The sequence below is a fragment of the Phragmites australis genome, chromosome 9 (genome assembly GCF_958298935.1).
Source record: "Phragmites australis chromosome 9, lpPhrAust1.1, whole genome shotgun sequence".
NCBI lineage: Eukaryota > Viridiplantae > Streptophyta > Magnoliopsida > Poales > Poaceae > Phragmites > Phragmites australis.
Genome location: NC_084929.1, coordinates 33,776,543 through 33,845,182, shown reverse-complemented (window position 1 = coordinate 33,845,182; position 68,640 = coordinate 33,776,543). Strand labels below are relative to the sequence as shown.

General features: G+C 45.8%; 8 protein-coding genes and 1 long non-coding RNA gene across 11 annotated transcripts; 2 read left to right on the top strand and 7 right to left on the bottom strand.

The window, feature by feature from the left end:
• Positions 1-14,542: 14,542 nt before the first annotated feature.
• Positions 14,543-18,575, top strand: LOC133929335 (farnesyl pyrophosphate synthase). Of its 2 annotated transcripts, none has more exons than XM_062376049.1 (12): positions 14,543-14,913; positions 16,131-16,155; positions 16,242-16,354; positions 16,442-16,528; positions 16,678-16,794; positions 16,881-16,969; positions 17,178-17,229; positions 17,329-17,424; positions 17,511-17,555; positions 17,659-17,748; positions 17,817-17,888; positions 18,252-18,575. In XM_062376049.1, the coding sequence occupies exons 2-12, from the start codon at positions 16,131-16,133 to the stop codon at positions 18,378-18,380; spliced, it is 915 nt and encodes a 304-aa protein (XP_062232033.1). In that variant the 5' UTR covers positions 14,543-14,913; the 3' UTR covers positions 18,381-18,575. The 2 variants fall into 2 exon arrangements, with proteins under 2 accessions (XP_062232033.1, XP_062232034.1); XM_062376050.1 differs by lacking the exon at positions 14,543-14,913 and adding an exon at positions 15,225-15,570.
• Positions 18,576-19,134: 559 nt separating this feature from the next.
• On the bottom strand, positions 19,135-21,900 carry LOC133929334 (protein ANTHESIS POMOTING FACTOR 1). The gene is made up of 9 exons (XM_062376048.1): positions 21,735-21,900; positions 21,539-21,639; positions 20,901-21,074; positions 20,717-20,816; positions 20,465-20,581; positions 20,245-20,382; positions 20,032-20,113; positions 19,526-19,575; positions 19,135-19,457 (listed from the first exon to the last, which is right to left on the bottom strand). The coding sequence occupies exons 1-9, from the start codon at positions 21,807-21,809 to the stop codon at positions 19,332-19,334; spliced, it is 963 nt and encodes a 320-aa protein (XP_062232032.1). The 5' UTR covers positions 21,810-21,900; the 3' UTR covers positions 19,135-19,331.
• Positions 21,901-24,550: 2,650 nt separating this feature from the next.
• LOC133928182 (uncharacterized) lies at positions 24,551-25,865 on the bottom strand. The gene is made up of 3 exons (XM_062374423.1): positions 25,862-25,865; positions 25,285-25,691; positions 24,551-25,118 (listed from the first exon to the last, which is right to left on the bottom strand). The coding sequence occupies exons 1-3, from the start codon at positions 25,863-25,865 to the stop codon at positions 24,696-24,698; spliced, it is 834 nt and encodes a 277-aa protein (XP_062230407.1). The 3' UTR covers positions 24,551-24,695.
• Positions 25,866-26,140: 275 nt separating this feature from the next.
• Positions 26,141-29,131, bottom strand: LOC133929333 (probable polygalacturonase At1g80170). Its single transcript, XM_062376047.1, has 9 exons — positions 28,772-29,131; positions 28,532-28,663; positions 28,261-28,446; positions 28,148-28,174; positions 27,847-28,054; positions 27,084-27,165; positions 26,899-27,007; positions 26,677-26,796; positions 26,141-26,597 (listed from the first exon to the last, which is right to left on the bottom strand). The coding sequence occupies exons 1-9, from the start codon at positions 28,955-28,957 to the stop codon at positions 26,301-26,303; spliced, it is 1,347 nt and encodes a 448-aa protein (XP_062232031.1). The 5' UTR covers positions 28,958-29,131; the 3' UTR covers positions 26,141-26,300.
• Positions 29,132-39,941: 10,810 nt separating this feature from the next.
• LOC133929332 (probable polygalacturonase At1g80170) lies at positions 39,942-42,526 on the bottom strand. Of its 2 annotated transcripts, none has more exons than XM_062376045.1 (9): positions 42,389-42,526; positions 42,143-42,274; positions 41,879-42,049; positions 41,732-41,758; positions 41,407-41,614; positions 40,917-40,998; positions 40,718-40,826; positions 40,503-40,619; positions 39,942-40,384 (listed from the first exon to the last, which is right to left on the bottom strand). In XM_062376045.1, the coding sequence occupies exons 1-9, from the start codon at positions 42,524-42,526 to the stop codon at positions 40,094-40,096; spliced, it is 1,275 nt and encodes a 424-aa protein (XP_062232029.1). In that variant the 3' UTR covers positions 39,942-40,093. The 2 variants fall into 2 exon arrangements, with proteins under 2 accessions (XP_062232029.1, XP_062232030.1); XM_062376046.1 differs by having other exon boundaries at positions 40,242-40,427.
• A 2,347-nt stretch (positions 42,527-44,873) lies between these two features.
• Positions 44,874-45,870, bottom strand: LOC133929331 (MAPK kinase substrate protein At1g80180-like). The gene has a single exon (XM_062376043.1). It carries the CDS (start codon positions 45,404-45,406, stop codon positions 45,122-45,124), a length of 285 nt encoding a protein of 94 aa, XP_062232027.1. The 5' UTR covers positions 45,407-45,870; the 3' UTR covers positions 44,874-45,121.
• A 2,922-nt stretch (positions 45,871-48,792) lies between these two features.
• On the bottom strand, positions 48,793-54,905 carry LOC133929329 (uncharacterized). The gene is made up of 10 exons (XM_062376042.1): positions 54,649-54,905; positions 54,422-54,547; positions 54,225-54,312; positions 53,350-53,435; positions 53,069-53,248; positions 51,293-51,486; positions 49,781-49,939; positions 49,619-49,699; positions 49,477-49,531; positions 48,793-49,400 (listed from the first exon to the last, which is right to left on the bottom strand). Exons 1-10 carry the CDS (start codon positions 54,757-54,759, stop codon positions 49,209-49,211), a joined length of 1,272 nt encoding a protein of 423 aa, XP_062232026.1. The 5' UTR covers positions 54,760-54,905; the 3' UTR covers positions 48,793-49,208.
• Positions 54,906-55,007: 102 nt separating this feature from the next.
• Positions 55,008-55,974, top strand: LOC133929330 (uncharacterized). The gene is made up of 2 exons (XR_009911592.1): positions 55,008-55,606; positions 55,713-55,974. It is a non-coding gene; the product is annotated as an uncharacterized LOC133929330 (long non-coding RNA).
• A 2,300-nt stretch (positions 55,975-58,274) lies between these two features.
• LOC133929328 (late embryogenesis abundant protein, group 3-like) lies at positions 58,275-59,409 on the bottom strand. The gene is made up of 3 exons (XM_062376041.1): positions 59,240-59,409; positions 58,831-59,103; positions 58,275-58,706 (listed from the first exon to the last, which is right to left on the bottom strand). The coding sequence occupies exons 1-3, from the start codon at positions 59,297-59,299 to the stop codon at positions 58,572-58,574; spliced, it is 468 nt and encodes a 155-aa protein (XP_062232025.1). The 5' UTR covers positions 59,300-59,409; the 3' UTR covers positions 58,275-58,571.
• Positions 59,410-68,640: the final 9,231 nt, after the last annotated feature.

The window sequence follows — 68,640 nt, the reverse complement described above, 5'->3', positions numbered from 1 at the left end:
GCACTTGGTGATGCGACATTGAAGCTGAATGAGTGATAGGGTGAGGTAGATGCATTGAGGGAGATGGCTAAAGTTGGGCGCTATGCAAGGGAGAAGGAAGCTGAGAATGCACTGCTCAGTGCTAGGGTCCGTAGGTTAGAGAAGGGGAGATTTGTGTTCTTAGGAGTGATGTTGGCATGTCTTGTTGTAATTATCGTGGTAATAGGTAAGTAAACATTGCCAGATGGTGTGTTATGTGACAATAGCTTCCTAATATTTGGTTTGGAAACTTTGACCGGTCGTATGCGCAAAATATTGTGTTTCCATTCAGATTTTGGTAATAACTGAGCCTCATCATTCTGTATCACACAAATGTTAATGACTAGTCTTATAATCAACTATAAGATGAACAAATCCCTTAATCATTCAAATGTTAGCAAATAGAGGGGCAACTTGAAATCTGGATAATCTAAAAGAGATATAAAAACATGCGTATCCCTAGAAAGTAATCATGGCATGAGTAAATAACACATCACACATTCAGATCTGATGCACCAAATATTGTCACATAACACATCATTTGGCAATGTCACATGACATATCACACAGTGGCCACAAGTCTGGCAATAACACAGGAACAAAATACAACTTCTTGGCATAAAAGTCCTAACAGTACATCATAACTTAAGAATATAACTTGTTGACACAGATGATACAAAATTACTGAAAGGACAATGATGTCGCCTAGAAGGGGTGAATAGGTGTTTCTACAAAAATGCGTCCTCTTTTATCGTTGGTCTAAACTTGTAGCGAAAAATAAACTAACAGATTCTTCACAAGTAAAAATCCTAAATATGCTAGGTTAACTAATGCATAATCACCCTAAATAAGTGTAAAAATTACAATCATAGGGTGACAAAGATTATTCAAAACTAGCAAAAGATATACAAGAAAACTCTAGTTAAAAATCTTGAAAATACTGTTCACCGGAGGTTCCAGGTTCATATTTGATTATACAGAATCCGGACCTTTTGGGTTAAATCCGTAATTTCCGAGTTAAACAGAGAATGAACTCAAAACTAAAATTAAGGGGCCCCTAAGAAGTTCTAGCTCAAACCAAATGAAGCCATGTGTTCTAAATTATGATTCCAAGTAGATCCATAGAGAACCTATAATCAATGTCACACGAGCAAGTAGATCGAGCAATATATAGAAATGTTAAGCAAGAACTCAAGCACAAGGATATAAGAGAGGAGACACGAGATTTGTTTCCCGAAGTTTGAACATCTCCTCTAGAGATTCCTACGTCTCCATTGTGGGGCTCGGTCACACTTGAGTCAGGTCACTCTCAACCCTTTTCCACTCCAAACTCGGTCACACTTGAGCTTGAGTTTCCACTCTTGATTTCTTCCTTTTCGGAGGCGAAATCGAAGCCTTCACAAACTTTTCACGGCACATCACAACCTTGAATGCTCGCTGGCAACGTCTAGCCGCCTAGGAGATTGAATCCCCAAGAGTAACAAACGCTTCGCGAACTTCTTGCTGATGAACTCGAGTGCTCAAGATGGGAGTTTAGCTCACTTGCACTCAATCTTCCAATCTTTCAACCCAACTAACTTTTTTTTTCTTAAATCTCACACTAAAATGGAGTGGGAAGAAGTTCTTTTGACTCTAGAATGTTTTTTCTTTGCTGCCCAAGCAACAGCAAACAAGGGTAGGGTGAGGGGGTATTTATACCCTTCCCCCCAAAACTAGCCATTACAAACTTTTCTGGCATAATCCGGATACTCTGGATTCAATCTGGAACCTTCGAGTAAAACATTTAGACCTTAGTCGAGCACCCCTGCTCGGAGCAAAATTCGAGGGCGCTAGTAGCCCGAAGTATCCGGATCCACCTGGAACATCTGGATAAAACACTTAGGTCCTAACAGATCACCTGGCTCGGAGCTAAACCCGGAGAGTCCAGCCAACCTGGAGTATCCGAGTTAGCCCAGAACATCCGAGTTCAGCACAACTGACCCACTGAAAACGCTGATAACTTTTGATCTCGAAATCTGATTCGACGATTTTGGACTCTACATAAAGCTTATTAAGGGGGCTACACTTCCCAATTGAATTCATGATCCAAAACACATTTGATCAAATTCATGATCCAAAACATATTTGATCAAATTAGGAACACTTTGAAACCTAATTCGGACACTTCCATACTTTCCGCATCGGATTCTTAAAGCGAGCTCTCACTTTGGATTGATTAGAAACTCTTAAGCACTAAGACACAACAAGTAGTTCTACATTGCATCCCTCTTAATAATGCGGTATGCCTATACTCAAATTCAAATATAAAACTTATTTGAACCAATTTGAGCCTTTTAATAACTTCATGTACCGCTTCTTTCTTTCAAACCGTGATGGTTGCCAACTTCTATAGCGTATTCACTCCATCTTTTCTTGATTCTTCATGTGATTGATGGGAATCACCCATAACATTCTATGGCCTCGCACGGTATTGGCGTAAACCCTTCACTCACTTTTCATCATCGCCTTGGTCCTTCGGCGCCAATTCATTTGCTTGCCCTTCACCACCGGATAGTCTATCGTAGCTGAGTCTTGCTTGTCCTTCACCGTCTTGCCATAGAAAATCATTTTGTACTGATATCTTTAGTAAATTCACTTTATCATATATAGAGTCTAATCTTGTTCTTAACTCTTGGTATATTGGATTTCAATTCGACTTATGCCTTCTTTTGTATTCTAACCCCAGCTCGCTCTTAAGCATAAAGCACACGGGTTAGTCTATAAAACTCTATTGACAAAGACATATTTTTAGTTATTTGATCTCCACAAATAATTTAGCATTCATGCTTATCGTCAATCTTATATGAGCTTTTATTTCTTCTTATGAGCATCACTAAGAGATCATTCATCTTGATGCATATGTCTCCTTCATACATCATCTATGGAACAACTTACTAACAAACTCAATAACATTGTTAGTCAATATGTATTATCATTAATACCAAAATCACACATAAGGGCTATACGCACTTTCAAGTACATCACAGCTTAGCAGAATCACATGTCACAGTTCACAAATTGATTGAAATGGGGGCATTAGAACACATGTCACAGTATTGCAGACTTCCATGGAGGCTGGTCTTGTTTGGTTGATGCCTAGCTGGCTCAGGAGCTAAAACTTGAGAACTTGCTTTGCCAGAATTGATCTTGATGGTTACACTGGAAATAGCTTGTGACATGGGCACAAGGGCATTTAGGCTCATAAAAACTGAGCCACCAGATCCTGTTTCAACCTTAGCTGTAGCATTGCTGGACACCATCTTCTTGGTTGTTTGTAGCAAAAAAAATAAGGATTACCAGAATGAACAAGTTGTTAGACAGAAATTGATCAAAGTGACAACAATTATCTGTTTCCTAGAAGTACTGGTTTTTTCATATTGCAAGCTTGTAGCTGAACTTGCCTTCCTCTTCCTTGTGTTGGTTGAGCTTTGCTGTGTGTTTGATAGAAGTATCATGCCATTTGGAGCAGCTACTTAATTAGCTGGTGTGACACTTTCAAAAGCAACAGACTAGCCATGTGTAACACTTGGACCAGCAATAGACTCAACATGAAGGGCGCTTGGAGCAGCAACTGACTCAGCACCACTACTTCTCTTCTCACATGTTGATCTATATTGACCAATACATTTGTATTTTCTACATCTGATCATTGTTCCTACCTTTGACATTTTAGTGGCTTTGGGACTCTCACCTTGTTCCCTTCTCCTCTCTTTCTTAGGCCTACATGGCATCCTTACATACCCAAGAGCTTTGAGTGGTTCCATGTAAGATACTAGCCAAATGTTCATGACCTCTATTGGTTGTAGGCAATGACTATAAGTGTTGAGAAATTCTTCTACTGAATAACAGTTGGCAACGTAATCATCCAGGGTGTTGGTCCTAAAAAATATGGCAAAGATTAGATGGGGGCATGACAACCCTAAGAGTTGCCAGTACCTACATGAACATTCTCTTTTGTCTAAGTTCACAGTGAACCTATTTTTATGATGTTTAACTTCAAATTGCCCAGCAACATTATGAATTGCATGGCAGAATCCTGAGTCTGTGATATAGGCATTCAGTTTCATATATATCTTGGGGCACATTTTTGTGATCTACCTTTCAGATTTACTCATATTCTCTTGTATCCTAACTATCACTTTCCTTCTAATTATCTCTAGCATGGTGATGATTGGCGAGAACCTAGCCTCAATGATTCATTTGTTGAATAACTCACACATGTTGTTATCTACTAAGTCACAATTAGAGCCTAACCTGAACCAAGCTCTGCTCCAGTGTTGAGGGTGAATATTCATTATTGCTTGAGCTCTTTCTCTAGTTTCTCTAACCAATTTTGCTCTGGCCAAGTTGAACAGCATGGTGCAAGGTGCCTTGGCACACTTCCACCACTTCTTCTACTGGTTCTTGTTCCTAAATTGCTTCTTTCAGTTTGCATATATGTGTCTGGCACAATTTCTGTGTTCAGCTTCAGGAGCCCATTTCTGTACAACAGCTAGAAGTCCCTAGGACAATGAAATGTTAGCACTTGCATACCTTTTGTTGATTTGATATGAAACTGAATGCCTATATCATTTTCATAGACATGAAAAAATGAAAAAAAAACAAATGGTAACAATTGCATACTTTTTGCTGATCTGATATGAACACCCAATCTTGACCATCACCAACTTTAAGGTCCCTAAATAGCAGGTCACGGAATCAGTCCCATGAGTCAAGTGTCTCCATATCAACAACTGTCATGCAAGTGGATACATTTGGTTGTTGGCATCTCTCCCAATAGCACATAGGAGTTCACCATTGGTTTCCCCTTTGAAAAAACAACCATCAAGGTCTACTACTCTTCTGCACCCAGCAAGAAACCCTTTAATGCATCTAGACAGATATACATCCTCTTAAACACAGGTGGATCCACATCTGATTCTCTGTTCACCACAACAGTACTGTCAGGATTACTCCTAAGTGATTTTTATTAGTAGTCATATAGCCTTTAGTACTACCCTTTAGCTGCATCCATGGCCTTCTGCATAACTATTTGCTTGGCCCTCTTAAGCTTTGGGATGGTCACATCAGCAAACATCTCTTCCATGACAGTTGCTTTCGTATGGGCTATACTCCATGTAGGGTTTGCCATTAATTTCTCATACTCCGTAGCTATCCTTCTTGATGTAACCAGCTTATTATCTCTCCTGGGGGGGGGGGGGGAGGTATGTTCATCTTTAAAAGTTGCAATTTGCCAACTCTCTTTTCTAGAGTTGGTTGAAAGCACGCAGACCCATGGGCATCCAGTCCAATCACACTTAGCCCTAACCCTAGATGGATCATACTTGATGAAGTTGATCACCCTCCTCTCCGCCAACCCATATTTAATTATGGCTCTCTTGAACTATTTCTTGCTACTAAACTTCATGTCCAGTGAAAATTTGGGCACTGCTGCCTTCTTGTTGAACTTGGGGTACCTACTAGGCTTTGTAATCACCTCTTCATCCACCTCTTCTATTGACTTTTCACTAGCACTTGTGTCAGTATATGGGGTTCCATTTCCCTCATCTTCAACTGGCAGACGGGCAGGGACAGCTTGAGACCTCTCAAGAACCACATCATCAAGATCCGCTACTTCACCTTTCCACATCTTCTTCTTGAATGCTTTGAATTTCTTGTGAAGCTTTACTGCTTCCTCATCCTCCTCTGATGAGCATGAGTCCCCATGCATGTAGTCACTATCATTGCTAGACTCTCCATCTGAATTTCCCTTCCAAGTTACATATCTACTAGACACCGCCACTTACTTTTCCTTGTTACTAGGGCTGCTATAAAACTCCTTAACAAACTTACTTAATCTTCTTCTCTATTTCCTCCATAGATTCACGTCTTCCTGACAATTGCTTCTATAATGCCTCATCAGCCACATCCTCATGTTCGTACCCTCTACCATAGACATTTTTTCCATGTCCATCTCATGTTCATAATCACTGACTGCATCACCTTTACCTTCATTTGACACATCTTCCTGAGCTGTATCCTCAACATACACATCTGCGACCCCCCCTTCTGTAGTGCAATCAGACATATACTGACATACCTTATTATCATGCAAAACACACAGTCCGGCTGCAAGGTCTTTACCAGAGAAGCACCAATGCAGCTGGCAGCTGTCTTCAATTTTGCATTGGTCTCTCATGTGACCAACAATCTCAGGCAGGGAGACCTTATCTCAATCTATGTAGGACATTGTCTCCCTTCCTCTATAGTAATAGACTTCCTTCCCATTGCGTATGAACTCTCCCATGAAGTGAAACCTAACTGCTCATGTGCCGTGAACATCCATGCTTCTATCCTACAACAAAATAAAAAAAATGCATCATTTTCTACCCGAATAAACAACCGCATCACCAAATCCCCAAAAAAACTAATGCGTCGGACCTAACCTTGCAGGAGATACTCAAATCAGCCCCAGCAATCCTCGTGCACCCTGCTGGTGGCCACCAAGCCACCCTAATCGAACTCAACGAAGCTATCGCAATCCAGCTTCACGTCGCCTCCAAGAGCTAGGGTTCGTACTTCAAAATGGCGAATGGGGGAAGAATATGTGAAATCGATTTGAGACCAGCAATTTCATTTGAGTGTTGTGCTGACATGGCAATTTTGCAACGTCACTTCGTCCACGTCGCCCAAAACACGGCTGAGTCAGGAGGGTGGGTGACACGTCGGACGAAACCTCTCTAAAAACCACCACAGGGAGTCAAAACGACTTGTTTTGAAAGTTGCGAGAGCAAAGAAATCCGGTTTTAGGGGGGGGGGGGAAGCGGACCACGAGAAGAGTTGAGGGAGGTAATTTGGACTTTTTCCAAAGAAAAAAGGTGTTTGTCAAGGCCCGAAACTTTGGTCTTTCTTTTTCTCTGTTCGTTATTTTGGGGTTTTTTCTTGCTAGCATAGCATTGGTAAGAGTCAGCCCATAGGCCGCCAACATCACAGGAAGTTACGGGCCATCATAACTGGTTGCAATTGCACAGAAGCTGTGATCACTATACCTTGATGCGCACCGATCGATGATGGTGGTCGACGTGTCTGCAAAGTTGTGGGTGACGGCGGCAAACGCATGCTTGGCGGTTGAAGGACACTTTGGGGGCTATTCCTTGTTCTAGTTGTTGAAAATCCATGTGAATTTAACATCTTTTGTCTATTTTGGTGGTTCCAAGAGTCATTTGCCAGTCTTCCGTTTTTAGGTTTGTACCTGGTTGATGGGCGGATCTATCGGAAGGTGGAGAAAGAGGAGAAAGAATGTCATCCTCCCCTCCCCCTAATTCTTTGTGCTACTTTTGCCACTGCCTCCCACGATTGTTGGTGTAAACCTATTCTGTGCGGTGTTTCCTTCATCATCAAGGGGGCCATTAATTTTTGCCTCCTAATGTGGACACCAATGCCGACTGTTCAGCGGCATTTTGCTGAAGGTACGCGTAATATGTGTGTGTGTGTGTGTGTGTGTGTGTGTGTGTGTGTGTGTGTGTGTGTGTGTGAATGTGTGTGTGTGTATTATATATCTATATATACATGTGTAAAGGAGAAATAAAGAAAAAGAGAAGAAACAGAGAAAGGTCGGCCTCCTCTGCATTTCGAGATGGCCCCTTTTGCTTTTTTCCCCGGCCCATATCAGCTTCCCCCCCCCCCACTCTTCTCCTCTTGGCCTGGACATGCCGGCCCACACCTATTTTTTCCTCTCCAAGGCCCAGGCGGGCCGGCTTGTCACTAGTTGAGCCGGCCGGACCTCATTTTCTCCCTAGCTGAGACAACCCAAGGGGGTGCCACCCTCGGAACCGGTTCCTTTCATGTAGTCATTTTTACGTCAGAAGGACGTCCAGCGCGGGAGCAACATCCGACACCAATCGAACGGCTCCATCGATCGAGCTCCTCTGAACAGAACATGTCCTGCATTTTTTGGCCCAACAACGTGGCTCTGTTTAGTCCAGTCGGAGACAAGTCGAGGCAAAAAAATGGTTTTGAGACGGAACCGGTTCGCTTGCTCACTCGCCTAGAGAGCCTAACCCTAGATTTCGTTGCGGAGCTTGTTGGAGCCCGCACCACTGGAGGAGGCCGGGCGAGCGCAACACTGTTGCAGGAGAGTGTCTGCCATGGTGAAAGACGACCTCATCACAATCATCACGCGGCTGCTCCAGGGTTGCCTCGACTCACCAATGGCATCACCCGCCGCGTCAGCACCACAAGGCTGGAAGATGGCCACCGGACCTGGCTGCCCTGACGGAACCGACGCCTGAAGGCCAGTGTGGCTTGTAATGATTAGATCCAATGGTGAATTGATTTAAGTATTGGATTACTGCAAGAATAAAACTATAGGGGCATGTGCTTGTGTAGGTCGCTGGAGGCAGTGTCCGGAGCATCCGAATGTGCAAAGCTTCAAACTAAAGACTTTGTAAATTGAGAATGTGAATCATAGCTGAATGTGATTATGAATTGAGATTATAAATTGAGAATGTGGATTGAGATTGTGAATTGAGTTTGTAAATTGAGAATCAAATGAATAATATATACAGCATGGTTATACAAAACATTCATTCCACATCTGTCCAAAAGGGAGTTCAGTGCTACTAGTATCAAAGCAGTCCACAAGTTGTTGCACCATACATAGGACTGAGTAGGCTATACAAAAGGTTGTTGCATCATGTAAATAGAACAAAATGAACCATATATCAAATAAAAGTTTTCCAGGACTGTTTGCACCGAATCTTTGGTTGTTGTCCATAATACAATTCCATTGCTAAAATAATTCTTCAGCAAGAAGATCATCATTGACCGGTCCCGTCAAGAGTTGAGTGAAGCTATTAAGGACCGTGTATTCTCCAGACTCCTTGTCCTTAGAAGCATTATCATTTTCCGCTTGTGCTTCTACACCAACATAGAGTGCTTCTTCCCCAACCTCTTGTTCCTTCCAAGAAAATAATATCAAAGGATCAAGAAAAAACATATGACTGAATCATAACATTGAAATGCATTTTTTTGAAGTAATACCATTGAACTTTTTACTTTTTTACTATGTCCTTTTTTCCTAGTCTTGTGCTTCTTATCAAGCCAAGTTCTTTTTCGCTTTGAAACTCTTACGCTAACCTCCTTTTTCTTTAGGCGTGCATCACTCAACAAGTCATTTGAGGGCATAACATCTATGTAGAATGTATATGGATCAACAGTACTAGTACATGTACTGAGTTGTTCTTTAACTTGCTTGCTAAGCATGTCAAGTGCATTGTTTACTAACAAGTTGCATTCTGGATAACTGCCAGCTCGAGATGCCAAATTGAGAAAACTGTGGGATAGAAATTTATAATGAAGCATAGCATCCAACCTTAGATTCTCAATTATGTTTTTTTCTTGGTTGTCTTGTATTGTCTACTCCGCGCCTCCCGTGTCCATCTCTTTAGTATATATTGTGTTAGCAGTGACTTGATATTGATCAATCAAGAACTTTCAGAGCATGAGCATACAATATCTCAATTATGTTGAATTTCCCGTAGCTGTATGCAACTGTTTGCTCCAAAGAATCACTGATAACTTTGTACTTCTCCTCAAAGGTCAAATCTCCCTCAAGACTCCCAATTGCTACAAGATATTCATTATTTCCATCCAATGCCTTGGTGCATGCTGCCATGGATCTTTTATATTCACCTTGAAAAGTTTCGAATTTAACAGGTGTGTAAAGCTTGCTAGCTTGCAACACCATATGTGTCCTCATTTTGATTATAGGTAATTTTTTTTCCTTGAATCAAATTCTGAATTCAGTTCATTATTTCTTTTTCCTTGCACCACCCTTTCAAAATTCTTAAGAAACTGAATGATATCAAAATCAGATTTGAATGAATTTTCAAGTCATTGTTCAGATTCTCATTCAATTGTGTACTTCTCATTCCTAGTGTGGAAACATCCTTCATATAACATTCAACCTATTTTTCTTTCAACTGGATATACTATTCGAGCAAGTTTGCATGCTCACCTTTTTCCTCATCATGTCAAATGCCTCTTCGAATTTTGCCTCATCCTCGTACTCATACATGCATGCGCTAAAATATGAGAGAATATTTGATTCTTTATTAAACCCCGGAGTTAGATATTTGGTAGCATTATGCATAATGTGAAAGGTGCATAGTCCACACCATGCTTCTGGGAATACTTCTCCAACTACTTTTCCCATGGCAAAATCTTGACCTATATACATTGTTTTAGGTTGCCGCCCATTGTGTGCTTTTAGAAAGCCCTCAAAGAACCACTTGAAGGACTCAAATGTTTCATCATACATAAGAGCCGCACCAAAAACTATTATTTTATAAAATGATTGAATTCAACAAATACACCAAAAGGTGTGCTCTTTTGTTTGTTCCAAATATAGTGTCAAAACTAACAACATCACCAAAATATGCATAGTAAGTTATCATTTTAGCATCATCCCAGAATATGTTTGCTATTTGTTCTTCACAGTCCATTTGCAATGCATATTGGAAAGACGGGTTCTTAGTAATTTTGTCTTGAAAAAACATAAGCATGCTACCTGCTTGACTATATGCCATCTCTCATTGGCGCTTGCTTCGCAAATAGTTTTTGTGATCATGAAGGGTGTAGGTAAGATTAAGTGATCCACCATCCACCAACTTGGCGATTGGCCAACTCATATGCCACTTTTGGCCCAATTCCTGCATCATCGGCTGTTTCATTTTAAAAGCTTGTAATTCTGAAATTTTTCCTTTGTGACACCATCAAGTGCAAGGTTTGTGGCAAGTGCAAGGTGTGATTGTGTTCCAGAACCATCTCAGTCACTTTATAGTTTCCCTTCTTTTGGTCCAATGCTAGACCCATGTGGACTTGATAGTCGGTTCTGGTTTCAGCTCGAGGACACTTTGTTAGATGATCCATTTTGTCTTGTCCTCGATGACCCTCATTTCCACAAACATATATATGTGATGTAACTTTGCCACTGGACTTTTTTTTTGTTTGTGTACCTTATTCTGACCTCAAAGCCTTGTTGACCTCCATAGCTATGCCAAAACATCCAAGCCTCATCTGAATTTCTGAATTTCATGCCAACGTGAGGTACCAAACTAGGCACCAAGCTCTCTCTAAATACAAAAAAAAAAAATGCCACCGAATATCAGACTAGCGCATACACATGTTGACCGAAAAATTGCATACACATGCTACAATCACTAATTACATATTACCACACATATTCATAGAGAACAAGCATGAAGTTGTACTGCACACCTATCTCCTTTCATCTCACGACTTTGATGGCAGACCTAACCTAGATCTTCAATCAGTTGTTTCTTCTATGGGAAAAGGAGGAAGCTTGATCAAGTCCAAGGCAACCTAATAACGGGAGTTCGATCAATTCTAAAGAGCTATTCATGAGGGAGATGGTGGAAGAGAGGAAATATGTTGAGACTTACACACACGAACCAAGATCAGAGCGCACAGAAGCTCGTCGTAGTTCGCCGATCATCACCTCTCGCCAAAACAGTAGGGAGGCGCTCCAATCTGTCCCCCCCCCCCCTCCACGATGCTGCTCTCGTGCTCATTTTTCCCTCCTGTGTACTTGGGCCGTATAGCAAATTGCTTGTTGGGTAGTTCCTAGGGCACCGAATCGAGCTCGATCGATGGAGCAATTCGATTGGTGTTGGGTATCCCTCTAACATAAAACAACTACATCAAAGGAACCGGTTCCACTGTCCTCTGCCCCTGTGCTTCTTCGCCACCCGAGCTCTCACTTGACTGCGCCGCCCTGTGAGCTGACCGAGCCAGAGCACCACGCTACGCCCCACCGAATTGCCCCGTTTCTCACCCACGCCGGCCTTCCTCCTCTATCTCTATCCCTCCCTCAGGTTCAATTGGATTTGGATGTGCTCGGCGCCGTGATTTTCGAGAGTCCTAACCAACTACGATTCAATCTCTTCACAGGGTGGCCCTAGTCCATGCCTATATATAGCTCAAAGGGGTTCCTTGCGCAGGGGGGTCAATTAGAAAGTATGACAAAACCCTACGCCCAGTCCTTGCTACCCACTGGGCCAAAGTCCATTGTGTTCTCAGCTCTAACCTCAGGCTACTTTTGATAGCCAAGGCAGGGAGCGACGCTGGAGAAGAGTAGTCCTACCACCGCCTCCCTAGAGCCCAGTCGTCGTTACTGATGGGGAGGATGGCTGACCCAAGCTCTGTCACCGATGTTGTCTTTCGCTGGTGAGTCCCAACCGTGATTTCCCCCACCCTCTTTCTTCTCTGGTGCGAATGTGCTTGTCGCCAGCCATCGTGTCATGATTCTACCGCCCGTTTCTGTCACGCGCTGTTGTGCTAATTCATGCTCGGCCGCCCGTTTCTGTCACGCGATGTTGTGCTAATTCATGCTCGGCCGCCCATCTCTGTGCTTGTCATTGTGCCGTCATCGCCGACCATTGTTGCACCATGCTCAGCTTGACCTCTTGCTTGCTCTTGGGCAACAAAGTTGGGGAGCCTCTGACAGTGCCACTATCGTGCCATGCATGTCGTATTTGTGCTTTACCATCGCAGCATGAGCCATTGAAGCCGACACTCCGGGCGCATCATTGAAGCCAGTGCTCCGGCCATGCCGTTAAAGCTAACGCTCCAGTTGTGCCATTGAAGCCAGTGCTCTGGTCGTTCTATTGAAGTGGTGTGCTCCGACTGGTTGCCATGGCTGTTGTTCTATTAGTTGGCTTGTGAGGTTCACTGGACTATGTGGGCTTTGGCAAATTGCTATTGCCCCTAAATTCATGTTCCTGATGCTTGCTGCTCCTCTCAGTGATATGTTTATGTTGGGGTTTTGAATACATGTGCTTGAGGCATGTTGAGCCCCTGCTTCGGTGGCTTGCTACTGTTTGCCCAGCGTTGTTTTCCCTTTTGCTATCAAAGATGTGGCTCTGCTCTTTTGTTTTACAGTCCTGTTACTCTCTTTTCTATTGTCGGATGGGTACTTCCTTGATCTTTGTTACGGGATATGCTCATTTTGGCATTGAGTCTGTTGATGGTTGATTGCAAAGTATGAAAATTAGATGGCAATCCCTTTGTGATTACCTCTATGTTGCTGATGGTTGATTGCATAATATAAAAACTATATGGTGATCCACTTGTGATTACCTCTATGTTGTTGAGGCTCGTTGTTGCTTGCCCTACAGATGCCTTTGTGGCTTTTTCTTGCCTGTGTGGCTGTTAGGTAACGGTTAATGCAAGCATATGTGCCCTTGCGGCTGATACCTTTGTGGCCTATTGGTGATTACCCATTCACCTTCGTGGCTTGACTGTCTTTGTGGCTTTGTCATATTACCCCACCTGTGTGGTCGCTGCTTGTGTGGACGTTCGATAATGCTTATTACAGAAAATATAGTACCCTTGCGGCTGACGCCTTTGTGGTTCGCTAGTGATTACCCCGCCTGTGTGGCTTTTGCCTTCGTGGCACGTCGTCTATTGCCTTCGGTTGACCGATGAGGACGAATCCAAGGCCTGAGGGAGTTAGTGAGCTTAGCACAGCATCAGGCTCCTAGTTGTGGCCAAGCTGCCGCTTCCGGTAGAAGCTACGCGTCGTGTCGTGCTCCTAACTCACCTTTATTGCTTACACTATACTGAGGAAGATGATACGACGCTGATGATGACTTGGGATTCATAAATAATCAATGATGCAATGCTAGACTATTCTCCCGTCACTTTCTTTTATTGCTAACGCTTACTTTGTTCTGTCTTTGTTGAGTGTGACTACAACCTTATAGACTCGAAGATGATCTCATTATGACGACCACCAGCGCAGCTTAATCGGAGATAGTCCGAAAATAGGTGTAATTAACCGGAGTCGCTTCACGAAGCCCCGGGATCCAAGATGAAGCAATCGCCAAATCTTATCATACAGTCATATTAGTGTTTGCATTGTGGAGTAACATGTATAATGAGATAAACTTGTACTATATGATTTCAACGATGAATCAATAAAGTTTACCAGTTTTCGATTATTACATCCTCCTTTCTTTTGTATGCTTTGTATACTAGTATGCGCATAATTGTTTATATTCAAAGTTAAACATATTCGACACAGTTTCTTGAATCCGTGAAGCATCAACCTCAATAGTGACATCACATGGGGCCTTCTACACCGCCTACCACCACATCTCTTCAATGATGGATCCAGAGCCAAAACTAAAGAGCTCTCACTTTTCTTTTTCTCTTCCTTATTTTTTTCATCTTTTATGCTCAAAAATTGAAGAGGCGTAGAGGGCTCAATGCCCCGAGTGCGCCCCCCTCCCTGATCCACCGCTGCACACTTGCTCTTGCCCCGTCGATCTTTCGCAACCGATCATCCTCATGAGCCCATGACCATAGAGCAGCCACCACGTACGACGTCTTCCCTAGCTAGAGCATCTATAGTTCGACTGTTTTTACACGCACACTGTGCGACAGCACCGACCTGTTATACTACAAGCTAGAGGCTAGTAAAATAGCAAGTTCTCAAAAGATCATGCCAAAAAAGAACCCAAAACATGAACTTGTCCTAGGCTTTATTCTCCCACGCCTCCATGTGCATCATCGTCCAATGTGCATTCTTCTCCGGTACAAGGGTAGAAGCTTAATTGGGCTCCACATTTTCTTTCTCTAATCCTGATACGAATTGATCTGTCCTCGGTAGCTGCATCACTCTGTAGAAGCTCCTCTAGCTTGATCCAAAAGCTCATGAAATCTGTATCCCAAATGGAATTTGAGTTCGACTGATTTCCCAAAACATGTTCAGGGAGCTTGAAGCGATTCCGTTGAAGATATGATTGGATCGCAGCATCGCCACACAATGATAGATGCAAAGGAGACAGATAGGTGAGGCTCATCTACCCATGTCTCTCTTCTTCTTCCTTTTCTTCTCCAGGCACATTTGGAACACTTGCCGTGGCTTGTCTTGCCTAGCTGAGCAAGGTTTCGTGTATTTGGATCAGTGGATCGATCGCCTCGGTGTCTGTGCTGGCAGCCAAAACCACTCTTCGACGCTGAACGAGACGAGTGAACAAGCGAATCAAACTGACCTTCCAATTATTTTCTTCTCTCTTTCTCACTCATCACTCATGAAGAAATGTACTGTGAACTGGAGCTAGTGGATTCGCCCCTGTCGCGACATGACACCATTGGAGCACAAATGCAAGTAAAGTTGCATCGTATCTGATCACGTGGAACCAAATCCCCCATCATCATCCCCACGCCAGCTTTGCCATTGCCATTGCCATTGCCGTCGCGATCCCCCGTCTTCCCACGTTGCCTTGGCTTCCCAAACCCGCGCGGCGCCAGTGCGCGGGCTCCTCTCCTCACTCCCTCCTCGTGCCCGACCTCGCCTCCCCTGCTTCGCTGGAGGAGGCAATGGCGGCGGCCGCCGGCGGCGACACCAGGGCGGCGTTCGCGCAGATCTACAAGACGCTCAAGGAGGAGCTGCTCACCGACCCTGCCTTCGAGTTCACCCCGGAGTCGCACCAGTGGATCGACCGCGTAATGATCTCTCTCTCTCACTCACTCTCACTCTGCTCGCCTTCCTTTTCTGCTGCTGTTTCCTGCTCGACGCGCGCGTGCGCCTTTCCATTTTCTCCGCTAGGTTTTTCGTTAGATTCGGGGCCGGATCGGTGGGCTTCTCCCCGTTCGTCCGACACCTGCTTCCTGATGGAAGTGCAATTAATTTGGTTTAGCACGTGTAATCGCTTCTAAAGGCTGGATCATGACTGAATAAATATGAAGGGATAATTAACCCTTTTGGAGGTGATTACTACAGTTCACGTACGCTGGAACGGATCAACAAGTACAGCTTGAAACTTCAGTTCAGTTGAGCTGGGTTGATAGGCTTTGCGGTTGGCAAATGAGCTTGAGTTGCAGTTAAAACAGAGCAGAGCTTATGATTATTAAGCTCTGCAATTAAATGGGCACTTATTAATGGACAGGTATTAGTGGATCTTGGATCATAAGTAAAGTTACCTGCTGACTGCTGTTAGTCCCGTTTGCTAGTGCTTTTGATGTGCATTGCCAATCTAACCTTTTCTTTATCTTCTTTGGAGCAGATGCTTGACTACAATGTACTCGGAGGTGAGGAGACGATTTTGGCCGGATGTATTTCTACTTTATAAGGAAAGCTAGTAATTCTCTAATTCGTTGTTGTTTTTCAATGATAGGCAAGTGTAACCGTGGGCTCTCTGTGGTCGATAGCTATAAGCTGTTGAAGGGTGCTGATGTTCTGGGTGAGGACATGTTTCTTGCTTGCACACTTGGCTGGTGCATCGAATGGGTAAAGTTTCTCTCTTCGGTGTTCTCAGGAAAAATGGCTGTAAAGCAACCAAAGTTGCTCCTCTGAAGATCTGTGTTTTCTGTACAGCTTCAAGCTTTCTTTCTCGTGCTTGACGATATCATGGACGACTCTCACACTAGACGTGGCCAGCCTTGTTGGTTCAGGGTGCCTCAGGTTAGTGAAGCAGAATTTGCCCACTCTGAATATTACAGCGCTTGTCTACTTGCCCAAAATTTACTTGTTTGTTAAGTAATTTCAGTGCAGACCACTGTCTAGTTCTCTTTGTTAAGTAATCTCTAAGGATGCATTCTGTTATGCAATAGGTTGGCTTCATTGCTGTGAATGACGGGATCATCCTTCGCAACCATATTTCACGGATCCTTCGGCGTCACTTTAAGGGAAAACCTTACTACGCTGATCTCCTAGATTTATTCAATGAGGTAGTTATATGTTCTCATTTACATATACATTTAACCCCAGCACTGAGATTATTACATGTACTGATTATGTTGTTTTGTTTTTATAGGTTGAGTTCAAGACAGCTTCAGGACAGCTGCTGGACCTTATCACAACTCATGAGGGAGAAAAAGATCAAACAAAATATAGCATAACAGTGTAGGTCAATATTGTAATAACTATGAAAAAAACTTCTATTGTGTATTTTATCATGTCTATTCTTTGGAACATAAGTATTCACTTCGCATGTTTTTGTTACATGTTACTCTAGATGAAAGGCTTTTATCTGAAAGTGCATCACCGCTCATTCTGATTCAGGATATACTCTTTATTTGCTGTTGATTTCAAACTGCTGATGTTTTTGCAGTCACCGCCGTATTGTTCAATACAAGACAGCCTACTATTCATTTTACTTGCCGGTAAAACTATCATTCTACTTTGGGCATACTATTTTTTACATGATTGCCTTTCAATATTTGACTAGATGCATGTGCCACTGACATGCGGCTGTATCACAGGTTGCATGTGCGCTCCTGCTATCTGGTGAGGATTTAAACAACTATGGTACTGTAGAAAGCATTCTTGTTGAAATGGGAACATACTTCCAAGTCCAGGTAACTTGCATTTTTTCTACAATGTGAACCATTTTTCTGCCACAAGGATTAGTCTACTTAGCATGAACATAATTGTTTTCTTACAGGATGATTATCTAGATTGTTACGGTGATCCTGAATTCATTGGCAAGGTTTATGCATCTGCCTATTGTACCAACATCAATGATCATCAGTTATCATATTTATAACTTTTCTCTATCTCTTGTGATTTGATCAATGTTTAGTTTCATATAGATTGGAACTGACATTGAAGATTACAAGTGCTCCTGGCTAGTTGTGCAAGCTCTGAAGCATGCTGATGAGAGCCAAAAGCGCATTCTATTTGTAAGTCATCTCCAGACCCCTTTTTCAATGATTTGAAGGTAGTTGTCTGAATGCTTAACGGTCCACAGGAAAATTATGGAAAGAAAGATCCAGCCTGTGTGGCAAAAGTGAAGAATCTCTACAAAGAACTTAAGCTAGAGGTTTGTCTTTACCCTTGATGATGCTTTATATTTATCTGTGGATTGTAATCTGTTGCTCAAGTAGGACCACCATAAATGTAATGCATTAGATACCGATTAAAGGTTAATGTGATCCCCATTTTGCATATATTATTTTCATATTATCTCCATTTTAATAATTGATACTAGATGTATATGGGACAGAGATGATATTATGTTTGGGAGAGCCTGCCTGTATCCAAAGCGACATTTGTTTTGACTGGACAGAATAGCAACTACATGGCCGCACATTTTTGTTGCTTCTCATAGTCTGAAAAAATATGACATGTTGAAGCACTGATTGAGTCTACGACCAAGTCTGACTTGTTTATTATTTTGTTCTAGGCGGTATTTCAGGAGTATGAGAGCGAGAGCTACAAGAAGCTGATTGCGGATATTGAAGCCCAGCCAAGCATCGCTGTTCAGAACGTATTGAGGTCCTTCTTGCACAAGATTTACAAGAGGCAGAAGTAGGGTGCTCTTGGATAGGGAGCTATTCCTTATTGCATGCTTCATAGATAACTGGAATGCTTGATCCATGATGTGGTGCTTCTAGTTAAAAAAATTGATGTAGCATGATGCGCTTGCTGCTCCGAATAATAACGAGGCAAGGTGCTATTTCGGTTTGATGGACCCTCTGGTGTAGACAATACATTGGTCGTTTTATTATTTGTACCTAATCATGTTCGTCGCTTTCTTTTTATCTCCTAGTTGCATTAAAATGAATTTCAGGTGTATATTTCCAGAGCAAACATCTAGAGTACTATTTGTTAAGTGCTACCAGAATTCTATTATTGTTGAGGAAATCATGAACAACTGGAATACACAGGATCAGATGGCATGGGTGGAAGTGTTACTTGTACAGGCGCGATCAAGGAAGCCAATGATTTGATGTGCCTGCTGATGCTAATAAGCATGATCACGTTCAGTCTCAAGGAAGCGAAGGAGTGTAGGTTGGGGATGCCACCATCTTGTATGACTTCACGGAATAAAATCTTTTGGACATAAAAAGTGCCCTGACAGGAGAGAATACAACATAAAGAATAGAAATCCAGGAGCTTGAAGCTTCTTAAGTTTTAAGCAATGTGCGTGTGCTATATATGAATGGTTACAATAAGGGCCAAAATAATCTGGGACAAGTGCCTTGTTTTGTCAGTTCAGATTATGCATAAGTACAGAGAAAGAGTTTAGGTGAATAACGCAGACAACTTTATGTGCGTTAACAATATAGTCATAACACAACAGGCAAGTGAATATTATACATAAATAAGAAAGGGAGCACTACAGCAAGAATCTGCCAGGAATTATGTCATTGTTTCCACAGATGGTAATACAGCATGTGATACCTGTCTTGTACAGGAAAGACCAGGATATAAACTTTTGTTAAGTAAGGATATCTGAATTTCCATCCCTTTTACCGGGCACCTAATTCAAATTCGATTGGCTGGGAATCCAGAAAGTTAGGGCAGTTGATGCAGCTGCAAACATTGCTCGACGAGGAGCCCACTTCAAAGCTGTGATAGGACCAATATGACTGTTCCAACAAGCAATCTGCAAAAGAAATTCGACACTAAAGATTAATAACAAGACATAATAAAAGACTAACTTAAGGAAAGCACCTCTTGTACTGTATTGATGTTCCAAGCATGCAAGGTACCGTCACCAGATCCTGCAAAATCAAGCATATTTTGTTTTCAACAATCCATGCAGCACGTAACTCTTTGCGATCAAATATAAGGTTCTGCTTTAATACGAGCATATATAAGTCTCTAAGTTCAGAAGTATTGTGCCAGAACGGTGTGTCGGCACAATACTACCATATACGGGCAATGATCATCCACTGCAATTTTCTATTGGATGTGAAAAGCCAGGTACGTGCCTCTCTCATGCTGACAAAATATTGATATTTAGATGGTTGGTAAATGGCAAAAGTGATGCTGAAGGCAAATAACATATTGTGAATTCTTGTAAGTTGTTAGATCTCGACAAAAGTAGAGGCAACAAATACAAAAAGGAAGAAGATAAAGATACTTTTGAAATTTTAGTACTTTAGGCCTCAACTGTAGAGTTACTAGTGCGCAATTTTTCTTGTGAACCAGTATATGTATCAGAAATATAGTCTTACCTGAAATTACATATTGGCCATCTGGAGTGAAAGCAGCTTCATTTGTTACGTTGGGAGATGGCTCTAAACTAAAGCCACACCTCTGAGAATTACATTGGGATATTAGCAAAATATTGACAAAAGGAAGTGAGGGTATCAATGGTAGGTTCAGAAAATTACATGCTTACAGGATCAACATCTGAAGCAAAATTTTGTTATGATAATCTAACTGACCTTATCCCCTCCATATGCATCCAGAACATATATATGGTTGTTAGTTGTTGTCAAAAGCATAGACTTGCCATCGTTGCTAAATTTGATGTCAGAAACTTCAGCTGTATCTCCACCGACCAAGAAAGTGTCAAATGGACCCTGAAATTAGTTTTGTTTCCCAAGATAAATATTTCACACACCTTTCAAATTATATGGTTTATATATTATGTTCACTACAGACCTTGTCATATGATCGGGAATCAAATAGCTTAATAGCACCTCCCTCCATTGCTACAGCAAAAACAAGTCCCTGCTGATCATACGCGACAGAAGGCCTCCCACGCAATTGTAGTATACCCTGAACGATACATGAGTAAGCATCGAAGGAGATCAGAGGATAAATGGTACTTTTCATCTGCTAAATGTAGACTAAGCATATATGGTTTCTCTCATCATCTCATAATCTGAATCTTGCTGAGGATCGGTAGCCAACCTGACAAGCATTTACACGAAGGTCCCATATTCTGACACTGTGATCAAGTGATCCTGACATAAAGCTATCATTGATGGGTGACATACATAGTGAAACAACCCTGAGATGAAAAAGAGCACATCTATCAGCATCTGCGCCTAGAAAATTTTAGAAACAAACAAGGAAGGCAAGGGGGGGAAAAAACCTGTCTTTGTGTCCTTTGAAATATCTTAAGCAACGGTTATCGTACAATGACAAATAACGAAGTGACTCTGCTGACTCTAGATTGTATCTTGATGAGCATAAGATGGAACTTGGGTGATGAGTAAAACAGACACGGTCAGCACCATGTTTCCTATGATATGTAGTCTTCAACAACCTACAAGAATGGTCAGCAAGTTCAAGCACTGATTACTGTCAAAACAGAAAACTTAAGTGATGGTTTTCTTAATAGTTTAATTAATTACATGAAACAAAGCAAATTTCCAGCAACCATACAGAATGTTTACAGGAGTTGGGAAAACATTGTCATCAGATACTGCATTACTGAATGAACACAGGATTTTCTCTAAACATCAAGAATGAGCAAATATTGCCAGCACAAGTACCTCACATCTCTACCAGAACGGATAACGTGACAGAAGACCAATAATAAGGCACTATCCATGTGTATGTGTGAAACCGATTGAACTAACCAACATGCTGCATCTAATCACTTGGGGGATTAACATCAATAGCTGATTACATTAGTGCCAACTTGCCCAGTACGCTTTCCATCACGGTCTACAGAGTATAGAAGTCACAGGAAATAGGCAGAAAATCAAGCGGGCACAGCGCACTCACGCAGGGCTGGTGATGTTGTACAGGCGTATGGAGTCGTCCTCGCTGGAGGTGACGAGAAGATCCTCCTTGCGGTGGAAGTCAAGGCAGTTTATCTTCCCGGCCTGCACCGATTCGAGCAGACACCGCGACGGATTAGTGCGGGGCGGAAAACGTCGAGGTAGCAGGGTGTTTGGGGATTTCCAGCAATGGAACTCACGTAGTCCGCGAAGACCGCGCCGATGGCCATGCCGCGGACGGTCTCGTCGTCCAGCTGCGACAGCTCCGCTGCCATCTTCTTCCCCGCGGTTGCGTTTGCTCGAGTCGACTGCTCCGCCGCCGCTCGTTTTCCGATCTTCTTCTGTTCCGGGGGCTAAGAAGTATATTTTGGCCAATTAATTTGGTAACGGAGGAGGATGTGAGTCGGGCTGGGCTGTCAACGAGCCGACCTCGAGCGAGCCCAATTTAGTGTTCAAGCCTAGAGTTGGGCTCGAGCTCGAGGGAACTCAAAGATCGATTGGGCTCGATCATTTGGTTCGGCGAATTCTTTATTTCTATATTTCAAATTTAATAAAAATATATGCTCATTTGAAAAAAATGGTAAAAATAGGTGTTTCTCGCCCTTTTAACAAGCGACAGATGGTGAGCCCCATGGTTGAATAGAAAAATAATTAAATGCACAGCTATAATGGCTGTCACGTCGATCTATCTTCAGTTGGACAAATTTTTGACAAAATTCAATCAAAAGTTTTGACAAAATTTTGGAAGAAAATTTTTGGGCAAAAGAAGGGAAAAAAATCCCAACTTGGGTGCATCCGTACGCGAAAAAGAGAAAGGGAAAGTGGTCTGTGTGGGCTCATACATATGAGATGTTTGCCGATAGCTCGTAGAATGCACAAGCGTGAAAGGAGAATTTTCGGGGCTAAACAACCACGAAACAATATGGCTGGCGCGTGGGCACCCGACGTTGCTCCATTGGAATCAATTGGTCAAACAGACGGCACACATAGCAAAATTCCTGTTCCGCCGCGTGAGCGCTCGTGGTCAACTCGCACATGATGTGTGGCCCATGTATTACTGTATGAAAACGGTATGAAAATATCTCGTCTCGTCCTGCGACCGTTTTTCATTTTTTTTTAGCGTTTTTGTCGTTTCGGTTCTTACGTGGGAACGGACGGAAATGAGATGGTGATGTTCAGAAACAGGATCGAAAACAGCTAAGGTCTCGTCCGGTTCGTATTCTCAAAATCTCGTTTTTATTGGAAAAGATCCTGTTTTTATCCCGATTTGCATTTCTCACAGACCCGGCCCACAACTCGCCAACCCATCACCACCGCTTCTTCCTCCCACCACGGTGCTCCGGCTCCATCCCCAATAGCCCAGCCTCCCGGACGGCTGCCGGCCGCTCCCCGCCGGTGCAGCGGCGCCTCACGCGCACGATTTAATCCCACGGGAGAGGACGCGGGTCGCCTCCTGCCGGCCGCGGGATCTGGCCAAGGCGCTCTGCTGCCTGCGTACAGCTCGACCTCATCTGCATCGCGAAAGGGACCAGCGTGAGCTGCAGATTGCTCAACCCGGCTACGGGAATTGTATGTGCCTTGCCTCAAGGATTGGCAGAAACACATGCGGCGCACGAGCGAGACATCTGCCACTACTAGACCATGGTTGCGTTTGGGCTGGTTGCCTCCACAGGCGAGTATAAGGTGCTTTGAGTGCTTGACTGTTCTCCTGGCATAGCTCGACAGCTTTACGAGATCATCACTCTCGATCGATGGCAGCAGCCATTCTTGGTGGAGGGAGCGACGGCACCTCCGTATCCTGTTGGATTGGGCACATGGGGCAACACGGTCATCAATGGGATTGTGTACTTCTTCTCGAATGAGTTTGCTCAAGGCCAAGATGTAATGCCAGACCACATAGCTTCATTCGACCTCGAGACAGAAGTGTGAAGGCCGGCCTATGGTTTCTTATGGACATCGAAAAGGGCTTATGGGTCATGCAACAAAGCAAACAAGTTAAAATTAGTTTCCAGCATGTTGAACATACAGTACGCCCCTTGTTAGTGTTAAATGATGGGAGGATAGTACTTATTCACATTGAAAATTTACAGTCCAAGGACAGGCACTTCTACAGATGTGGCAGAGATTGGGCCTTGTGTTGCAATCGGTTTGTACACAGAAAACCTATTGAGCTTGGCAAATGGTGCAAGTTAATGAGGTGAATTTTCTTAGTTTACAGTTGTTTGATAGGTCTGCATATGAATCCATTTGATAAATTTATTCTTTCCTCCCATCTTTCTAGGTAGCAGCATAGCACAATGTTTGAACTTTGTATCTATTGCTGATGATAAGGAGATATCATACTGATGTATGCCTTATTCAAGGAGTTACTTGTAACCTTTTAGAGTGGATTATGAGCATGGGAAGTAATGTCATCACCACTATCTTATTCTATGTTAAAAATTGCGTGTGTTTATCTCATAATAGCATTATTCTTAAAAGCTTCCTGTTCTATTTATGTTGAGAAGGTCACTGAATGTGTTACAACAAAGATTTCTACTCTATCGGTGAAACATGGAAGGTTGCCGAGGTAGTGTCCTGATTACATAAACAGAAAATAAATTGTTTTCATGCCATTTATTTTTATAGATGCCCCGGATCCTGCACAGCTCCTGCACCCCCTCGTGACACTTGGCGAGCTTCGGTCTTCCCAATTTTAATCACCGGTTTCTGTCTAGTACCGATGTATTTTCATTCGGTTTGGTTCGTTTTTATATAACTGGTAATCCTGTGTTCGTTTTTACTTTCGGCTTTTCCGTTTTCGTCCGGTTGAGAAAATATGAAAGTGAAAACAGTTAAAGGGTTTTTCCGACCATTTCCATTAGTTTTCATCCCTAATACGAGTTGGGCTGTGTTGAAGAGTGGAGAGGAAGAGGTGCTAACCTTAGACAACACGATCCAACAGCGGCGATCCGTTCATGTTAGGAGTACCGAACATGTATGACACAAGCTCAATCTGTTTTCCGTGTTAGCCACCTTAAGATACACCTACGTACAATTTTTTCTCAAGCCTTGTTCATATATATTCAAGTGCGGGAGATCGATACACCACCACCCCCTGCCTTTACAACCGGTGAGTTCGCGGCTCACGTGCTCGCATGCTATGCTTCAGAGCTCAGAGTTCAGACTTGCTTGACGAAGTAGGCGATGTTGAGGACGTTGTCCACGAGGCGGTAGACGTTCCGCTGCGCGGCCGCGAACGGCGACTTGATCTCCGGCCGCTCCTCGAAGGCGTTGTCGCAGTCGACGGCGAACGTGTTGACGCCCGACACCTTGCTCATGAGGTCCGCGTGCGTGGGGTGGGCGTCGATGAGCTGCTGCGTCTCCTCGAGCGCCTGCGCCACGTTGTCGTACGCCTGGCCGCATGTCTCGAGGATGGAAGCCATCGGGTTGCCCTCGTGCGAGCTCGCCGCGTACTCGTCGACACGGCGCTTGGCCAGCTTCGCCTTGCCGATCGCCGCACGCACCGCCGCCTGCAGGAGCTCGCGTGGCGTGGTCACCCCCGGCATCCTCGTCAAGCTCCGGCACATCGTCTTGAAGTGCACCTGCAGCGGAGAACGATCGGAGCATCAGCAAATCCTGTGTCAGGAATTTTTCCATACTCTAGCGGGAGTTGAACTGTTTAGTGTGGAATTCCTGTGTTCCAAACGGGGCCAAAGAATCTGCATTATCGCGGATACATGCTTGCACAAGAAAAGGCGCGGTGCCTACCTGGTCGCATGTCCGCTGGCACTCGTCCTCGCCGGTCAACTTGCGGAACCCAGAGGTGCTGTCGTCCAACAAGGAAGTATCGAGGGGAGCGACGGGGCGGACGTCGCTGGTTAATAACTTGCGGGCGACGATCCAGACGTTGGAGATGGAGGCGCTGACGGAGTTGGTGCCATTGATGGGACGGAGGACGGGGTCCTCCACGCGGCCCTCGACGGAGGCCACGAAGGCGACGGCGAGGAGGAGGAGCGGGGCGACGATGAACCGCACCATGGTGCTCGTCGTGCCCGTTTCTCTTTGACCGCCCTCGATGGTTTTGCTGAGGAGTGTTAGAGGGCGGCCAGCCAAGAAACAGAGACGAAGAAACTGAGAGATGCTGCAGGTTGATGGTTTGGCCTCCCGAATGGCGTCTGGTTATGTAGGAGTGGCCGAGGCGAATGGAGGAGGTTGAAATGGGAGCATAACCTGGCCATGGCTTTCTTTGGGTTTCGTGGTTGTGCGCAATGGCCTCGCCTTGGTTTAGGCTGTCCCTAAACTTAGCCAGTGTTGACAACTTGCTATTTTCTTCTGTGCCAATGACCCATTCAGGCGGTCAGGCCAGGTATTTCAATTTAGTTTTACAATGTTTTTCGCTTACGGTGAAAAGACCGAAATTCTTGAAATTTTGTTAAAATTTTATTTATTTTTTGTTATCTACTCTTTGGATTTCACATGTTAGTGGGTTTTTTTTCTGAAATTAGATATTTTGTTCCCCTTAGATATTCCCGAAATTTTAATCCCTGGTGAGGCCTAGTGTCCTAGCTTGAAATGTTGTGCATGTGCATTTCATGCCCTGGCACAAAAATCCGACTCTTATACAGAAATGGTAATTTAGCTTCATTAATCACGAAAAGATATACTTAGCTGATAGTGTACTGGATTACAAAAAAAAAAAGTCCAAAGTTGACGGCAACATGGTTCTTCAGTTCACACAGAAACCTGCACTAGATGACTAGACCTAGGAAAGGACTGCCAGATCTTCACGAATCTGAATCGTCGTCGTCGTCTTCCTCCGAACGCCCTGGGACTTGCTGGACGAAGTCCTCCTTGGAGAGGCAGGACTCCGGGATGACAGTGCCGATGCTCCTCCCGAACGCCTTGCGGCAGTAGGAGGACGCCTTGTGCCCGTCCACCCGGGTCAGGTTCAGGTTGGTCAGCGACAGGCGCCTGCACGGCGCGGCGTCGCTGCACGAGAACGTGACCGCGTGCTCCGACGCCGACGTGCCCCTGATGTCGATGTAGTTGATCTTCTCCACCTGCACCGCCCGCGCTGCTGCCTGCAGTGCAAATTTTCCAACGCAAAGTTCAGCGACAAATATATGCTGCATACTGCAGATGGATTCAGTGACTATGTACCGGCGCTTCAGACGAATCTTCCAGATGGTCGGAGCGTTCCTGATCGATGATGATGGGGTTCGTGACGTTCCTCATCACGATGCTCTCGAACTTCACCTTGCGGGCGAAACCGCCGCCGCTCTGACCAGAAGAAATCGCACGGGTTTTAACAGTCTTTTCACCTCAGTTCCCGGCACAAATGACTGTTGTGATTCAGGTAGAGAAATGGACAGCTGCTATTACCTTCGTGGTCCTGACGCGTACACCGTTTTCGGCATTTGAGATGAACAAGGTGTCGACTTTGATCTTCTCCACGTAATCAACAGAATTGTTTTCTCCTAAGGTTCCGATACTGATCGAACGCGACACATTGTTAATTCTACTGGCAATTGAGGAGCATGTGGAGAAATCTAAGAGACTAAAGCTACCTGATGCCGTGGCCAGGTCCACATGAGATAGCTCTGAGACGAACATCTGTGCAATTGCCCACGATCGAGACGCAATCGTCACCTGCAAAAAAGGGGGAAAAGGAAAACCCCGGGCAGATTACAAGCCAAGTCTTGCAATTAGGGTATGTTTGTTTTTGGCTTTTTTTTTCTAAAAAAACTATATTTTTTCTTATCTGAAAAGCTAATTTTGAAAATAGACGGTTGGTTTCTAAATTTTTTTATTTCTCAGCACATAGATTTTTAGAAAATCGTTTCTCAACGAGCTTCTCGGTTTTAGTTATTTTTTTTCAGAAACAGCATTCTGGCTTCTCCAGAAATCACTTCTTCAGAACCCGTTTATTCTGCCTTTTCGCAGCAGAAGAAGTAGAACCAGAAGAAAAAAACAAACAACAAAACTTTTAGCGTTCAAGTGTGCATTCTATCCTAAATCTCTAGTCCATTGAGTGGAAAATTCCACTAAAGCATGCGAACGGGTGGCTCATCAACATCGTTCGTTGAGATTTGTACCGAAAGCATAAGTAAAGAATCATAAGATATATAAGAAAATCAATCAATAAATGAGTATCGTATGGAATGAATGAACATCAAGTTAGACCTTAGATGCGCAAGAGCATATAAAGTTATATTTCCCTCTAGTCCACTACAGTACCTTGAATTATTAGACAGGCAAAATGTGTTTTGTGAAAGGAAGCTCCTTCCTGAAACTGCAAGGAAACCAAGGGCGAAAAGCCTGGGCACATACCTGTGGAGATGAGGTTATCCTTGACGTGAACATTGTACGAGTCAACGAGGTGGACGCCGTTGGTGTTGGGGCTGTCCTCCGGCGAGGTCACCCTCAGGTAATTCGCCTCGACGTTCGAGCACCGGGTGAACGTCAGGTGGTACTGCTGGCTGTTCTGCAGGGTGATGCCCTTCACACTGATCCCATGGCAATCCTCGAAGTGAACCGCCTGCAACCAACAAGGCGACATGATTCCTCCTCCCCGGTGACTCTATCCACTCGAGCGGATCTCCGATCAAACGTGCGGGGCGCACGAGCTCACCTTGGGAGCAGGCTGCGGGGTGCAACGCTAAGAGAACACGAGCAGAGCACACGGTTAGTGCTGCAAGATGATATAGGAGCAGAGGAGAGCACACGGTTAGCGCCATCAGTTACCTTGTTCTTGTGGTTGTGGAGCTTCCCCTTGCACGACGACTGCGCCCACCACTGCTGCCCCCTGCCGTCGATGATGCCGCCGCCGGTCACCTTCAGCTCCTGCACCTTGTAGAAGTGGAGCCACTGGCGGCGGTCGCTGCTCCCCCAGTCGTCGGGGCTCTCCGGCGCAACGATGTTCCCAGAAATCTGACGAAACGCGAGGCAAAACTGTATAAGCAGGAAGGGAAGCAGCTGGGAACTAAGCTGTGAATAAACGCGTGTGCGTACTTACGAACAGCTTGATCTCGCTACTGCAGGGACCGGAGAGCGTCACCGGCCAGATCTGGTAGGTCTTGCCGGCGGGCACGTTGAGGATGGTGTTGTCGCCGGCGGCGCACGCCGCCTTCCAAACGTCCTCGAAGGCCTTGGGAAAGAAACAAAAGTTACGGCCCTGTGAGCTTGACTTGTGACTACCATCGAAGGCTCCACGTGCGAGCTGGGCTGCTACTGATGTATGCAGCAGTGCACGTACCTTGGTATCGTTGGCAATGCCGTCGCCGACGGCGCCGAAGTCGTCGAGCGTGAGGAGGATGCGGGACTCCGCAGCGTTCAGCATTAGAACCGCGACAACGCCGGCGAGCAGAAGCAGCACGGCCGCCGGCCTCGGCGCCCCCCGCGCCATTCTTGAACCAAGCGGCTTCACTAGCGAGTTCTGCATCACTAGCTACTCACTACTCACCGGCCACATACTCACAGGAGCATATGAGCGGCGTACGGAAAGCCAGCCAGGGAACACGAGAGATTCCAAAGCAGAAGGTTCACGTGTGCGGACGGACGTGCCAACAAGCTCAAATTAATTAGGTGCAGCTGACGTGTGACTTAGCGTTGGGAGTAGCATGAAGTGGCTACCATGAGTGCTTCTAGGTGATTGGGTAATTTATTTATTTCCTTAGTTTAGTTAGGTTTTATATTTTTGAGTTTTAAATCGAGCCAATAATCTAAAAATATAAAACTCGCATCATAGGTTGAGCAAAGCTCCCAACCTTGAACGGTGTAGATAAACAGATAGATAGTTAGCCTTTGATTTCTTCTTTTTCAGTCCTGTACCATTTTGCTTCTGCTATTGAATGAAAAAGTAGCTCTACTGCTAGTTTGTCAAAAAAGTGTAGCGGCATAAAATGATATAGTGAGTATTTAATATGTAGTTCTAGGTAAATACTTCAATTTATTTGTATCATTATCGGATATGCCAGAAATACATCTTTAATTGAAATGATAAAGTGAGTACTTCATAGATAGTTTTATATCACTATTTAAATGTATTTATGCCACTATCTGATATGATATAAGTGTATCTTTAATTTAAGGGAATGACTTAGATGTCTATTGACAGATTTGGATGAGCTAAATCTATCTAAATTTGGGTCGTTAGATGAGTATCAAACAGCCTCCATGACCTCCTTCGCCCTGTCCACTCCGCCCGAGCCTCATCCACTCGTGCACTGCCTCCCCACCCCTACCCCACGCGTTGCCTCCCTGTCGCCTCGATGGCATCGTGACTAGCTCCAGCGTAGCCCGCTCACCTCCGCCACCAGTCCCTCCTCCACCGCCCGTCCTCTCTCCACCTCCCCGTGCTCCCCTGCAGCCACCGCCTCTCTGACCAGCTCCGACAGTGCCACCGCCACCAGATTCGTCGTCACCACTAACCACTCCAATCTTAACATCCCCGCCACTATCATCGGCCTAACTGTCATCTACCACCACCGCAGTAGGTGACGCCCCTACCGCCTCGCTATCCCACCCATCGTCTGCCACCACCACCGGATCGGCGAGCTCTCCGGCCATCTTATAGAACCGGAGGCTCACAAATCCCCTAAAAATTCTAAACCTTAAACCTAATTCTAAACGTGGAAGATTAGAGCTCATCCGAAAAGAATGATGCATGAATCTCCAAGTGAATTCTAAGATAAAAAAATCGATAAATTTCTCGCTAACAAATCTATCAACAGACAAATAACATTTTTGTTAATTTAATTGAGCGAATTCTGAGTCCACGGATGGAAAAAAAAAAACTTGCATCTCTATGCACGTCGACAATCGAGCAGGGTTTCTCAATCTGGCATCGCGTTGGGATTGACGCTACAGAACATGATCCGGTTTTGCGGGCAGTCTCGAATTCTCCATCGTGCACCGAGCTCCTCCGGTCGTGATCCAATACTATGGTAAAAGGTCAGCACAGCACTGCAGCTGCCTCTCCATCATGTCAGGTGGTGGTAGACTGACATTTTTTAAACGATCCCTCTCACTTTATAACAATATCTTCATTAATTTTTTTCAACAAGGCGCATGTCGGTATTATTTTTTATGTATAAATCTGCATTGCAATATAATTTGACGTGCGCAACTCCCATTCACAAGTCACTGCAAAAATCCATAATTAGATAATATACATGAGAGTATTTACTGGAATAGATAATATATTATTATATTTACAATTTTAGCATTCGTATTCGACACATCATTTACCAAAAATAGAATTTCGATATACTGTACACCGAAGAATCGTGAATACAGTCATATTCGACACACCATATCAGCAGGCTGCCCAATTGCATTGTATTGCTCGGGGAGCACTTCCTTTACTTAGGGATGGCGACAGGGTGACCCTAAAAGATAAATCGAGGCAAAAATTGTACCTATCTCTAGCCCTATGGGGGAGACGGCTGGGGGCTATGGTTCTTTGAGCGTCGCACCGCCGCCAAGGACTAGCTACGCACTCCATGGCGACCGGGGATGAGGTCATCATGTTGTGGGCCACTACGCCGCCTCCTTGCGCGCGCCATGGCAACCGAGGACGAGATCGGCACGCTGCACCCTGACACGAATCCACGGGAAAAATTCTATCCTTATCCTGTCCCGACTCGAGGCCTCACCTAGTGAACCATGCAGGAAAAAATGGCCCTATCCCTGCCTCATTCGGTGTGGATCTCCGTCTCCACAGGGAAAATGGCCATCTCTATCCTCCCCCACCGTCCATCTCATATATTTTTTTAGCAAGGCAACAAGATTATTCACACACCAGGTATCCGTCATTATTATAAGTTTGTAGCTCTTATCTACTTACATCATAATCAGGGTCGGCACTGAGGGGGGTCGAGCGGGGCGGCCGCCCCGGGCCCCCAAAACCGAGAGGCCCCTTTTCATATACCTATGTATAATATATATCTAACAATCCGCACGACAATAGATAGAGTTAGGTCTAAAATAGTAGGTAGGTCTAAATAGCAGGTAGGTCTAATAGTCCGTATAGTTGGATGTATGTGGCCTGGTTCCTTCGGTCCATAAAAAATCAAGTGACCTGCCTGTATGCCTAGACTATTAGGTGGTTTGCCTATTTCGTATTTTCTTCTGTCCAGTCAGTCTAGGTTTCTGCGTTCTGTGGAACCACGACTCCAAGGCGTTCCATATGCCCGCAACTTCGATTGAGGATAGGCGTCAACCATTGCCATATGAGTTTGCATCCCTGATTTTTCTCCTCTATAGTTTATACTCCACCTTAAATGGATCCGACCCTTGCTGAGATTGCACGTTTGAAATATAAAAAAGTCTCTGTCAGGACCCCGAACCCGGGTTCCCCTGTGTCTCCTGTATCAGTACCTGGATCAAGTAGCTAATACGCACAGAATTCAATAGAATGATATCAAATACATATTTCGAATACAAATAAGTAAAATAAATATCTGTAAAGCGAAAAGATGGTCCGGTAGACAAGAATCCACAGCAGAACAGCCAAGCAGAAGAGCCTATAGCGCAGCGGAGCGAAACGACGAAGCAACCCAATGCCACAGGCAAGTCGGGTACGGACGCGACCTTAGACTTCTTCTCTTCAACTTCAGCTGGGTTGAGGCTGATCTCCAACTCAATAATATGAAAGCAACAAGACTGAGTACGGAAGATACTCAACAAGTCCTATACTACTTTAAGGGGGTTGATACATGCATAATGAATGATTCAAGGATAAGGCTTTATGGCATAGTTTTAAGCGTAAAGCGGGTTTTATGCAGGTATCCATTTATATTCTCCACTGTTAACCTTTTGAATAAAAGTAACAAAGCTTTTGAAAACAAAAGCAGGCATCTTCTGTTGGTACTAAGTATCACCTCAAGTCCCCAACGTATTAGAAGGTGACCTAGTAGCAAAGCTGTTGAAATAGTTTTAAAACCAAAACCAGGGCAACAAGTTGTATCTGGGGGTTTTCGGTCCTGAGAGGGGCTATACCTCACTCCGCAGTCCCTTTTATCACATCTGGTGTACCTCTAGTACCACACAGCTTCTGGCGGATCGAGCCAGGAACCACATCACACGGACATCTAGTCCACACACTCACTCATCAAGACTCACGCACCCAGAGTCTAGTCAAAACGGTTACTGCTATCGCATGTCCATAACCGTGGACACGACTATTCGAATAGGTTTACACTATACAGAGGTTGTACAGCTTTACCTACACGATATGCTCAGCCTCCACCGTAGCTAGCGGAGGAGCGAATCATACCGAGACTGTCGCTGTATCAGGAACCGGGGGTCCCCGAATCCCGAGGCCAGGCCAGCCATCCGCCACATGGCGCCATCCCGCGGGTTCTCACCTGTAGGATGAGAAAAGATCAAGTCCCGGGAGAAGGTGCTCGGGGCCACAGTCGGTGGCCCCCGAGTACCCCAGTTCCCTGATGATCTACGGAATCCAAGTACCAGGAAGAAAGTGCTCGGGGAGGTGTACGGTCACCCCCGAGCACCCTAGTCCCCCGACGATCAGGAGAGCTAAGTTCCGGGAGAGAGTGCTCGGGGCTGCATGCAGCAGCCCCCGAGCACTCGGTTCCCCGAGGGTCCGTACAAGAGTGCTCAGGAGAGAGTGCTCGGGGAGGTGAACAGTACCCTCGAGCACTCGGCACCCTGAGGACAAGAAAAGGTATTCTCGGGAGAGAGTGTTCGGGGATGTAAATAGTACCCCCGAGCACTCGGTACCCCGACGACCCAGAAGGACCCCCGAGGGGCCCACCGATGAGGTGTCAACCAGTCAAAGGTCCGAGGCCGCATTTAATGAGCGTGCGTGGCTTGTCACCTCCAACTGCTCCCGCCGCGCTCAGCGTCAGTTCCTGCCATGCTTTGGCAGAGAGGCGTGGGGTTATTAATTGCACGGGTCCTGTCCCGTGCCATCCAGCTTGTCTCGGGATAACGTCGTAAGGACCAAGGTGTTCCGTCTGCCGCGCTGCTGTGGCAGGGGAACAAGACAGGGCGGGCACGCCGGGTTGCTCTGTGGCTGCCTGGTGGGTCCTCTCCACGGCGCCCGTTGCCAGGGCATTTATGGTGACGGACGACCGGGCGTGCGACGCATTTCCTACCCCCGGTCACTTCGCCCAGAGGAAATGATGACGCCCTTTCCATTTATGGCATCTCAGAACCCGTGCCCCCTCCTTCCGTTCGGGGCATGTCGCAGCCGGCGGGTACTTAAAGCAGCCGACGACACAGAAGCAAGAGGAGGAGGCTGAAATAAAAAAGAAACAGGACGGACCAAGTGAAAAAGAGCAGAGCTGAAGAAGACGGTTAGAGGTATCGGATAAACAAGAACACAGCGCAAGAGAACACGGTGAGGAAGGCTGAGCCCAGTCCCAGCCGAAGAATAAGGAGCCCCAAGCTCTTAGATAGACCAACATTCTTATAACCAGCAACATCCTTGAGGGACTTCCTCAGGATAGTTATAGTATCCATACAGGAGTAGGGTATTACGCCCCCGAACGGTCCGAACCTGTCTAAATTCCGATGCATTTACTTTTTCTTGCACTAGGTCAACACCCCCACCACCGGCCGTTGCATTCATTCCCATTTATTTCTCCGACAAATGTATTCAGGATCATCCCCCCGGCCGAATCTCTAAAAAGGGGTCTCTCAGGATCCCTGCGACTGGAGTTAATCCTCCGACAGAGACCCTCTATAACACATTTCCTGCCGGGCTTTTCCACGTGATCCATCAAGTACCAGAGGCCATATTACGAAGGCCAGTCCCATTTTTAAGCCTAAGCCGGCTAGCAACCTCCAAACATCGGGACAACTGGTAACTTGGCTCAAGCGCTACTCTCAGCCTCCTGGTATTATGCACAATTCAGTCTGGTGAAAGAAAAGTCAAGTCCTACCCATACAGGACGTATGGTTGCACGAGGTGGCTAAGCATGACGGCGCATTGACTCGGTTCTTAAGCGATCAGGGCAGGTATCTTCCGGCAATGAGTACCCCCATGATACCTTACGCCCCCAAGAGCACCCTCCCTAGAGGACTACTCTACCTGCCCCCGCCAAAACAGTTTTCACCCATTTCTACACATCACCATCCATGTCCCACATGGCATCAAGGATTTCATGACCATCATAGAATTCACAACCATCAAGGAGGCATGGTATATGAGTTATCATTGATAACAGTGAATCTTGCCTCCAAAAAGAAGTATTTTAAAAGCGATATCTCCGAGGAGACGTATTGTAAAAGTGATATCTCCGAGGAGATGTATTCAATCCTAAGCATGCTAGATATCAAGGTGTCGCCTATTGTTAATATATTTAACAACAAGTATTCCTAGGGTGATATGTATTCTGGATGATGACATATAAGGCATGGCAGTGTTGATAGGATTAACTACTACAAGTAGTTTGAAAGAAAACGCAATATATAGCACATGCGATAATAAGTCCGGTTTTAGTTGATCATGTATATTATTTGAAAACATAGGTTCAGTATGATCAAGGAAATAAGACTTTCCTTCTTGAAGGGTCAATTCAAGATTGGTCTTATCTCTTGAGTTTCCCGGGTTCTTCATCATTGGACCTTGCCTTCAGTTCCTTCCTCACGTTCTTGCTTAGAACCTCGACTTCGAGTTTACGTATATTAACGACAAAAAGCGCACAACAACTAAGCAAATGAACACCGTAATAAAACCAAATGAAATACCAAAGTGGAAGAAGAACGACGGAGAAAATGACGAAAGCTAAACCTAGCGGAAGACGATCGGTAACTCTAAGCAACACGAAGCTAGGCTAAGCTATTAACCTAGTTGTTTTATCATTTAACAGAAAACCTGAACAAATCACGATTAACTAGGTGAGTGTTTATTAGATTAACTGTCAAAAGACAACAGCTAGAGATTCTATAAGTAGGTTACAGATAGCCTTGAGTTGTAATTGGGTGGGATTAGAATTAGAGTTGTAGTTGAACTCCTAATTTCGGGCCTTTAAATAGAAGGCACCACCGTTGTAACCAAGGGTAAGATAGAAACAGTTAGGGAGGAGCGCCCGTAGTCACGCCCCGAGGATGTAGGCAACTTGGCCGAACCTCGTTAAAAAATATCGTGTCTTTTGTGTTGATCTTGTGCTTGACTTGATGATCCTGGTGATGCTTCCGCTAAAATTCTAACAAGTGGTATCAGAGCCATGAAGAGAGATCAAGGGAAGAAGGCACGAGGATATATTCCACACCGTGCGAGGCTTGCACGGGTCCGGGGAAGGATGACGCAAGGTGGAGCATGGCAACGATCGACGACTCGATCGGTGGATTCGGACACTTCGAGCGTGGTGGCTTGAACCGTCTGATGGGCTGCATCAATGGGGATCCGTCCAGACATGGAGATCGGGTTGATAGCGGCTGGGGGCTGCTGTTCGATAGGGGTCGGTTAGATGTGATGGCCAGTTTCAACGGTGCGGTTGGAAGACGTTACGGACAAGGCGGCGGCTTCGACTCACAATCTGATTGATGGGTGGTCAATCTAGATTGGTGCGGTTGTTGTTTGCTCAAGGTGGAGCAGCAACAGCGGTGGCGAAAGTCATGGTGGACTTTGGAGGTTGCAAAGGCGTTCGGGATTGTGAAGCGGCGTGGGTGCGTGTGGACGGGTTGCGCAGCAGCAGGCAGGCAGTTCGACGCGGCCCAAGCACGTGGCGAGTTCGGCGCCATGACATACCAGGCAATCGTGTTTGGCTTGGGCAGCTGTGGGCAGTATGTGACGCGACGGGACTGAGTCCGGGTCGGAGACGGCGCCACACAGGAAGGCAGAATCGGGCGCAAATCCTGAAGCACACAGGAGACAGGAGTTAATGCAAAATGCAACGGCAGTCCACAGGCACGCAGGAAACAGGTGGAGGTTCACGTGCTGCATGTGGACATGTGGGTCCCATGTTTTGCATGCGGTCAGATGTGCATGGCACGGTAATTCAAAAAGGATGCATGCAGTCATATGCATCGGTCATACATGCATAGGATTACTTGGATTAAAAAAAATTAAGTATGTATGTTGCATGGTCATTGAAGTTATGTACTGGGGCCAGAATCTTGCATGCTGGGAGCCATGTCACATGTGAGAGAGAATAAAAAAGGGGAAAACCAATGACTCCTAGTTCATGCATGCGTGAGAGAGAATAAAAAATTGGAGTCCAGATGAGTTCGGTTAGATGTGGGCTAGCTGTGGCTGCATGCAGGTGTATGTGATTGGTCAACCGGTGCTGCTGGCGTGCGCGCGCAGGACGTGGAGAGCACTTGGGGCTGGGCAGGAGGTGCTCTCGGTGGCATAAAAAAAAGGAAGTCACGGGCAGTGATGGGATCGGACGACTCAATTTATGAGGCTGAGCGGTACAGTTCGGGATCGAATCCGGATTCTTTTCCAGTACTAGTCGGTCACGGTTGGTTGGTTGGTAGTCTAGTTCTGGTTGGATTCGTAATGTTCTCTCTGCTGGACATAAATATGAGACGTGGGGTCCAGACAACAAAGTGCAGCAACAGAAGCGCAGAACGCAGAGGCAACCGAGGTTTGGAGTTCATGGATCGCGAGATTTGCAATCAGGCTGTTCATGAACCGTTGCTTGTGGCGGTTGACGGTGAACAACGGGCGGCGATCGAGCGAGTCAACTTCATCGTGTGCAAGCGGCGTGGTTGTCAACGGGGCTTGAGAGCGGCGGATCGTGCACGGGCGGTGTACGAGGCGGGCGTATGCGCGGTTCGGCGTGTGTGTGGTGGTGCGTCCACGCGGGGCGCAGGTACGAGCGTGCGGAGGCGCGTTCAGCACACGTGAGGTACACGTGAGCAAGATTCGGCGGTCTGCGGCAATAGGCAGATGGCGTCGATGGCGTCCAAATTCGAGGTGATGAGATTTGACGAGACTGGTAACTTCGGGCTTTGGCAGACAAGAGTCAAGGATTTGCTGACGCAACAGGGGATCCTGAAGGCTCTTAGCGACAAGAAGCCAGTCACGGTAGATGATGACAAGTGGGAAGAGATGCAAGCACAAGCGGCGGCGACAATAAGATTGTGTCTCTCCGATCAAATCGTGTACCATGTCATGGATGAAACATCACCTAAGAAGATTTGGGATAAATTAGATGATCAATTCATGTCGAAGACATTGACTCGGAAGCTATATCTGAAGCAAAAACTGTATGGGCTGAAGATGCAGGAGGGGTTGGATCTTGCTGAGCACGTAAACATCTTTAATCAAGCTATCGCTGATCTTGTGAAGGTGGAGGTGACAATTGATGATGAAGACAAGGTGATTATTCTTCTGTGTTCCTTGCCAAGGTCTTATGAGCACTTGGTCACAACACTGAAGTATGGTAAAGAGGCAGTCAGAGTGGATGATATTCTTGCGGCGTTGTTTGCTCATGAACAAAAGAGGAAGAACAATGCTGGTAAGAGTTCATCTGGAGATACTTTTTTCGTCAAAGGTGGTCGAGGCAGGGAGACTAACAAGAAAAAGAAGAAGAAGGGACCACCATACTATAAATGCAATGATTGGGGATATGTAACGAAAGATTGTCCAGAACTGAAGAAGGGTATGGTAAATATTGTGGTTTCCAAGAAATATGGCTGTTAGATTCGGCAAGTTCATATCATGCTACATCAAACAAGGAGTGGTTCTCTTCATACTTTAAAGGTGATTTTGGTCTTGCTCGTTTGGGAGATGACACAGGTTACCGTGTTATGGGAGTCGGCAATATCAAACTGAAAATGTATGATGGACAAGAAATGCTACTTGAGGGTGTGCGGCATGTGCCGGGACTTACGAAGAATCTAATATCGCTTGGATTTCTGCATGGAGAAGGTTGGTTGTATCAGACGATGTCAGATAAGAAGACCTTGAATGTGATGCAGGATGGTAAGACTGTGATGATAGATGAGAAGATGAGAGGTCATCAGTATAAGCTGAAAGGTGAAGTCATGGAGGTGGGAGCTGCAAATTTTGCGGAATACGTTCCTGGCGGTGAGGCATCCTCGTCGAACTGTTCAGGATGAGCAACGGAGATAGATGGCTCAAGTCTAGGTACGCGGAGGTTCACACATGGCGGATTCAAGTTGGCGTGTATATTCACTAAGGTGGAGTTTGTTGGAATATGTGTCGAATATGTGTACATAGTAGGTTACAGATAGACTTGAGTTATAATTAGGTGGGATTAGAATTATAGTTGTAGTCAAACTCTTAATTTCGGGTCTTTAAATAGATAGTACCATCGTTGTAACTAAGGGTAAGACAGAAACAGTTGAGAAGGAGTGTCCGTAATCATGCCCCGAGAATATAGGTAATTTAACCTAACCTCGTTAAAAAATATTATATCTTATGTGTTGATTTTGTGCTTGACTAGATGATTTTAACGATGTTTCCGCTAAAACACTAACACGAAACGCAGCGGAGGCAAAAACACACGCCCGCCCGCCCACCCGCCCGCCTCCATTTAATCTCCATCTCCGCCAGGACGTCGTTGTCTGCGCCGCACTTGCCATCGCCGTGCTCTTTCACTGGGCGATCCTCTCCCTCAACTTCCAAGTCGCGCTCCGTCCAGCTGACGGGGAACCCAGGCTGCTGCTCCGCCCAACATCTACTTCCGCAGCAGCTCCGATGGGCACCGCATCGAGAACTCCACTTCCCCCTTTCATCGCACTCTACCTCGCCATGGGCGCTCTCCTGCACGCGGAGACGTAAGTGGCCGCGCCGCTGAGCTCCATCTCCAGCCGGGCGTCGTCGCCTGCATCGTCCTCGCCATCGCTGCGCCCTTCCACTCGGCGATCCACTCCCTCACTTGCTTCGTCGCGCGCCGGCAAGCTGAACGCGAACCCGAGGTGGCTACCGCCGCTTCAGCGCCGACCGTCTCCGCGTCGAGACCTCCACTTCCCCATTTCATCGTGCTCTTCCTCGCCATGGGCGCTGTTCTTCACGCGGAGCCACTCGCGGCCGCCGCCGAGCTCCACCTCCACCCGTCCGTCTTCGTCTGCGTCCTCCTCGCTGTGGCCGCGCTCTCCAGCGGACAGTCCTCTCCCTCAACTTCCTCGTAGCACGCCGGGCAGCCGAAGGCAAACCCGAACGTGTACTGCACTACCGCTGGACCAGCGCCGACCGGAACCACATCGAGATCTCCATACCCCCCCCCCCCCCCCTTTCATTGTGCTCTGCCTCGCCGTGAGCGCTTTGATGGACTTGGAGCCGATCGTGGACGCCGCCGCCGAGCTCCATCTCCACCCGGCCGTTGTCCCCTGCGTCGTCCTCGCCGGTGCGGCGCTCTTCCACTGGGCCATCCTCTCACTCAACTTACTCGTCGCGCGACGTCGGCCAGCCGACCGCCAACACAAGACGTCGGACCAAAACAGGGATTTACGCGCCACGTCGGATCAAACGTCGGATCAAGTTTCAGTATGACAACAGCTTCAACTTACAAATTCAACGATGCGTGTTTGCTGCAGCCACTGCCTCAGTGCAACAAGAGGTAGCTGGACAATTAAAGATCTCGAAGGCAACCTGTGATGGCAACCGGCAGCATCTTTTCGATCACAACCATCACGGGTCGGTTTCGCCAGCCGTTGCGTCTCTCGGCATCCTGGGGGTCTCCACGGTGGAGTCGCGCTTGGCGAGGCAGGATGGCGGAATCACCGTGCCGGAGCTCTTCCCCGACGCCCCGTAGCAAAACGCGGACGCCTGGCCCCCGCCCTCCGTGGTCAGGTTGACGTTCTTCAGCTCCAGCTCCCGGCACGGCACGGTGTCGCTGCACGCGATGCTGATCGCCTGCCTCGTCGCCGACGTGCCGCGGATGCCCACGAACTCCACCTTGCGCACCAGCACCGCCTGCGTCTGCATGCACACGTTCGCAATGCGAAGCTGTTCAGGCCTGAAACTGAGAGACGATGCGCCGGTTCGCATGCATGCACGCACGAGATGGTTTCAGAGGCGCTGGACGGCTGTGACGTGCCTGGTTCGCGCAGGGCGTTGGCTGGTCGCAGTAGTACTGGTCGATGATGATGGGGTTGGAGACGTTCTTCATCACGATGCTCTCGAACCTCAGGTTGCGAGCGAAGCCCATGCCTCCCTGAAACAACAAGTTGCACGTGCTGTCAACGCAGCTATGCTATGCAAGCGTTGTTCCGACAAGATCGTTCCTGTCAGAGTGGAGGATTACAGTATCACCTGCCAGCTCTTGATCCGTACACCGTTGGTTGTGTTCGTGAGCAAGCAGGTGTCGACCTTCACGTTCTCGACCATGTCGGTGCTCCGGTTCTTGCCGAGGCTTCCGATACTGACAGACACGTGCCGTGTGTCACAGTCCGTACATTGTCAGTCCCAGTAGCAAGGATCAGATCGTAGCCTAGAACTAGAAGAGTGTTACCTGATACCATGGCCAGGTCCACATGAAATGTCTTTTACGCGGACGTCAGAGCAATTGCCGACCATTGAGACGCAATCATCCCCTGGAAATATTCATTTGTTAGTACGCAACCATCTTGATGAGGATTGTAAGGAAAGCCTAATCACCTTATCATTGATCGCTTAAAAAACGGCGACGGTGATGCAATCTAAAAGTTTGCATCTAAAGTCAAATAGTGTCGGCTGGAAATATTCCTAAATTTGAAAAATTGTGTGCTGCGAGGAACCACAAGAATATGACCAGCAGCAGCAATGTGGGACTTGGCTGCATCTGACATAAGGAGTAGTCCTACTTTGACAAAACCTTGTTCCAGCCAACTAATCGCTGGCTCTGATCTTATCTCGTGGAAGAAAATAGTGTTCATGATGCTGTTAAGGAGTCACCATCGGACAACGAAAGCTGATTAGTGCAACTAGTTCTTCAGCAAGCGCGTGGGTGTGTACAGACAGACCTGTCGAGATCAGGTTATCCATGATCCGGACGTGGGAGGAGTCGTTGAGGTGGATGCCGTCGGTGTTGGGGCTGTCCGCCGGCGCGATCACCCGGAGGAAGCTGGCCTTCACGTCCGAGCACCGCGTGAACGTCAGGTGGAACTGCTGCCCGTTCTGCAGCGTCACGCCCTGCACGCTCACTCCCCTGCACTCCTCGAAGTGCACCGCCTGCGAATATTCACAGCAAAAGCTCGCAGGGTGAGGCGCGATCCGCGATCATCGCCTCGCCGCCGGCGTCACGAAGCACGTCTCCCGGTGGAGCGGCACGGGAGCAGAGCATTTCACCTTTGGACGAGGCCCCGCGTAGCAAGGCTGCAAGAACACGAGCAGAGCAGAGCCACGGTTCAGAGAATTCAGGTGAGCTCACTGATGTGAGTGCAGAGTTCAGACAGGTCAGGTAGGTGGTGGTTAAACCGGTGAATTCATTAGTACCTGGGTCTTCTTGCGCTTGCAGGTGCTTGCCCACCACTCCTGCCCCATGCCGTCGATGGTGCCGCCGCCGCTGACGGACAGGTCGTCCACGCCGTAGATGTAGAGCCACTTCATGGGGTCCCGGCCGGCCCACTCGTCGGGGCTCGCCGGCGCGACGATCGTGCCGGAAATCTAGCACCACGTTAACACCACCGTGAACAAAGAGTAGTTTAGTAGTACTGCACGCGATCGAAGCCGGACGGCACGGAACAGACACGTACGTACCATCAGCTTGAGCTTCTTCTTGCAGGGGCCGGAGAGCTGCACCGGCCAGATCCGGTAGGCCTTGCCGGGCGGCACGGCGAGCACGGCCTGCTCGTTGGAGGTGCAGGCCGCGCTCCACGCGTCCAAGAAAGCCTGCAGAATTCGAAAGAGAGCGAGTGCACGGTCAATCTTGCCCGAGCGTTCTTGGCGGCCGGCTAAATAAATCGAGATGACCGCGCGCGCAAGAGTTGGATCGCGCGTACGCACCTGGGTGTCGTTGGCAATGCCGTCCCCGACGGCGCCGAAGTCGTCGAGCGTGAGGAGGACGCGTGCCTCGGCGGCGCCGGACAGGAGAAGCCGCGCGGCCACCAGAGCCGCGAGCGCCAGCGGCAAGGACAAGGCCATTCTCGCTTCGACCAGTTAGCTCGGCGCCGCTGTTGCGCGCAGGCACTGAACAGCCTCGGGAGAAGGAAGCGATGGCGAGTGAGAGGACGGGATAATGAAGCGGGTGCTGGAAGAAACCGGTGGCGGTGTAGCAGCAGCAGCAGCAGCAGTACGACACCTAGCAAGTAGCATGCATGTGCCGCCTTGGACCGCGGTGGTGGCCGTCCGGTTTGCCGTTTCCGGGAGGAGGCCGGTGAATCATTCGTAGACGAAAGGGAGATTTCTGCATGTGGCATGGGAAATAGAGCCATCTGCGGATTGGACAAGCATCCGTGATTGCTGATTGAAAGATCTCTTTCGCTTCATGCAGTAAGTTGAGTGTAGCAACCAGCAAATGGAAAATGGGACTAGCAGTATCTGATTAAACTACCGTGGGTGGAACTTGGAAAGGGCCTTTCCCTTTGCGCGGTTACTGGACTGTAACAAGCCGCAAAGGCAGCAAGAGTTTCTCCAAAGTGTAGGGAAATCAGGGGAGTTTGGTGGCAGGTTTGCATCAGCCATGTAAAAGCTATGCCTCCCATAGGCTGAAACAACATCAATCATCTTCTCCTGCACTGCACTTTAGTGCGAGAATTGTGGTGGCGCGTTCTGGATGCCCATGCTCCAGCTCAGGACACCTCCTTCATGAATTGGTGGAGCGACCTTCGATGGCGCGTGGCTGTCCAACATCGCAAAGGACTGGACTCCTTGATCCTCCTCATCAGCTGTCGCACTTGGCTGTCGCGCAATGACATAGTTTTTAACAAGCGGCGCATTTCGTCGGACAACATGGTAGCACTTATTCGGGAGGAGGCCGAATTTTGGTGCCACGCCGGAGAAAAGAATATCTACATCCTCTTGGAGCGTCTGAGTACCTATGGCGCCGTAATCTAGCGACTGCTTGTGTTAGGCCCTCGGTTGATATGTTCTTTGTATAAGTTTCTAATCATTTACATTCGGTTCGTGACCTAGCTATGGTTGTTGTAAAAGACTCTTTGTTTCTTCCTTCTTATTACAAAAATGTATAGCTCTTCTGCGTATTAAGAAAAAGAATACGAGTTTACACAGGCCAAGCTGCAGCTAGCCTTCCATTTGCAGCAGAGAGTAAAAAAAAAAAAAATTGCTCCAACACCTAGTTTAGCATGCTGCATATGTGTTTTTCACATGGAGAATCAATACAATATATAGCAATTAGATGAAGTAAAATACGAAAGTTTCCAGTATGATGATGTCCCTTTCCACAAGCTTTCCCTTTGGCACAAAGTTTCCTGTATGATGATGTCCAATCTAATCCATAAAAGAAAAAAAACACGAAAAAAAATGTCTCAATAGCATTCAATCGATTTGGTGGTACGCGCTTGTTTTATTTTGTGTACTGTATGTACGTGTGTTCATTATTCCAGTGGAGACCAACTTCCCCAACATCCACCAACTCCGGGAGTACATTTTTAGTACTGGAGCAGGAACTGATTTTTTTTTTTGGGTTTTCCCAGCGCATGAACTGAATTCAGATACGTCGCACGTCTGCATTTGTTTTGTTTTTATGTGTGCCAACGCATGCGTGCCACGGGATATATTTTCCTCTTCAAAACAGATGATTTTGAGGTAAAAAAAAAAAACAGAGTTTGTTTGGTCAAATTGTATGAATCTGCATGCAGTCTGGACTTGAGAGCAAAAAATCATATCTACACTGAAATCTCCAGCTGACGAAGGGCCGTTTCCAGGATTGCTGAAATGACAATTTTGATCTTTTTCCTTTTTCTTTTTCGCCGGCAAGTTTGAACACGCTGCTATGCTTGAACTCTGAATGCAGATAGGAAAGGCTGAACGGATGTTCAGCTCAAGTTCATCTTCTGACTCGTCAAAGAAAGCAGCCCACCATCGTCGCGAAAAATGTCATGCGGCAGAAGAGTGTGGAAGACGATGATTAATTCCACGCGTAACAAGAGAGAAAGAAAGAAAGAAAGAAAGAAGCCTGGAGAAATTTTTCTTCATGGTTCCAAACTCCCGAAACAGGCAAACGAGTTTCTGAAAACTGTCAGTCACCACCAGTTGGCGAAAAGCTTGGGTGCTGGTTATTACACTTGCACCTGCCCGTTCGTAGATAGAAGTAAAGCCATAGAATAGAAATGTACACTTCCATTGGCCTTTCCCACACAAACTGAAAGCAATACTGCTGGATATTACAGTATAAAATATAGAGGTTAGCGCATCTAATCCACCTTTAACATGTCAGTAGCAAACCATGAATTTTCCCTATCCGTAACCTTTTCATGGATTGCCAACTCTTTTTGAAGAGCACAGCCATCACAGAGAATTGCTAATTCTATGGTGCAACAAGAACACATGTAACTTCAATTTCTCACGAAATAAAGCACACTGTACAATCCAATTCATGAGAGCACTGACAGTCTGACACCTACTATTCACTTCTACTCTACACAAGCATCTCAATTATGATTCTTTGTGCTCTATTACTACCTGGACATGCGAAATGCGCCCACAAAAGGAAGAATAGAAACTAACAGAAGCTACCAAATGGAGTACGTTCCGATCGATGCTGGCACACAGTACAGATCAGTGGCACCTGCCCTTTGCTTTCGCCTTGCCGCCGTCCTTGCCCTTGCCGCCGCCGCCGAAGAGCCTGCAGAAGCCGCACACAGCGACCCGCGGGGACGGCGGGTCGAGCGCTGGCGGCACGCGCCCGGCCGCCCTGTACCCGCCGTGCTCGTGCCCGGTCGATCGGCTGCGCTCCACCGCGGCCGCCGGCTTGAACTCGCCGGAGAAGTTCTTGTCCTCCCACACCAGCCCGGACGAGCCCGACCGGCGGAACGTTTCGCTCGACCGCTGCAGCCCCGCCATGCACGCGGCCCGCGCGCGGTCGACGCAGCAGGAGAAGATGCTGTGGCTGGCGAGGTGAGCCGGCGTTGAACTTGGCGTGCAGATGCACGGAGGCAAACAATCGATAGAGGAGAACGTACGCGCGTAGAATTGAAACCGAGCCGCCGGGGCGGTTGCGATAAAAGATCAAATCTTTACGGGGTAGGAGGGAGGGAACTAAAAGGGACGGTGGCCGGTCGACTCGAGGCGATAAAAATGGCCACGGTTTCTTGAGACAATGTACTCTGATCGCCCGTCGAGATCGCTTGCTGACCGGCTGATTCACCTGCTCCGTTTCCTTGTGTGTTGCGTCGGTTGCGATTCGATTCGCGGGGTGGCTGCTGCGAGCGTCGACGCGTTCAAGGAAGGAGAGGATGCCCCGCGCGCGGCCGCTGGATCTGCCGTGCCTCGCCCGATGGGTTCCTACTGTCTAGTGCTCCAACCACTCAAGCAAGGTATTATACTAGTACTAGCAGCCGGGGACGGTGGTAGGACCGGAGCTGGTCCCAGAACCACGAGGAAGAAAATTCTGTGAGGCGGATCTTTCGGAGAGACTCCTGCCACGCTGCGACACGTGTCCACGCGCACGTAGCCCCGCACACGCGCGTGCCGTGCGATAGAGCGTGCACGGTGCGGATGGGGGTCTCTCCGGGATCCTTCGCGCGCGGGGCTCACAGAAGTTTCTTCCGAACTACGAAGTCATGGTTGTTGTAAAATTAAGAGGTACAAGATTAATTTATTTTTTAATATATAAATAATATTATAACAAATCTACTATCAGCGTAAAAGAGTCAAGCTAGTTCTATCAGAATTAGTATTGAAACTAGCGTATCAACCCGTGCGACTGCACAGGCTAAAATTTAGCTTACGACTGAATTATAGATATTTATGTTAATAATGGTTGTATGCTAAGATACATCAATTATTTATATTTAAATATTAGAATGTAAAATATAAATGTAATTTTTGTTCATAATATTGGGATCATGTTTACTATTTGTGAATATATCTAATTTATAATTTTCATTTTATGTGTTATGCAAATTAATTTTTATTTGTTTCTTGATTTTTTGAAATTATTATTATTTTTAATATCGTCACCGTATCTCATATTATTATTTTTAAATATATTATAAATTCTTTGATATTATTTTTTTGATAATCCGTAAAATGTTTGTGTTTTGTTGTTTTAATTTTGTAATGTTTGATTATAATTGATTTGGAAAAATATGTTGATTGCTAACGTAACTAAGTTGGAGTTTACTAACGTAATCTTATTGGATAAATTGTATTTTTTAAAAAAAGAAGAAAAGGCAAGGCAAGTAGTCTTAGGGCTGGACTCTATGATTTGTTTTTTAATCTTCTATGATGTTTTGTCTGGTTATTGATCTATGATTACAGTTAATCAACCAATTAATTCGACGGTTGGATCTTTTACTTTTTTATGGAAATTTCTAGAATTTTTTTAGATTAACGTGAAGGCACCAAAAGGAACCTCCAATTAGTAAATATAAGATAGCAACACATACACATGCAGTACATAAACAAAGTACCTAACGCATGTACCATTATTGCACATGAACGAACTTATAGTGGATCCCGCTAGGTGAAAAGTTGATGTAGATGTCGCAGAGAAAGTCATGGGAGCAGTCACACGAGTTCGCTTCCCAAAAATCTGATCGCCGATCTCTCGTGCAAGTCTCGACTCGAAGATATCGCTCACCCTCAATTTGAGGCACGACAAAGAGAGGGGTGGCAAAAATTCGCACGACAGAGAGAGGGGTGGCAAAAATTCAGAAGCAACATGCGTAGCGGAAACCAGAGAACCACCCTGGACCACAAAGTGAATGTGCACGTTCCACTCCAGTCACGCGCGAGTGCCCAATTAGACACACAACTCGTCACGACGCCAAGTCACACCTTAATCACACGAAACACGCATATATGTCACCATAACAATAAGCCTTTTCTCTCCCCACTTATATGCCACAACTACAAACCTCACATAAGACTTCTATTTAAATTGAACTATCTAATCATGGTTAGACAACGTGGAACTAAACCACAAGCCTCTCCCACACCACCTGACTTTTCCAATTAAATTTGAGCCACAGCAATAGCCTATTTGAGCTGGGCCTCAAATTCCAACCCTGGTCTGGTCAAGTACGGATATGTTTAGCTAGTTTTGGTCACGGTCGACCTGACCACCTGTGGTTTATTCCAGTTACCCACTACGACGCCTAAACTAGAGGAAATCATGGGACCCTCAAAGTCATGGCATGAGGCGTACGTTAAGTAGAAACCCAATCGCCGCACATGACCGAGCCAGGGTACAATCCAGTCATGAACTACACTAAAGCTTGAACAGTATAGCTGCCTTCTTGTCTTGCCAGGCTCGGGCCTGGGCAGCTACTGGATTTTTTTTTAAAAAGACGGTAAGAATATTATCAATCATATATTAGAAGGAATAAGATAAGAGTTTATAAAAGAAAAAACACATGATATGATCGGCTTCTCCGAAACCGAAATGGAAGGGAAAAAACACAACCCGAGAGACAACCTCCGTCCCCAGCAAGCAGGGGATGCGAATCACTGAAGATACAACCGTCCCCCACTCTGAGAACTGAGACTAAGCAAAGAGAAAGAGAAAACTGTTAACAACAAGCTGAAAGCTTAAGAGAAAATAACATAAACTAAACGATATTGATCTATCTCCTCCTTGAGCTGAAAAGCCACCTTTGTTACTAATAGATGTTTGTTTTTAAAAGTTCTTCGATTTCTTTTTCTAAATATTCCACAAAAGAAGAGGCTCGGCGGCTACTGGACCTCACCGACGCCTGGGTTCGGCGGCGTCCCTGGTCCCAATTCCGACGAGCTCATTTGGGATGGCTCCCCGGTTGGTTCCGCCGCGAGGTCCCGGTCCTTCCCATCGTAATTTGGACGCGAGCGCAAGCCACCCTACGACCATATGGGATTTTTGCACGAGTGCACATCACGTCTCTCTCAAGAGCAGGGAACACACACAGCCCACCTGGCCGCTAGTCCATTGAGTCCCAAGTCTGAACTGGTACACCAGTAGCATCTCCCCTTTGTGACCCGTCGCTTCCGTCCAGGAAAGCTCCAAACGCGTCCAGACCATGGCACGCCCTGTCCGAGTCCGAACAGACCCTACGGCCAGAAAGCGTCGCCGCTAATGGACGGTTCAAGAGGCTTGATCCAGGCCTCTCACGGAATTCCATCATTCCAGTACGTTAGATAACTCTTGACGTACAGATAAGATCGCAACAGGATGTTCCATACATCGTACATTTGCACACGAAGATTCTTTCTACTCTATGTCTTCCTTTTCTATTTCAACATTTGGTACCTTGGCAACAAGGTGAGGCTGGACCTGGAGCATTTCAACAAAAATAGATTGCTACAGAAGTTCCTTTTCCAATTACATAGCAAACACAACCTTCATTTTTGCCTGCCCCAGAAAATATCGCATCTTAGCAACAGCTGTTCAGGTACCCCAATACTTAGTCTACAGTGTATAGGCTACAAGCTCAGGCCAACCATGGAAAAGATTTGGCGCCACTTTGGCAGCAGGATAAGGAACCCCAAAACAAAGCAAAATGAGAATTGTTGGCAGCTTCCACAACAGCACAGTGCTGAAATGAAACGGGTATGTACAGTGCCATTCTGTGCCTTCGTCCATCATAGCATCTGGGGTTTCGGAAAGCATTCGGTAAAGCCACAATGAGCAATATTCATCATGGCAACAGGGCGAGCAAGATCGAAATCAACAGGCCCTCCTCCACCTGCCACTGCTGGGGCTTCTAGGGTTCCCTTGGTTGGAGAAAGGATGCTTGTTCCGAGCCATGGGTGAACTGCTGCCACTAGCCCCATGATTCATCATGGGGAGAGGTGAATCGTTTCGCATGCTTTGGGTCTCAGCCTCAAGTTGTTTAGCCTCCTCTTGTAACGTAGACAGCTTTTCACATGTGAAAGTAGATATTAGTCCCTACCAAGGCTGACCGGTGTCACAAGATGCAAGCCAGTTTACTCACCCGAAGTTCATTTTCCTTCAGACGATCCTGAAGGGAAGTTATAGCTGGACTCAAACTAGTACACAAAATGTGAGACTGATAAGTTAACGGAGTATTGCCCAGTATATTTGGCTAAAATGAGACAAGGAGATTTTGTTCTCACCAGTACTCCATTAATTTGCAGAGAGAAGAGTTGTATGTAGATGTATGGTGAATAGATGTAAGAGGGTGAATTTTCCCATCACTGCAACAGAACCGCACAACATTTACCACAGAAGAACCACACAACATTTTGTAGTTATACTCATGAAGGAATTTGAGTTACCAGATATTTTGTTGCATGGCTTGACTGTATGCTGACTGTTCCTCTTCAAAAAGGACCCGTTGCATATCACAGTATGAAGTCAATGTCGTTTCCAGCTTTAGCAGATTCCTTGTAGGGAACACAAGAAGTTTCACCCCCTTCCTTACATACTCTGCACCACTATTGGCAAGAAATTGTATATTAGAAACTAATGGTTGTATTACACCACCCAGCTCTTGGTAAATCCATCAGCAACAAATATTGATAATACACAATAACCTTAAAATGTTTCATCTTGGACTCCTGGTCTCATGTGATACATCATACAATACTATGGAAATGACATGACCATTGCAACAACAATGTATATGAGAACATACTTAGAACAACACTAGGGCGCAATCTGTTTGATAATAGTCACATATTAAATGGTTAGGTGCTGTTTGGTTCGGTATTTTTACGCTGTGATCCGATTACGGTGTGAAAGGATCCCGTTAGTGCCAATTTAGTTTGGGTGCACTGCAATTCAATACCATGTAAACGGATTACAGTCTAGTACAACTCCGATTACACTCTCCAACAAGTGGATTCAGATCCCGTTACTGTGATTTGTGATATCAGCAACCTCTAAACACACGATCTGTCTCCCGATCCTCTCTCTCCAAATCGATGGTGATAGAGTGGGGAGGGAAGGATGTGGCACGGAGGCAACATTTGATCAGGCGAGGGCAAGGCGGCGTGGCCTAACGCGCACGCCCGGTTGTTGGCGAGGCAAGGAGGCGGCGGTCCGCGCTGCTGTGCGGCGGCTTGGTTCAATGAGCGTGCGATGGCTGGCACGATGTGGGACAGCGACCACGCGCAGCTAACGGTGGCCGGACTGCCGGAGCTTTCCAGATTTGGTACCTTCCTCCATCTCCTTGCCAGCGCGCAGTGTTCCAGATGTGATGGCGTCTTCCACGACCTCGTGTTGGCGACTATGCTTCTTTGCACAAGCCTGGGAGTACTTCGCGTGTTGCCACCGCCGCCGCAGTCAATGGTCTTCGTCCAGACAAGGTCTCGATGGCGGACGGAGCACATCGTTTTCCACCTTCGTCTCGTTCTCTTCATTAATCGAGATATTGGTGCCACTAATCAAGTCGCAGCACTGCAGCGCAGTGAGACTTAACCAAACTCTGTATTGGCATCCCATATCATTCTTAAATGGAACCAAACAAATCAGGTGATCATGCGCTGCAACCCCAAAACCCCTGTAATGCAATTACGTTTACATTTGCATTAACAAACCTTGAACCAAACACCACCTTAGTGTGAAAAGAACAATGTGGAGTCAATAAAATGACTGTTGGGGAAAAACACAAGCCACTACACTATTGGTTTTTTAGGGAAGGAGCTTATAACAGTAGCTATATGAGAAACAATCTCAAAGAGCACAAGTTAATACACATTGCTATAGGTTTCAAAAATATATGCATTCAATGTTTAGTGTAACTGTTCAGGAAATAAAAGGAATTAGATTACTAATTATTTGGATACCTAATGTCCATATTTGACCGGTGCAAAGCCTCCTGGACGCTTGGGGTCATATCTGAATCATATGGATCAACAGACGCTTCATGCGTGTTATCCCGATTGTAAGCAACAATAGTGTTTTCTCTGGGTTGATGCTTTGCTGAATGATTTGGGTCAGGATGAGAATAGAAATCCATATCCGGCGATCTTCCCCGGGCCTAAATAAATAGACAGATGTTCAGTTAGTTTGCCAATGTACTAATAAGAAAGCACACTCACACAACTGCATGAATTAACTATAGCTCCTATTGAATAGCCCAGACGTGAGAACCCCACCACCATGCATAACTGAAATGCGTGAATAAAAAATGGTCTTCAATCCAACTACAACTTTGATTGATCCACAAAGATTTCCTAAATAAGCTAGTGAAAAGCACAAGAGAACATACTCCACATATGAAGTTTCTTTTATATACAGAAACTAGCTTACTACGCACTTGTCAGAGCACAACAAGGTATTCCATATTCTCACTAAATGATACTTACAAGCTACACAAATTCAACTAAGCAGCATGAGTCAAGCAAATCCAGACAAAAGAGGCAAAAAAAACCCCACCCCAATCGATAAGAATCAATGGACAGGCTTGCCAAAAAAAAAAGAAAAAAAAAAGAAAGATATTGCAACAAGTTGGTGCTTCAAAGATAATTTTTGCCAGTGCTGATACTTAACGGCTCGAATGTGCAAGCAGTATATCAAATTTAGACTACATAAAACGGTCAGAAGTAATGAAGCCTTTTTTTTCTATTGCAATCCAACACTCCGCATCTAAAGCTACCTACAGAATACACAGTTTTTTTGCAAAAGGTATGTTCCTAACAATGTGGAAGGCTATATATTTAATCTAGCATGGTTATCAAGATAGAAAGAACAACAAATATGAGTGCTTATGTCTTTCTATAGCAAAGCCTTCCATTAAGAAGACATGACATTTTATCTACTAGTAAGTACCTTCTGCAAACTGGAATCTAAAACCTTACAGCTGTAGCCAAACCAAAGACGCAATCTACAAACTTTACAGCTTTACAATTTTACCAAACCAACTGAAATGAAGTGATAAAAAAAATTAACCATAGAGGGCATTAAGTACTCTTATCATGCGATGCAAGCATCGAAACATGCAACTGAAGGCAGCATACAAAACTCAACAAGATAAAAGAACAATTCAAGAATTACAAAAATTGAAGCCTAGAATTAAAATTTTCTTAATCAACAGTGGCATGTTTCAGTATGTGCCACCCAAGCACCATAAAGTGCCTCTTAATAAATTAATCCAACTGAATAACATTTCTTTGGTGATATTTATTTCAGTATCTGCCAGGACCTTCTGAACACAAACACGAGGACAATAATTTCACTTAACTGGATAACATGAGTCAATGTTTAAAGCTGGAACCTACTTCCATATCTTTAAAATACTTTCAAACATAATGCTTACAATAGAAAGGAAACATAACGTGAGTGCTATGACTTGAACTATACATTGTACACTTGATCTTAAAATTTTGGGTCTATATTCATTTCATTTTCTACTACCGTCCCCCCCCCCCCCCCCAGCTGTCCAGCATCATTTATGGTCTTAAACACTCTCCATCCAGTAGAATGTATGCAGATCTGTTGGAATGATGCATAGATGTACTACCCAAGAGAAAAGGCCATCTTGATATAAATATCACCAAAGAAATGTAGCAAAGTGTTTAAATAAAATAAATTCTGCAAACACACATGGTATCGAACTAAACCTTGCTACTTTTTGAAGCTCTGGAATCCCCTGTATCCTGTTTGATGCCCTCAACCAATGCAGATTGTGATGCTAATGCATTATCTGATGAACTCCAGGATGATTCAAGGTCAATGACTGGAGCGATAGTACGCTGTTGTCCACTCTGCGACTGAAAGGCAATCACTTGGATTTTCCCAACCTGCAGGCACATCAAAATCCAATTCAGCAAGACTAATGTATGCACATGTGCTCTGAAGAGGACATAAACACGTTGTCTATATCAAGTATAAAAATTTCTACCTTTTGAGCATCTTCGCTGAAACAAGAAAATATCAGCCCCACGAAGCCTGGATCCAGCAACTGAAACATTGCTTGGGTGCGAACATCTGGAAAACATGGTTCATAGGAGTCATATAAACCTTTATTGTAGATGGGCAACATCTCAAAAGAGACAAACTCATAAAAGCAGATGCACTAGCAAATTCTCTAGGTCTCCATTGTCACTGTCAAATGACCAAGTAATGAACCCTCTGTCCCTCTGCCTTTGTAATCAAGGCAACATAGGTCGGTGTCATCATCGAAGCTCTGGAGTAAAGCTATGTGTCTAAATATAGAATATTCCAAACCCAAGTACACAAAAGCAGAACTACTTAGCTGCCAACTGCCTCTAGCATACTTAACATACATTTTCAGAAAAGGCAAGTAAGCATCTGTGGGGATGTAGTAAGGGCTAGATCACATAAAAGGTGTACGCTTACAATAACAAAATCACTAATAAATTCCTGAACCACGTAGGCGAAACGACACACATCATTTGACAGCACTGCAGCTATTTTACACGATAAATAAATGCCAATATCAGGTCACCAGAGGCGCTACTTAGCTGCGAACTGCCTCCAACATACTTAACATCCATTTTCAGAAATGGCAAGTGAACATGGGGATGTAGTAAGGGCTAGATCACATAAAAGGTGCACGGTAACAATAAGAAAATTCACTAGTAAATTCCTAAACCGCGTAGGCGAAACACTCATCATTTGACAGCATAGCAGTTATTTTACGAGATTAATAAATGCCGATGTCAGGTCACCAGAGGCCACTTGAGCTCATAGAACAAGTGCAAGCCTAGGCCAAAAAAAAAGAGTTACCAATTGGAGGTAATGCGAATAGCTTACCTACATGGGAAGGCAGAACGGTGATATGTGGGTGGGAGTGGTACCAACCGATCACTCTCGTAGTCTTCCCTATGGTGGCCGTCATTTTGTGCAAGCAGGAGTTAAGTCCAACCCTCCAAACCCAACATTATACTTCTCCACACAATACCAAGCAACAAAGAAAAATCTCAAAAAATGTAACCGAAATGAAAGGATATCTCGGCTTGCGCCGACGCGGCGGCGAGCAGCTCGGGGTTGACCTCTACGCGGTCCTTCTTCCGCTCGCACCTCATCTGCGGCGACGCCCCCCATATCACGGCGGTCGCGCCGCCCCTGCTCGAAGACTACAAGTAGGCAAGCGAAAGCAACCACGATCAGGTGAGAGGAGGAAGCCCTTCAAGTCCGAGAGAAAGGGGGGGCTGGGAGGGGTAGGTGGGGGTGTGACCTCGACGTCGCCGAGGAGGAGGCCCATGACCTCCTCGGTCTCGGTGGTGAGGGCGTGGGAGAGGCCGGTGAGCCACACCTCCTCGCTGATCTTCACCTTGGTCAGCGACATCTCCGCCGTCGGCCCCGCGGTCGCCGCCGATCGGCTGGGGTTTCGGGGCGGCGGTGGTCGGTGCGGGGCTCTTCTGTCTGAGCTCGCGAACCTTATTGGGGGACGGCCCCGCGTCGCTGCCGTGGCTTGTGCTGCGTCATGTCTCGCTGCGGGGTTGGGCCCGCGACACGCTGTCCGGTGTGGGTCTCGGATCCGATGCGGTGCGGCCGAGCCGGCAGACGGACACTGCAGGTGGGCCCAAAAACTACATCTGATCGCAACTTTTTATTTTTATATTTTTTAATTAAAAAATTGCAGATATATGTGCGATTTTGAAAAAAAATCATGACAATTTTGATAGCGTTTTGATTTTTAAGCATTGGAACATAATATTTTTTAGATTTTAAACTTATCACCCATATATTTATATTTTTTATTTAAAAAATATAAAAGTTCACCTGGCTGCGCTGCCAAATTTGCAATCCTCCTTGCATGAAAAAAAATAAAAAGAAGAGGATTCCACCAGAAGATCTTGGGTTACAGTTAAAATTACTGTGATAAAAGTTCGGAGACCTGTTCCCCTCTCTACAGTAGCAAAAGGTAACCCAGAGGTGATTCTTGTTTTCCGGCGTCGATCTCCCCTGCCTCTCTTCTCCGACAGCCTCCCCGGCGCCAGTGAAGGAGAGGTTCGGCTGGATTGACGTCGGTAGCTTATAGCTTAGTTAGAGGTGTTAGGTTTGTAGATTTGGCTAGATAAGTAGGGCTCTGATGGTGTTGTTGGCAGCGGTTTTATGCAAGATTTGTTTCTCCTTGTTGTATCTGGTGCGGTTGCTGTAGTCGATGACGTCTCCAACAACACTTGTGAGAGGTATGTGTATGTTTCGTCGGTGAAGTCTGGTGGTTTGTGTTGATTGTTTTGGTGGCGAAAGGTGGGGTGTTTGTGTTTCATCCCTTTTTGTGGTGGTTGTTGCCAGGTCATCGGTCTATGTGTCGGTAATTGCCGAGGTTGGTGTTGCCGGGTCGTCAGTCTAGGTGTCGGCGGCCACAGAGATGGTTCTTGCCTTCTTTGTTTTTCGTCCATCTGTGGTGGTGGCATGTGCGGCAGAAGGCGTCACAGAGGAGGAAGATCACAATTGTTTCATTTGTTTCTATCGGCTGGGGGATGACCGATGGGTGTTCATCTGCATAGATGTGTCTTGGGTATTTCCAAAGCACCGAATGTTACGATTTTACCAAGGTTTGGAGTTCCTCAATTGTTGGAGCAAGAGGTTTGGGTTTGGGTGCTCTGTGCATCAGAAGGAATTAGAGAGAAGGAAGAAGATGAACATAATCCTCAAAGGTTTCTATCAGTACACGTTCAAATTAAATTTGAATTAATCACTAAGACGATCATTTAACAAAATGAGAGCTAGCTCATGCATGTCTTTCGACGCGTCGTGTACTAACCCACATCTAATCACAAAGATCAAGTCACTGATGATTAAACCGAATTCAATTCTAACAGTTCCGATATGTGTACGTTGGTAAATAAAAAAAACTATTACCCACACATACCTTCAACAACATGAATATCATAACAACAAAAGATTTACAAGATTACAAACTTTCAAGTTGAGACATAAAATAAGTGACAAGATTTCAACTAGTGTTAAATTACAAACATCGTAGATGAAAATAAAATAACAACCTAAAAAACAAAACCGATGACGCCATCTGCGCACAAGGCAACTGACCAGAGGCTAAAGTAACTGGCAACTAACAACCAACTGAAAAGAAAATAAGCAGCGTGAGTACGAAATTACTCGCAAGATTTAATCCATATTAAATACATATAAATAGCCCAACTTCATATATTGTGTATTTAGATGTTAGAAGAAAGCAGCCACAAAATTAGGGGGCTCTACCCCCTACAATTTTCTTTTTTCGCCATGCGCCAGCGGCCATGGTCATGGATACGAGTCACACAGTCGGTGCTAGCGGCGGCAGGATGAAGAAGACCGGTCGAAGCCAATTTACTTTCTCTGTTTCTCATCCCAATAGGCAACAGCCCAAGTGGCCGACTTAGTCATATGGTCATCCCAATAGGCAATAGCCCACAGCCAGCCCAATAGTCAATTAACCAGTCGGCAGGGCCTGCCAAATTGCCCATAGCCTATCATCGTGTCGAGGCCGTCATGCTGTGAGCCCATGACCGTGAGGGTGAGGCCGTGGCCGTGAATGCCCAATCCGGCAAAGGGCAAACCACAAATCCAAATCCATAATCAGTGATTCGGTAATTCCGCAATCCCGGGCTCCCGGCGACCGGCGACACGATGGCTCGGGCACTCAGCGGCGGCCGAGAGGCAACGGCAAGTCGGCGAGGGCAGGGGTGCAAGCGCGGAAAGGCAGTCCTGGTCGGTGTGGTCGCCAGTCTGCAGTCAGGCCTCGCCGGCGAGAAAGCCAGGTGAGCGCGAGTGGACGATGTGAAGACCGGCCACCTAGCGACCAACAGTATGACAGAGGCGCAGAGCAGAGCGGCAGGCAGGAGCAGGCCTGAGCAGGAGGCAGGCAGACAGTTGTTCAATACTTCAGCTGTTCTTGTTTTGTTGTTCACTTGTTCAGTTCTTGTATGATTGTTTCTTGTTCACTTGTTCAGAGCAGAGCGCCCTCGATGTATAGCTTAATTATTTTATAAAAATATTTTTTTATTATTATCAACAAACTATGCTAATTAGTACTTATCATTACTAATTCTAGTTAATTATAATTTAAATTATCAATAATTATTGTTAAATACCTATGATAGTAATTAACTATGGTTAACAATATTTAATTATAACTAATGTTTAACAAAAAAATTGATAGAACATGTACGAGGTCATTCAACCGATTTTGATACGGTTCGGTATCACATCTTTTTCATATATTTAACAATCTAAACATCTCATCATAAAACCAATCATAAAACTAAACATCAGAACGTGCTGATGCTATACCATCTCATATGTGTAGTAGAACTTGCTCTGATCCCACGTAACTCATACATATAGGTTCACACCCTTAAGCCATCTGTTTGCATATAGGTTCACACCATTAAGCCACCTGTTTGCCGTAAAAATCCCTTGATCTGTCAAATCACATCAACTTTACCCGTATGCGTTCTGAATCTGAAGCCACTGGAAAGCCAAGTGTAGTATGTGTTTTGCTGACCTGGTCCTGGGCACTGGACAAGCACTCAAGTAGCATTGCTGCCCAACATTGTCTAGTCGTAACCTATTTCACTGTTTTTGAGCAGTATGTCTCTCGGTGTATCACCGAGCCGCAAACCATAATAGATCGTAGCGAAAAAAGCAGGATACATACTAAAATGTTAGCCAAGAAAATTGTAACTATTAAATTTTAGTTATTAATTTTTATAATAAAGTTTCATATCAGCATACTCAAAATCTTCTAAGCACACTCAAAACCAGAAAAGTAAAATAAAAAAACCACTAGAATCATTTCAACAACTACTGCTTTCTCAAACAATCGAAAGTCGTCCAAGAAAAAGATGTAAATGACAGTCACAACCACATATATTATATATCTTTTCCCAACTGTATTGTTAAAAACACAGAAGATGAGAGAAGTCAAAAGCACAAAGATCGTTCGTCGCAAATTCTCACCCTTCTCGCAAATAAAACAAAAAACAAAAAACAAAATCTCACCCGACGCCTTACAACACCCACAGACACTGTGAACACAAATACACCAACGGCGAGCTTACAGCAAATACGTAGGAATCATGGAACCGGAAACATGCATGCTAGACCCATTCTGGACAAGCAAACCAAAACAGGATCGAGCGCATGCATCTACTGATCCCTGGTGATGGGGGAGGAGTCCTTGGCGTTGTTGTTGCCGGTCTCGCCTTTGTCCCCGCTCATCCCCAGCGTGCTCATCACCGCGTCCTTGGCGCCCACCGCCGCGCTCTTCACCTGGTCAGTGGCCTGTAATAATAACACAATAAACCACGCACGATGGTTTTCAGGAAGGATTTCGTGATCAGAGAATTGCGCGCGTGTTGCAGGTGTGTTCAGTGTCGTGCGTGCACCGTGCAGAGGGGCGGCCGACCTTCTGGATGACGTTGCCGTTCTTGTCCTTGCCGGCGACGGCGGAGTCCTTCTGTTTGGTGGCCTCCGTTGTCTCGGCGGCCTTCTGCTTGGCCGCCTCCGCTGTCTCGGCGGCCTTCTGCTTGGCCGCCTCCGCTGTCTCGGCGGCCTTCTGCTTGGCCGCCTCCGTGGCCTCGCCGGCCTTGCCCGCCTCGTGCCCCGCCGCGTCCGACGCCCGGTCCTTCGCCTCCTGCGCCTTGTCCCTGGTCGCGCCCATCGCATGCCCCGTCTTCTCCTGAACGTCGCATTATCGCGAACCAAAACTCTTTAGCATGCTCGCATGATTCTAAGCAGAATTAAACTACGTGATGAACAACACAGCTCGCGTGTTACTAAATTACGAGAGAGAAAAAAACCATCGAGATGGGCACCTCGGTGCGGGCCTTGGTCTCGCCGGCCTGGTAGCTTGCCTTGTCCTGGCGGGAAGCCATCTCTCTCAGATTTGGCTCGAACTAAAACACGAACCGGCTGATCGCTCAAATCACTCGGAGAAAGCAAGGGTTGATCGATTGGCCACTGATGCTCACTCGGCTGAAGCTTCGACTACTGATGGCTAGAGGGTTCACAGCAGGCGCTATTTATAAGCTGCAGGGGCGAGAGGCGCCCGGGGACACGTCGCGGCGGTCGCGCGCCGGAGCACGTAGATGGGCGCCACGTACAAAGGACACGCGCGCGTTGTGTCACGGATCCGTACGTACCTTCGCGAAGCCTGCCCATGTAGATGGAGCTGATTCATCGTCGGCAGGTCGGCCCATGCGGACGCTACCAGCCAAGCAGGAGATAGAAAAAAAAAATCAGGTGAACAAGTCGACAGGTGTACCGATCGACGTACGTGCACGTCGCCCGGCCCGCTGATGATCACGATCACGATCAGATCAGATCAGATTGATCGGTGTGTTGGCGTTGGTGAGTACAAGTTGGACGCGGCCACCTAATTACTTTTTTTTTTAAGAAATTCCTGTTGCAAATTCATATTCACACTATCACACATACGCACTTTTATAATTTCTTTCGAATATCTAACTATAAAGTATATACGTATAAAGAGTATACCATATATAAATAAATTATGTTGTGTGCATGCTTAACAACTTCGGATATTCTGGAACCGGATCTGTGATGTCTGATACTTGTGGAGATCTAGTAGGCATATATTAGGAAGGTCTCGATTGATTACCTAACTCGAGAATAACTAGTATCCCAACCAAATTTATCTGATCTTTCTTGATGGACAAGATGAAAGACTCTTTATCGACTTTAGCGAGATAGCAGGTGGTAGACCCCCGAGAGAGACTCTACTTTCTCAGAGGAGAACAACTTATCTGCAACTTGACGCAAGCACTAAGACTATAGAAGATACTCGATGACTTCTTCATTAGTCTAGTTTATATTTTATCTACTCCTTGTAATAGATCTAGACAAATTGTTTATACTCGAGTGAATACAGACACATTATTAACCACACATGACGTATGGTATTACTCAAATTGGGACCCGAACCTATATACATCGTGTGTGCCTCATCTCCTATTTGATTCTTGAATCACAAAGACAATCCCGTTATTTTTATGGACATATTGTCAGAGAAAAACTCTCGACAGTTGGTACGCTAGGTAGGGGTCTTTTGCTTTTCAGGATCAACTATGTCTCGAGTGCACATTCGCATCGGATTCCCCAACACCGGCTTCTACAACCGCTTCAAGTCACCAGCGATTGCTTTCGAATCGTCCCCGGTCGGTTCGGAGATCACGTTCGGAATTATGGTTTTCCCTTGGGACGGTTAGGGTGGACTAATCCACACCGGTATTCTCGAGTCCAACCCATTGAACATGTACCGTGTGGTGGGACACTTTGAATGGGATCCTAAGGAGCCCAATGTTCTACAATTCATGGACATTGATATTGACGCGAGTGGTGATGACGGTTTCGTCGACAGTCAGAGCGGCCGTATATATCTATTCATGTTTATGGCTGGAGGAACTAGGGTACCACCTGCCGATCTGATGGTGGTAGATCCAAACATCGCGATGAATAATGGCATGACAATCCTTGAGGATCCAGCGACAGCGGTAGCCAACACCAATAATGCTGGAGATATACTGTTAGGGACATCTGCAGTCGGAGCTCTATACGCTACTTATACCATCGATCATCGATGAACCGCAGGAGGACCGACGTCTCTTGGTCTTCAACGACAGCTTCCAATGGTCACGCCTCCACCAGCACCGGTCCCGAGATTGAGAGACGAACTTCCTCAGGGAAACCATCACAAGGCTTCACCGGCTCGACCGCAGCTGAGCCTCGGCAGTGGCATTTAGCACTCCAGATGCTAATATCCAGGGAGCTCATCTGATACTTAGATCCCTTACGAAGTTAGATCAGACGAATCTAACCCATATGGTTAATCAAATCAGGACCCTACTCGATGCGGCTCAGATCTAAGTTGCTCGAGCAAACAATCCTAGCGCCTCTAGGTTCCCCAACCGGTAAGGTGCTGGTTCAAGGAGCCATAGGCGTGGATGCTCTCGAGTAGAAGGGTCGCAAGTAGGCAGCTCGGGAGGTTGACCTCGAGTACAGCCCTGCAGATCGAACTGCAACTGACTCGTCCACGAGCGCAGGAATTAGGGAGACCTAAGGAACCTCATCCCTCACAACACATGTGACTTGCGAGAGGTTATCAACCGTGAGGATGATCGACGCTACAATAATCGCAGATCTCTAGGATGGAACAACCGATGTGACTCCCCTGTTCGAAGGGACATGTGTGACAGTCCTTCTCCTTCGCCTCCTGAGGAATTTGACGGAGGTTGCGAAGCCTTCGTCCAAGAGCTCCACTCAATACAGTGGCGCGAGAAGTTCAAGACGGGCCCAATCTAAAAGTACAAAGAGAAGATTAACCCAAACGAGTGGTTACAGATCTATAACACAATTATCTGAGCAACGGGTGAAAATAACAAGGCAATGACCAATTACCTGCTAACCATGCTTGATGGACCGATGAGGTCCTGGTTGTTCAACCTACCTCCCAACTTGATCCGATCATGGGCTGAGTTGAAGGCTCAGTTCATAGCCAACTTTCAGGGTACTTTCGAGCACCCCATGAATGGAGAACGATCTCCATCAACTGAACCAAGGAAAGGATTAGTCCCTCGGAGACTTCATCCAACGATTCAGTGACAGGTGAAACACGATCCCTGATATTTCTGACGAATCAGTCATCGCCTTCAAGAGGGGCATCAAGAACACAAATATAGTGAGGAAGCTTGCTACCCAAAAGATCCAAACAGTCAAGGATCTCTTTGAGTTGGGCTACAAATCTGCAAAGAAAGCCAAAGCCCAAGAACATACCAAAAGCCCTCGGCCTAGCAAAGACAATCCCGAGTCCTCAAAGAACGAGGGGAAGAAGAACAAGCCTGGTGGCAAGAACAATGTTCCTGACACGACCGTAGCCGTGGTCGATAGGAGCAAGTTGCACAACACCGGGGACAGTAAAGGTTTGAGTTAAGTTGGCAAGACGTAATGCTCCATTCCCAATCAACATGACTTTGATGAATGCTACGTTTGTAAAAAGAAGGTAGAAGAAAAGCTCAAAGCCACCGTTGTCGAGCACTACAGTACATAGACTAAGCCAGATGCTAAAGGTCATGAGCCCAAATTCCATAAGCCTGACCAAAGTTTGGCACACATCTTCAGAGGATCCGCTACGTAAGAGTTAAAAACATAATATAAGGTGGTTGAACGAGAGGTCAACCTTGCTCTCACCGGGCCTACTCGGTACCTTAGGTGGTCAGAAGTTCCTATTACCTTCAACCAAGTCGACCATCCTCCTGCGGTCCCACATCCTGGTCGATATCTAGTTGTGGTACAACTGACTATCATCAGCATCAAAGTTTCTTTAACACTGGTTGATGGGAGTAGTTCGCTTAACCTCATATTTTCCAAGACTTTAGATAAGATGAGAAATTAGGGGGGACATCTCAAGAAAGGAGTCGAGTCTTTCCATGGCATAACTCTCAATTCATCGATGATGCCCCTTGGCCAGATCGAGTTGCCAGACATGTTTGGCACGCCTGACAACTTTCACGTAGAGAAGCTTACCTTCGACGTCGCAGATTTTGAGATGGCCAACAATGTGATCCTAGGCTGCCCAGTACTAGATAAGTTCATAGCTATTGTGCACTATGCGTACCAGACACTCAAGATCCCAGACCCTAAAGGGGTTATAACTATCCAAAGAGATCAACGAGCGACAACCAAGTGCGACAAGCAGAGCCTAAATATGGTGGAACATTTTGGCCGATCGTCAATTACTTCAAAAGGTGTGGAGTCCAAGCGCCAGAAGCATCAAACCACTAGTCACTCCAAGCTCGTAAGCCTTGCTGGCACATCCTAGTCTGACAATGCCGTAAAGGAAGAGACCAATGACGGCACCAAGGATAAAAGAACTAATGGTGGTGTCAAGGTAGTGCCCCTCGACCCGTTTGAACCAGCCAAGATGGTTAAGGTCGGGGATGGTCTCGACCCCAATTAGGAACTCGAGCTCATTGTTTTCCTCTGGGCAAACCAAGATGTGTTTGTATGGTAACCGTCTGATATGTCCGGGGTCCTTAGGGAAATAATTGAGCATCGAATAGCTATTAAATTCGATGCCAAACCTATGATGTAGAAGCAACAAAGATATGCTGAACATAGGAAGCTAGCTATCTAGGAGGAGATCAACAAACTCCTAAAGACGAGCTTTATTCGAGAAGTTCATCATCCTACGTGGCTCGCAAATACTGTCCTCATCAAGAAGGCTAATGGAAGGTGAAGAATGTGTATCGACTTCACCGACCTCAACAAAGCCTGTCTCAAGGATCCTTTTCCTCTCTCGCGTATCGAGCAGATAGTCGACTCTACGACAGGTTGTGCGTTGCTTTATTTTCTAGATGTCTATTCAGGGTATCATCAAATTAGCATGGGAGTTGAGGATGAGGAGAAAACTGCTTTTACTACTCCTTTTGATGTATTTTGTTATGTAAAGATACCTTTTGGTTTGAAGAATGCCGGTGCTACGTATCAAAGATGATTCAGAATTGTCTACAACACCAGATTGAGAGCAATGTAGAAGCTTATGTCAATGATATTGTAATCAAGTCTAGGACCAAAAATACATTGATTATTGACATCAAGGAAACATTCGACAACCTTAGAAAGTATCGAATGATGCTCAACCGTGAAAAGTGCACGTTCGGCGTGCCGTCTGGCGAGCTTCTCGGTTTCTTGGTGTCAAGTCGTGGTATTGAGGCTAATCCATGCAAAATCGAGGCTCTCGACCAGATACGGTCACCTCGAACGCTGAAGGAGGTTTGAAACTGACAGGATGCAAAATAGCCCTTAGTCGATTCATTTCTAGGATGGGCAAATGAGGGATGCCATTCTTCATGCTACTGAAGAAACACGACCGGTTCGAGTGGACGGAAGAAGCGGAGATCACCTTCAAGGACTTAAAAAGGTATTTATCATCTCTGTTAATTCTTAGCCCGCCTAATGAAACAAAGTAGCTCTTTTTGTATATTGCAGCTACCCCATAAGATGTAAGCACAATTCTGGTGGTTGAACGGGAATGCCCTGAGAAAAAAGCCAAGGTTCAGAAACTTGTTTACTACATGAGCGAAGTCCTACACGATGCGAAACTATGATACCCACAAGTGCAGAAATTGCTTTGTGCGGTCTTGATGTCTTCTCAGAAGTTATGACAATATTTCTAAGTGCATAAGGTCACTGTCATAACGACGTATCCACTGAAGGACGTCATAGGCAATAGGGAGGCTACTGGACGAATCGTCCAATGAGAGGTTGAACTTAATGAGTTCGACGTATACTATGCACCACGTATAAACATGAAGTCGGGAGTACTGACAGAATTCATCGCCGAATGGACAAGTTTTGATAAAACTAAGCCAAATGTGGTTGATGACCTCTAGACGCTCTTCTTTGGTGGACCTCTCAAACTTCAAGGCTCGTGGGCTAGCATCGTACTCAAATCTCCAATGGGTGACGAACTCAGATACGTTGTTCAATTATATTCTAAAGCTTTCAGCAATGTTGCAGAATATGAGGGATTGGTAAATGGCCTCCGCATAGCTGCGTCACTTAGAATCATGCGACTTCTCATGAAAGGGGACCCACAACTAGTTGTAAACCAAATGAAAAAGAAGTATCAGTGCTCGGACGACAACATGGTGACTTACTTGTACGAGATGTGCAAGCTTGAGGAAAAGTTCAAAGGCCTAGAAGTAACGCACATCAGAAGAAGTGATAACTCTGGTGCGGATGAACTTGCTAGACTCGCTTCTTCGCGAGCACCGGCACCTATAGGAGTCTTCATTGAGAAACTCCTTAGACCATCCGTCCCGACAGTTCGGCGAACGGATGCTACACAAGCTGACCAACAGTCTGTCCAGGTCAATGAGGCAGAAATTGCAGACACGGTAGCTACACTACTCGAACGCGAGCCAACTTAGATGACTCTGTACCAAGCCTATCTCGAAGGTCGAGACATCCCTGACGATGATGCGTCTATAGAGAAAATGCTCGTAAGTCCAAGCTATATGCTTTAGTAGACGGCAAGCTCTACCAAAAGGGGAGTAACAAAATCTTAATAAAGTGCATCACTCAGTAAGAGGGCAATAAATTATTGCTCGATATCCATGGAGGCATGTGTGGTAATCATGCATTTTATTGCACCTTGGTCAGAAAAGCTTTCTACCAGGGATTCTATTGGTCGACTGCCCTTCATGATGCTTCTGAGCTAGTCAAAAAGTGCGAGAGTTGCTAATTTTTTGGAAGGTAGACCACTCGACCGGTCCAATCTCTTAAAACAATTCATTTTTCTTGGCCTTTCTCCGTCTGAGGCTTGGATGTCCTAGGACCATTCCCAAGGGCCTAAGGTGGTTATAAGTTCCTATTCATGGCTATCAACACATTCACTAAGTAGATTGAGGCCGAACCCGTTGGGAAAATAACCGCAGAAGCGGCTATGAAATTCATGAGGAGCATAATTACTTGATTCAGAATTCCACATCGGATAATTATAGATAATCGAAGTCAGTTCAAAAGCAGGACCTTTATTGCGCTCTGTGAAGAATTTGGCATTAAAACTTGTTTTGCCTTTGTAGCTCACCCCTACAGCAAGTGTCAGGTTGAGCGCGCTAATGGTATAGTCTTGCAGGGCCTCAAAACTCGGATTTTTGATAGGCTGAAGGCCTACTCGAAATGATGGGTGAAAGAGCTTCCCTTGGTACTATGGATCATTCGTATCTCGACTAACAGAGCCACCGATGAAACTCTGTTCTTTTTAATCTACGGAGCAGAAGCAGTGCTCCCGACTGAATTGCAGTTTGGATCACCTTGAGTGCAAAAATACTTAGTGGAGGGGCAGAAGCAGTTACGAGTAGATGACATTAATTTACTCGAGGAGTTTCGTGGTCGAGCATTCATACGAGTGGCTAAGTATCAGTAAGCGTTGCGTAAATATCATAGTCAGGAAGTATAGCCTAGGAGACTTGCTACTGAAGATCTTGTCCTACGAAAGGTGCAGAAATAGACTCAACGCCATAAGTTATCACCTAAGTGGGAACGACCCTATATAGTAGTTGAAGTTACTTGACTTGGATCAATACGTTTATCTACTCCAAACAGTGAGATACTCGAGAACTCGTGGCACATCAATCAACTCCGACAACTCCATTCATAGATAAGGTAAATTATAGGTAAGTCAATTACATTCGATCAGATTAACTAACCTATTACATACTTTTCCTCTCAAACTATGTGGCAAATAATGAAGATCCACCACCTTCAAGAGTACATAAGAGTGTGGACCCTTATTCGCCCTTGGACGAATCGAGAAACCTTCTATATTCCTCCCTAGAGTGGCAGTTGATAACTCTGGGAATCGGATGTCGCCAACATAAGGGTCAGGAAAAATGGCCGACGTGAAGACCCTGCTAGAGCTGCTGAACAGCGCTGACAAGCATGACAGACCCTCCGCGGGCCGCAGAGGCTATATGGCGGTTGTCGACAGAAGAGACGACCACACTTTCTCCATCGCCGGGGGCTCGAGAGCTTCATCACCAAAAGCTTCATCACCAAAAACTTCGTCAGAAACTTGGTCGATGATCTCATCATGATCACCACCGACTTCATCTCTCTCCCGTATCATTCGCATCGCTCGTCATTTGGCATAAGCAGCAATGAAGCATTGCATCCACCGGGAGAGGGGTCGGCCATCCCTAGATGATTCTTTGTGCACTCTTCCTCTAGGTCCCTCACTCAATTCCTCCTTGTTGGAAGAAATGATGATGACACAGGGTGGAGCCACAGAGAGAGGCTTCGGGGAGAGAATTCCCTCTCCTTTAGTTTCTGAGCTCGACTCGGGAGATGGAGAGAGAGTGGAGGCTTCAAGCTCGACAAGTTCTACTAGGCAAGGCAAAGGAAGAAAGAGAGGAGACGGAGTGAAGATAAATGGCCTCAGGTTGCCTCTATTTATAGGTGTGAAAATGGGACGTACTATGTAAACGGAGCCATTAAGATCCGAAACGATAGCGTGTTCAAGAACGCCTCGGTCGCATTGCGCACTCGGCGGAAGTAGAGGTGTCGTGGAGTGTTATGACCCGTCCAATCTCTGCAAAGAGGGATGGATGGTCATTATGACGCTTCAAATCAAAGGTTGCAGTGAAAATGAACACGAATAAGAGTGGGTTTTTAATGCTCGCGTACCCGTCCACTCAAGTTTACTCAGTGACCACAGCATAGTTGTAACCCAAAGCTCGAAGGCTAAGGCCATTGAGTTTACGGTTGAGAATGGTGTGTTGATGCTTATGCTGTACTCTCCACTCGATTTCCACATCGAGCAGAGAGTCGAGGGCTACATCACATATTTTTTATGCTTACGCCCTACTCTCCACTCGATTGTCGCATCGAGCATAGAGTCACGGGGCTACATCATACTTTTTTGATGCTTTTGCTTCACTTTTTGTCTCTGGTTATCACGTCATTTTAGAAATCTAGGAGTTACATCGTATAACATTAGTGCTTATGCTCCACTATTTACTCGAATTCAATCATTAAGTAAGAGATAAGGGCAAGTCAAGTATGACACATATGCTCTACTCTATGTTTTGATTATCACATCAAATAGAGAGTCAGGGTCTACATCGTATATTTTTTATACTAATGCTTTACTCTTCATTCTGTTCAGTCATCGAGTAGAAAGTCGAGGGCTACACTATATTCCTTCAATGATGCATGTATGTTCTTTCTTACTCTTTACTTGACAATTTTTTTGACCAAAGAGTCAGGGGAAACATAATAATACCGTATTCTTTTGGAAGTATTTTTGCAAAAGTTTATCTGGCTTTGCGTTGATAGCGTTGGATAGAACCAACTGAGGCATGTGTTGGGTCGATGACGAACAATTACACCTCATAAGGCATAACGGCACCGAGATTGTTAGACATCTCATGCCTAATGGCCAACAATAGTTCTGAAAGTCCTATTCAGTCCCGTGTTTGCTCTCTGATGAGTTCTTATTTGTATGATTGATCAAATGCACAAACCTATAAAATTTTGCAAAAGTCCATCATGTGTTCTATTTCTAGTTTTATACTAGTCTTTTCCTTATTCCTTTTTTAGCCGCCTCGAGTAATTACTCAAGGGTCATGCATCTAATGGCTTGTTTAGTTGAGATTTCATTGCATATTCGATAAGTGATCTTCAAGGATAATAA

Excerpts from the sequence above, each read along its gene's own strand:
- LOC133928182 (XM_062374423.1), bottom strand. Across the intron at positions 25,119-25,284 it reads GCCAGCGGACATGCGACCAG|GTGCACTTCAAGACGATGTG; the intron begins GTAGGCACCGCG and ends TCTCCGCTGCAG.
- LOC133929333 (XM_062376047.1), bottom strand. The coding sequence starts at position 28,957 with ATGCAGAACTCGCTAGTGAAGCCGCTTGGTTCAAGAATGGCGCGGGGG. Across the intron at positions 28,447-28,531 it reads GTAGCGAGATCAAGCTGTTC|ATTTCTGGGAACATCGTTGC; the intron begins GTAAGTACGCAC and ends GCGTTTCGTCAG. Across the intron at positions 27,008-27,083 it reads GGACCTGGCCACGGCATCAG|TATCGGAACCTTAGGAGAAA; the intron begins GTAGCTTTAGTC and ends GCGTTCGATCAG.
- LOC133929334 (XM_062376048.1), bottom strand. The coding sequence starts at position 21,809 with ATGGCAGCGGAGCTGTCGCAGCTGGACGACGAGACCGTCCGCGGCATG. Across the intron at positions 21,640-21,734 it reads GCGCGGTCTTCGCGGACTAC|GCCGGGAAGATAAACTGCCT; the intron begins GTGAGTTCCATT and ends GAATCGGTGCAG. Across the intron at positions 19,576-20,031 it reads TGGCCAATATGTAATTTCAG|GATCTGGTGACGGTACCTTG; the intron begins GTAAGACTATAT and ends TTGATTTTGCAG.
- LOC133929328 (XM_062376041.1), bottom strand. The coding sequence starts at position 59,299 with ATGGCTTCCCGCCAGGACAAGGCAAGCTACCAGGCCGGCGAGACCAAG. Across the intron at positions 59,104-59,239 it reads AGACCAAGGCCCGCACCGAG|GAGAAGACGGGGCATGCGAT; the intron begins GTGCCCATCTCG and ends TGCGACGTTCAG. Across the intron at positions 58,707-58,830 it reads ACGGCAACGTCATCCAGAAG|GCCACTGACCAGGTGAAGAG; the intron begins GTCGGCCGCCCC and ends TTATTATTACAG.
- LOC133929332 (XM_062376045.1), bottom strand. The coding sequence starts at position 42,526 with ATGGCCTTGTCCTTGCCGCTGGCGCTCGCGGCTCTGGTGGCCGCGCGG. Across the intron at positions 42,275-42,388 it reads GCATTGCCAACGACACCCAG|GCTTTCTTGGACGCGTGGAG; the intron begins GTGCGTACGCGC and ends CGAATTCTGCAG. Across the intron at positions 40,620-40,717 it reads TACGGATCAAGAGCTGGCAG|GGAGGCATGGGCTTCGCTCG; the intron begins GTGATACTGTAA and ends TTGTTGTTTCAG.
- LOC133929331 (XM_062376043.1), bottom strand. The coding sequence starts at position 45,406 with ATGGCGGGGCTGCAGCGGTCGAGCGAAACGTTCCGCCGGTCGGGCTCG.
- LOC133929329 (XM_062376042.1), bottom strand. The coding sequence starts at position 54,759 with ATGTCGCTGACCAAGGTGAAGATCAGCGAGGAGGTGTGGCTCACCGGC. Across the intron at positions 49,532-49,618 it reads TGCAAATTAATGGAGTACTG|TTTGAGTCCAGCTATAACTT; the intron begins GTGAGAACAAAA and ends TTTGTGTACTAG. Across the intron at positions 49,401-49,476 it reads TGAAGGAAAATGAACTTCGG|CTGTCTACGTTACAAGAGGA; the intron begins GTGAGTAAACTG and ends ACATGTGAAAAG.
- LOC133929335 (XM_062376050.1), top strand. The coding sequence starts at position 15,445 with ATGGCGGCGGCCGCCGGCGGCGACACCAGGGCGGCGTTCGCGCAGATC. Across the intron at positions 17,230-17,328 it reads ACTATTCATTTTACTTGCCG|GTTGCATGTGCGCTCCTGCT; the intron begins GTAAAACTATCA and ends GCTGTATCACAG. Across the intron at positions 17,889-18,251 it reads ACAAAGAACTTAAGCTAGAG|GCGGTATTTCAGGAGTATGA; the intron begins GTTTGTCTTTAC and ends ATTTTGTTCTAG.